The sequence below is a fragment of the Camellia sinensis genome, chromosome 6, assembly GCF_055761805.1.
Source record: "Camellia sinensis isolate YWXY chromosome 6, ASM5576180v1, whole genome shotgun sequence".
NCBI lineage: Eukaryota > Viridiplantae > Streptophyta > Magnoliopsida > Ericales > Theaceae > Camellia > Camellia sinensis.
In genome coordinates, this window is record NC_138966.1 from 203,548,111 (window position 1) to 203,620,199 (window position 72,089).

The 72,089-nt window shown below is 37.7% G+C and overlaps 2 protein-coding genes across 2 annotated transcripts; both read right to left on the reverse strand.

Moving 5' to 3' along the window:
- Window positions 1–20,003: 20,003 nt before the first annotated feature.
- On the reverse strand, window positions 20,004–20,930 carry LOC114284569 (uncharacterized). The gene has a single exon (XM_082876936.1). It carries the CDS (start codon window positions 20,928–20,930, stop codon window positions 20,004–20,006), a length of 927 nt encoding a protein of 308 aa, XP_082733062.1.
- Window positions 20,931–23,266: 2,336 nt separating this feature from the next.
- On the reverse strand, window positions 23,267–24,634 carry LOC114274514 (zinc finger BED domain-containing protein RICESLEEPER 1-like). The gene is made up of 2 exons (XM_082876937.1): window positions 24,401–24,634; window positions 23,267–24,274 (listed from the first exon to the last, which is right to left on the reverse strand). The coding sequence occupies exons 1-2, from the start codon at window positions 24,632–24,634 to the stop codon at window positions 23,267–23,269; spliced, it is 1,242 nt and encodes a 413-aa protein (XP_082733063.1).
- Between the last annotated feature and the right edge of the window lie 47,455 nt (window positions 24,635–72,089).

Below are 72,089 nucleotides of genomic sequence, written 5' to 3' on the forward strand. Positions count from 1 at the left end.
TAACAACATCATGCATGAACCGGGGCACTGTCAAAGTACTCCCCAAAAAAGTAGGTGGTAACTGGGTGGGTGGGGTAACAACATTATGTATGAACCGGGGCGGTGTCCAATCAGGGCCAAGGTCAGCATGCTGGGTAGGATGTACATGTGGGGAATCTGGAGAAATGTATGAGGTATAATGCGGTGGGGTGACTGAAGTCCAAGGAGCTGCTGTGGCTGGCGTTGAAGTGGGAGGCACTGACGTGGACGAGACTGATGTGTCTGGAGCAGCTGCTGCACTGTGGACACCGTAGTCCTCAAAATGCAGACGATCTACCCAATGGGCATGCTGGATTCCCTCGTACAATAACTCTCGAATCTCTGCAAGGGCCTACAGACCAAGCTATCTATCACGTCTGAAAAGGGCGTCCTCAGCCAAGTGATATGACCTCCCAACTCGAACCACCTGAAAAAAAATTAGATATATTAGGCTATAGTTGACTGAAAATAATCAATTATGATATTAACAATTATCTAACACATACTATGATACTCACCAATGCCTCGAGAGAAGGCCCAACTCCCTGATATCTGGCCTCAGACAGGTGGCTCGGATTACCGACAAGTAGGTGTGTATGTCGCCGATACCACAACATGTAAGGATCGGGAGAGAAGAAGACCCCATCGCTCCAGTCAGCCTGTATAATAGTGTCGCGACGGGTATCCCACAACTGTATGTATTGCATATGATGCACACTCCAGTCAGTGCCGGCTCAGCCACATCTATCAGTCGCATGCAACTGCCACTCGGTGTCACACCGATCCGGCACGGACTGGACCTGACCAAACTGTCGGAGGACACGATCAGGGAGATGCCACTCAACCACGTCAAAACAAATGAGTGGCACTCTCGCCATCCATATCTCCTCACCTGGTCGGCAATAGTCTGGGAGCGTATCAAGGACCTCAGCATAAGGCTGCCAGATAAACTACAATAACGACAAGTCTATTAAAAATCGCTCATGAACATATACACTCCATATGGCAATTAAAATTTAGGTATTTAAATTTGATACCTCGCCCTCTATCATTCGGTCAAGCTGGTCTCTATACACGACGACTACGTGGGTCGATACGACCTCGTGGCCCATGTCAACCCTCCATCGGCTACCTCGAGGTCCGGCCGGCAACTGCATGTCTCCCTGGCCTATGGGAACCTCACCAGGAGCAACCAGTTGCCGCCTAGACGGGGCAATGTGAATCAATCTCTCCCACGCCCAAATCTACAATAGTTTGAACACAATTACAGTACTGATATATGCCATACAATATGAATTGACATGTAACAAAATTCTTACTAACCTGTAGCAAGACAAGGGGTCCTCCGATCTGATTTGCACCCACCTGAGCTGCTCGACATAGCATCCTATACAAGCATGCCAAAGCCGCAGTGCCCCAGCTGTACTGGCCAATCACGTCAATGTCTCTCAACAGTGGCAAGTACATCAACCTGAGCAGGTTCTGTGACTTATCAATGAGAAGTACCCCCCCAATAAGCCACAGAATATATGCTCGGGCATGCTGCTATACTAACTCATCTGGAGCATGATCTGGAAGATGGCCCTGAAACTGCTCGAACAGCCACCTCGCCTCACTCTACCTGCCTGTAAGTCCGCAGGTGTAGGTGCTACTCCCAATAGCTCAGCACATAGGTCTATCCACTGGTCCCTCGTCAATGATGGGTCGGGTCCAGTAACTGCTCGCCCATCAATCCGTAGACTGTATAGGACAGATACGTCCTGCAATGTGACGGTGGCCTCACCGGTCGGGAAATGAAATGTATGAGTCTCTGTGCGCCACCTCTCGACGAGAGCAGTAATGAGTGGGTGGTCCAGTCTGATATGGCCTATACGATAGACACCATAGAATTCCACGCGTAGTAGACACTGCAAGACTCTATGGTCCAATGGATGTTCCCACAGGCCGGAATCTCCCCGCCGGCATGCCACCACGATGCGTGCCTGGTCCTGCATAATAGAATGAGTAGTTTAAATTATAGCATTATCACGTAATATAAAACAAAATGCAGGGTATTTTCATTGTAAGCATAAAGTCCAACAAACGTTATTGCATACTGGGTCCTCTCATATACTGTCAGCCCGATGTGGATGACTCAAAAGTGGGACCTCATCAGGTAGATGTGCCATGAAGCCTATACAGTTGAAAAACAAATACATTTTTAAAAACTGTATTGGTGAGCATGTAATTTAACTGTCATAATTAAACTCAAATTATTCCGTACATGACGACTTGAAAAACAAATGTGGTCGATTATTTTAAATGTATCAATTTGTGTGCCATTAACATGGAAGGAATTCACTAAAATCTAAATTTTGCATATTATGTGCCATTAAATATGATAAGCAATTCAACAGAACTTATCGTTATTTATGCTATAACTAATATAGAAATCTTTTACAAAATCATTTTAGGGTCTCAGTTACATAAGCTTCATAATTACCAGTAACATGTAAATAGTTTTCGTACATAAATATTTGCGAAAAAATAGAATGAGAATTTTTTTTTCCAATAAGAGGTTGCTAATTACATTTATGGCATATTTGACAAAACTTCATTATTGATTTTGTAATGGTAAAAGTTCCAAAAAAGTATAAAATTTGTAAATTACGTACATCTGATTCATAAATTGTAAATGTAAAAAATGCTTGCATCAGTCAAAATATTAAAATCTTAAAATGGTAGAAGAACTATGTGATTTTAACTAAAATTTTGTAATAGACATTTTCAATCAAGTAGAGAATAAAAAACATAGGCCTATGTGGTATAGTTAAATGTTTTTGCACTGTCATTTAGTTTAATTTATTTGTTTAGTATGTTAGTTGTAAATTTTGTCAAGGAAATCAAACAATTACAATATATAATGAATTAAAAAATAGAAATGATCTATTACAAATAAAAAATGATCTATTTAAATGTACAACCCCGTTTACAAATAATGAATTACAAAAGAAAGAATAAAATGATCTATTACAAATAAAGAATTAAAAAATGATCTATTACAATATGTAAGTATTACATAGTCTTCATCGACCAAGTCACGCCGGACATGTTTGCCTGTCATGACCTGTCTGCTGGCACTCACTGCAACGAGCGGTCAAACGCCTATCTGATATATCCATCTCATTCGGAATACGAGACATAGATGCACGACCCCGTTTTACTTCGAAAAGATGTTTGCACCTCAAATACGCGGCGTGGCCTATCAGAAAATTGTAATAGAAACTAATCAAGTTCATGTTTTTTGGTGTACTTAACTTGACAACATAATAACAACAATTTAGTTTATATTACAAACTAACCTGTCATACGATATCAACTTGAAAGTGTTTGCCCTTGCGATGCCATCCTCAATAGTTTTTTGCATCTCTCTAGGGTATTGGAACTCATTTCATACATCTATTTCAGCTTGGGATCCCATCTCGTCAAAATATTTTACGAGCTGCCGAAATGTAAATTCAACCATAGCTGAGATAGGTAAGTTCCTTGCACCTTTCAAGACGCTATTGAAGCACTCTGCATCATTGCTGGTCAATACCCCCCACCGATATAAGGGCCCACTCCTCAGGATTCATCTTGTAAACCCAATTGATGGCTTCTTGGTCAATAGCCTGTATTTGTTGTAAGTAACCATTACACTTTCGTCGTTGATGAGCACTTCCTGCTTTCCATAGAAGTTGTTTCAGCTCCTTATTTTTTAACTTAGTGTTAAAGTTACTACAAATATGTCGAAGGCAGTGCCGATGATATCCAACAAATTAGAGCGAAGGATTAAGCCAATGCCGCCTCACAGCAGCTAAAATACTCTCAGCTCGATCAGATATCAAAGTCACTCCCTGACGGTCCATGACAATATGTTCCTTGATATTTGAAATGAAGAACGACCAAGACTCCAAACTCTCCCTGTCGACAACAACGAATGCAAGCGGTAATACTTTGCCATTGGCAGTGACAATCGTTGCTACAAGCAACACACCAGTGTATTTCCCGTATAAAAATATACCATCTATGGTTATAACAGGCCTACAATGTCTGAATCGATCGATGACGGGTTTGAAAGACTAGAAAACAAAGTGGAAGACGGGCATAATGGTTGTACTTCCGGTATATCTATGCTTCCATTGCACGATGGAGCCAGGATTAGATGTTTGTAATGCATGCATGAATTTAGGCAACATCCTATATGATTCATCCCAATCCCCGAATACCATTCTAATTGCCTTTGCCCTTGCATGCCACGCCTTCTTGTATGATATACTATAGTTCATGGTCTTTTTTATATCTTCAATGACATTCTTAATGGGCATATCAGGTTCATTCTGCATACGACAATACCTATGAGTCAGATTATTTTGGTGTGAACACTTTAAACAAACAAATATGTATGTAAATGTAAACATTTATTTTGTATACTCACCGCAACTTGTCCCAAAAGATGAAAAGCAATGTAACTAGAGCTAATATTAGTGTGGTCCCTGTTTATTCGTGGGTATAAACAATGGTGAGGACCCCTATACTGCTTTATTTCAAAAAGACCATGTATCCTACTAAGAGATGCACGCAACCACCATCTACAATCGTGCTTGCAAGCACACTCCCAAACGTCTCGCTTGGAGGTTACGACTTTATACTCTCGATTATTTGTTGCATTGTACAATTTTACAGCATGTATGAGTTGCTTTTTATTAACGAAAACCATCCTTTTGTCCAACTTTGGATTTTCAGCATTCCAAATTCGGTTACGGGGAACGACATCGCGGTTACTAATGTCAAAATCACTACCCATGTGAATGTTTTCATAGAAAGGGATTTCAGGTCTAGGTGGAATGGGGGCATTCTGAATATCAACGGGAGCGTCGGCATCATTATCTTCTTCTTCTTCATCATCATCTGATCCGCCCAATAAATTTTCTTCATCACACATTTCATTCTCATCATTGTCTAGGACGACATCAAGATCGTACATGTCACTATCAGCAAACTGCACAAAATTAACCGTTTCAGCCATATTACCAGCAACTTCAACTTGAGTGGTATGATGGCTGTAAATGGGTACATCTTCGGTGTTATTGTGAAATTCAGTCTCATATCCACCACATGAACTTGATTCTCCACCATGGCCATGAAATGTCTGTTGTGTGTAGCCAGCTGCATAACATTCATTTGATTCATACATAGGAGACTGAAACGCTGTCGTGTCAATCCCATGTGTCAGCAATGTAGTGAACGGATGAGAATCCATCTGTGTCATATTCGGAAGATTGTGTACAACCTCTTTCTCGATGTACACTTCCAAATAATTTGGTGGTTGGAAACTTCCACCGATACTTAATACGATGTTCAACGCCTCATCGTCATTGATCGGTAATATTTTGTATTTGCTGGTTGCTTGCCACTGGCGATAAGGATATCTGCATTTAAAGATCAATCGAACTATTTCCCCGTAACTTGCCACCTTGGACATAAACATCTCCTCCAAATTGCTAAGTGTGGTGCCAAGTTGCACCCCATATATCCCTTTCGGCTCAGCATCATATGATGCACCTTCATCGGGATCCCGAATTATGTTTCCCCCCCAGTAGAAGATAATTGGAACAGTTGCCATATACTTGCTTCAATGAAACAATAAACATTAAAATACCAACAATATACATATATCGAAACAATATACATATAACCACAAGCATTATTATCAGCATAATAAAACAACCATACCATTGCGGCAAGGGCCTCCCTCCCTTAATATGATCAATTTTTAAAAGGCATTCACTGAAAATAAATAAATAATAATAATGACTCTACACAACCGTTAATTTAGGCAACGATATAATCGTACGCATGTAAGCGGGACCAATTTTAAGAACACTTATTTTGCTTTCTTTTCATAAATCTTGATCTATTTTTTATTATTTTGATAAGGTAGACAGATATATCACACATTTAAAAAACACTTCATTCTATCAAGTATTTTTCTTATTGACCAGCTATGAAAAGCAATTATGGTCATCTTAAAAATTTTTTGGTCATCTTGAGCCTCGAGGATGTAGAGGGTTGTCAGTTTTGCTTTGGCATTTGGGCTGCATACAGTATGAGGTGATTGTTTGTACTTGACATTAGCTTATGTAGTGGGTTGACGTTAGCTTCTGTAATGGGGTGGTTTCCCTTTTAGTGCTTTGTATTCATAAAAGATGTGAGTCTAAGTATAGGGCTTGTAAAATGTTTACCTTCAATAAAGTTCACGTTTCTTTAATGGTAAATGAAAAACACTTAAAAACTTAAGAGATGAATATGATAGTGTAGATGAAACCAGAGAATATAGGTTTATCGTTGACTAAGGGAGTTTGAGGTGAAATTTGCACTGAAGAAGATGAAATCAGGTAAGATATTAGGATTAGATTGTTCCCTATTGAGGCTTGGAAATGTTTAGATAAGGAGGAGTTTGTCTTGATTGAAAAAATTCTTTAATAAGATTCTAATGAGTAGAAAAATGTTTGATGAGTGGAGAAAAAGTATTTTAGTACTTTATTTATAAAAATAATGGAGATACTCAAAATTGCAACAACTATATTTACTGATTGATACAATGAAATTGAGGAAGAGAGTGATTGAGCATAGCTTAATAATGTCAGGAAATTATTTTGGATTTATGTCAGATAGATCAATTATGGAAGTGATATATTTACTAAGAAGATTAATAGAAAATTACTAATAGAAAATGAGGGATGAGGGATCTGCATATTATTTTTATAGATTTAACAAAAGCTTATGATGGGGTGCCTCGATATATTATATAGTGTAGTGGGTGTTAGAGAAAATGTGTGAGATCAAAGGATATATTGATGTGATAAAAGACATGTATGATGGGGTTGTGTGTGACTACAATTAGATCATTTGCAAGAGAAACTAGTGAATTCCAATCACCGTATGGTTGCATCAAGGGTCAACTTGGACTACAATCAGTGTTGATTTGATTTTTGTAAATTAACTTACTTTTATTTTGATGTTGGTTATTTGAATTTGTTCAGGCGGACAGTTGGTGAAAGGAAGTTGTGGGAGTGAAGAGACAATTTAAATTTTCCTATAAGTCACATTTATATCATAAGTGACATTTTCCTATAAAAATCAACCCTCCCATTTTTTGTCAATTTATATTTTTCAGGGTTGAAGGAACTGTAGAGGTGAAACATTATTTTGTCAGCTGTATATTTGTGTCTCCATTTGTTTATTAGTGTTTATTTTCTCATTTTTTCTCACTTATTTTTATTCGTATAAAACAACAGCTGAGATTTCATCTCTACGTGGAGTTTTTATGTACTTCCTATGTGTAGACTCTTATCTGTTCTGCGTGAAGGTTCTTTGTTGTTATAGTGACCCCGGTTGTCCCTTTACTGTTCTATTGTATTCCGGACTCGGTTCCGTGAAGTTAGTAGTTGTATCTATCTTGTTGTCGTCCTTTAATTCCGCTTAATTGAGTTTTAGGACATTTTGGGCAGGGTTTTACAGGTTGGTTAGGCCTTGGTTTCAATTCCTTGTTGCCCAGTTTTTAGGCGATCCGCTCGAGCGGGTCTTCTGGCACTCGAGCGGGGATTGTACACCCCCAGTATTTCGTGTCCCTGCAAAACTTCTGCAGGTGTGATTTTTACGGTCGAACGGGTTTATTTACGCTCGAGTGGGTTTTCTGGCGCTCGAGCGGGTAGCACCTTCTAGGTATAAGTTCTGGGAGGGGGGAATCTACGCTCGAGCGGACTGGTTTTCGCGCTCGAGCGGATGTACTTTATTCTTGTGTCTTGGAGCTCGAGCAGGCCTTCTTGTGCTCGAGCGTACCTAGTTTTTTGTTCTTGACGCTTGAGCAGGAATGTCGTATATCAGTTGGCAGCTGGACTTTTTAAAATCACTTTTTACAATCTCTCTCTCTCTCTTACTTTCTAAAAAGCCATTTGAGATCTTCTCTCTCTAAAACCACAACTTCCCTCTAAGTATTGATCTAGCTAGGGTGTTTTTCTCACCTTTGGTCTTCACAAAAGTTGGGTTGATCGTCGAGGGCTTCACCTTGATCCGAAAATTTTGAGTTTTGGAGCACGTTGAGTTTCATCATCTTCTTCCCTTGAGCTCCGAAATTGAGGTAGGGATTCCTACTCACTCTTATGGTCTTTGACATAGATTTTTAGTTGTTTTGATAAAATGTTGAAGTTGGGAAATTTTGGGACTTAGGGTTTCAAAATGTTGAAAGAGGGCTTTGTTATTTTGATTTCAAGAATGTGTATTTTGAGTGTCAAAATAATGATATTGTCGTTGGTTGTTGAAATGTAGGCCATTGGGTCAATGTTGGGAAATTGGGTAGAAAACCCTAAGTGGTTGTGTAAATTAATTAGTATAATTAATTTGGAAAAATTGTGGATTTGGGGAATTGAGTTGGAAATAATGAAATTGGCTCATTATATAGTAGAATAGTGGAGTTGGATTTGTAAATCGCTCACTTTTGAAAACATTGATATTTTATATGTTGGAGTTTTTATTATCTGTTTAGAAATAATTGCTTGGGATACCGGTGGAGGGCAGTTTGATTGTTGTAGACAATGCATGATGATTAGGCAAACTAAAACTAATCAATTGGATATGTCATAGAGTATGACGGTTGATAGAATGCATTAATGTTTTGTATTGATTGATTGTGTATATGACCTTTGTGTGTACACGTTGTGTGTGTGGGAGGAGATAGGGGATGTACTCCATGGTTTAGGGAAAGATAGGGGATGGACCTCTAAACCGGATGTTGTTTGGGAGGAGATAGGGGATGGACTCCACTGATACAGCTCATATGCTTGTCAGATAATGTGTTGATACAGCTCATATGCTTATCTTTGGAAGTGTTGATACAGCTCATATGCTTATCATTGGAAGTGTTGATATAGCTAATATGCATATCTGTTGAAATGTATATACGACTTGTATACTTATCTGTTGAGATGTTGATACAACTAGTATGTTTATCTATTAAAAAAAATGGGGAATGTTTAATATGAGTCACTGTCTCATATAAGTGGTTGGCCAGGTTCTGAACCGTTGATGTAGATTGTGAAATTGATAAGAAATGGAAATTGAAATGAAACTTGAATATAGTGGTCATGAAATGGAAATGGGTTAAGAATTGGTTTATGGAAATCGAACATTTATCAATTGCTAATGTCTTAGTCTTTGTTCATACTGTGTTTAGCATATCTCTACTGGGCGTTGGCTCACCCTATATGGGACATTATTTTCAGGTACAGGTAGTATGCCACCTCCACGAACATAGCTTGGATGATGATGAGAGTTGAAGACTCTTTTTTGTTTATTTTGTTTGTATTACATGTATATCAAGCCAAGGGCTTATTTGTATAGAGTTAGTACTCTTCTTTTGTGTAACCAGGTGTTGACTTGGAAAGCTGTAAGCCCATGGGGCATTTGCTTTTGTTGTTAAAATGTAATACAGTTGTAAGGATTACTCTGATGAATAGAAATTGTTGTTTTTCTTTATATCAATGCATGTCTAAAGTGATGGGTTTTGTGTATTATTTTGAGGGCGTTACAACTTGGTATCAGAGCGTACCGGGTTCGAATACTTGGGGTACGTGGGAAGTGATTAGTATCACAATGGGTTTGTCTCGCTTGATAGAGACTTAGGAGTAGTGTCATATGTTATGTGTTTATTTGATAACATGTTTATGTGACTACATGGGTATGGGATTTAGTTACTAGGATGTTGATTGGATCCTTGGGTTTCTGTGAGTCTTGTTGGAAAAGCACTTGATCAATGCCGTTTCTGACCGGAACTCTAGTAACACCTCGGGACTATCATTATCCGGAAATGAAATTCGTAATTGCTTATGTGATTATGTGCTTACGTGGAGTGAATTACAATTGTCCATGCATTAGGACGTGAGTGTTATAGCTTCGGCACATTTATGAATGTGCTAATGGTCTTGGTTACCTTTATTAGGATGTTAGGACGAGGACGTGGTAGACGGGCAGACGTGGGAGGCAGGAGATGCCTTTACCGGATGACATTCCGGCACAGCAGGAGGGGGTTGGCCAGGCCAATGTGGTTGAGGCAGTGATGGGTTTTGTGTATTATTTTGGGGGCGTTACAGTTGTCATTGCTCTCTTGTCTTAATTAAAAAAAATATCAGAACAACTATACTTCTTGTCTTAATTCTTTGTTGTCATAGGTTTATTTTTTTTCTCATTCTTTTTAAGGTTGGATATGCTTTGTTCATATGATCCTTTTTGGAATTCATACACATGTATATATGTCCTATACAAAAATGTTTATTGAATTAGTGGCGAAAAATAAATTTTGAATCACATTGCAGCAATAACTTCAGATTTTGAATAAGTCTAAGAATACAAAAATGGTTATAGAACTGTACATAAAATGTATATAGATGGATAAAATTTTGAAAAATAGTAACAAACTCTATAAAATTTTATGCGTATATATGTATTTTTATTCAATTTCATGATCAATTTTGTTTGTTTATAACAAAATAACAAGATTTTTAGCTAGTGACCCATTTTGATTTACAAGATCTATAAAGGGACAATTCCAAAGATTACAGTCATGGCAAAATTTAGAGGAAAATCAGATATATACATGCGTATTATTAAGTATTTAAAGAAGTGTGTTTTAAGTATTATTGAGTCATATCAGACTGACAATCTCCCTTCCCCTCTCCAACTTTTCCATTTTTCTCATGTGCTGCTGTTTGTAAATTTGATTGCATCTTCTACTGGAAAAGTGAAAATTCAATAGTACACACTCCTTCGTAGACGACACAATAGTTATATGCTTTTCATGAGAAGTTGTCCCGAGTATTTATTTTGATAACCTATGTTGTTTTGATTGTAAAATTTATTAAGAATATTATTTATTTCAAAAATTAAATTAATTAGATATTTATAATCTTATGATTAGGTCCTAATTATTTTTAAAATTTTATAAAAGTTATAGTAATCATTAATTTTTATAAAAAAAAAATGTGTTTTGGTTATAGGGTTACAGATATTCAATCAACTTAATTTTTTGTATGAATAATTTACTAGACGAATCCTAAAATATGAATAGTTTAGATTATCAAAAAATACTCGAGATGGCTCCCATAAAGAGCACAATAGTATTTCTGTTTCCCATTTGTAGAGGGTGTACAACATATGCCCTTTGTTATGATTTATAATTTTTGTAGTATTTAATTATTATTTATTGAAGGTCATTTATGATTGACTATGATTTAGTTACACATAGAATTGTTTAGAAAAATATGTTAAAAGTTGATTTTTTAAATTTTTTTTTTACTTTTTTTTTTGAAAAAAAAAACGTATAAAAAATAAAGAAATAATGTAATCTAAAAAAATTAAAATTCAAAAAACTGGCTTTTAGCCTGGTTCTCAAGACAGGCCATTTTATGGTGTTAATTTTGAATAGTTGTGATGTTAATTATAGTATTATTTTGATTATAATCCTAAACTACTTTTGATATACCTTATGTGCTATTTTGTTAAAATTTTATTTATTTATTTTTTATAATTATGACTTCCATAAAATTGAGTTACAAAATTTATAATAATCAACTCTATAAATATCATAATTTATGTATGTGCACACCTTATCTACTAGAAAAATTCTATAATACCGATCTAATATATATTAAATTTTAGTAGGATACAAATTTTATTACATCAACAAATTAGCAAATTTAACACCATACAACATTTTCAAATGAAGCTTCACGTCTACGGCTTAGGGCGTATTTGAGAATTAATTATTTTAGTTATTTTTTTATAGGAAATTTATGTATGGATCTTAGGTGGATTTATTATTCAATTTTTTATTGGAAATTTATGTATAGATCTTAGATAGATTTATTATCCAATAAGTTCTATGATAATTAGCAATATTTTTCATTAGACACTACTAAAAAATGTCACTAAATGTAAATTTTCAGTGACAGCTTGTAATTTTTGTCACAAAAAAGTCACTGATTATAAAATTTAGCAATAGTTTTTAAAAGATCATCACAAAAATGTCACTAATGTCACTAATTGTAAATTATTAACTATTATAAATACTGGACATATTTATGATCTTATTAAGAATAATACTCAATAATACTTTATTCTATCAAGTATTTTTCTTATTCAGTGAGACTAGACAAAATTGGACAAATCATACAAACATCTTAAATCATAGTGTAAGTTTTGTAGATAATTAAATACTTGTTCCATTGAGTTGAAAGAACTCGATTGATTTGGACAATATAAAATAGAGGTTTCAAACATTATTATTAATTTTTTAAAACTGGTGATCCAATTCTTCAGATTTATGGACAATTACAGATAAGTTAATTTGATTTGCTCAAACTTGTGCCATTAGGGACCTTAATGACAAAGTTATTTCAAATGTGAACTAGTAACCCTCGTCCACTTTTTAGAGGTCATACAAGCTTTGTTATGAAATTAAAATAAAAAAAAACTCATTTTGGCTCGTTCTGAAAAGTAAGAAAAAAATTTAATTTTTTTACTATTTTTTTTTTTCTTGAACATACAAAAACAAAATAATAATTACAGAGATAATTTATAATGGCAAAAAATTAGAGAGAAAATTTAAGTTGGTGGTTAAATCTATGTAGTAAATTTTGGATAGTTATCCATGTGTATCTATCGGGGGATCCGTACCAATTATTTGGTATTATGAAACACAGGCTTACCCATCAAAGTACCATTTTTTTTTTTTTTGTCCTTCTTATCTACAAAATTGCTATGGACTATTAATTATAATATTTTAAGACTCTTTTCATGCATATATTATAACTAGTGTAATAATGACTTCTAATTATATAAATCAAAATAAAAATTATTAAAACATAATGTTCAGATTTTTCTTTTCAATGGTGGTGGACAGTCAAAAAGTGGAAGTGGCGATAAGTCACTTCGTTCAATACCCATTTCAAAAAAATTTTCAAATTTTCTTAAGTTTTGTGAGGAAATTTTAATTTCTATTATAATGCTATTATATGTATTACAAATTCAGCTCATTAAATTTTTTAAAATTTTTATGACAAGATTATAAAATTAAATGTTAGTATTTTATGATAAAATGTCTTCAAATTATTCTAATATCAAAGTTAATATTTTTTATAAAAATTATTAATTTTATTGAATGTATATTAAAAATAATACATGATATAGCGGTTTGGTTTGATTTTTTAAATTATTTTTTGATTTTTTTGAAAAAAATATAAATAAATTTGACAAAAATAAATTGTTTGGTTTGATTTTCCAAATGGTTGTGGAAGAATGTGGCACCTCCCAAAATTAAATTTTTTTGGTTGGTTAGCTTGGAGGGGCAGAGTGGAATCCGATCTTACATACAATTTACAAGTGATTATGTGCTTATATGCAGACACCTACAATAAGCTATGTCCTAAAGTATGGATTTAGATAGTTAGCAACTAAGTGGAAACCTGTAGCTAAACCCAAATGAAAATGAATCCTAAGAATTTTTAATCATATTCTGGGTGCCTGACCCCAAATACAGTGAAATAAACCAAATGAAACTAAACCAAAATATTTTTATTTGAATAAAATAGAGTCAAAATTAAATATTTTGAGAGAATATGATCTTTTCATTTATTATTTTGAAGTCAATAAAAATATTTTTTTTGATAAAATAGAGTCAAAATTAAATATTTGAGAGAACATAATATGAATTTCAATGAGGAAAAATTCCAATTCATGAGTAACATAATATGAATTATTGGTTTATGAGTAACATAACTAAGAGTTTGTTTGATTTTTTTTAATGAGGAAAAATTATTAGGTACTCTTGGAAAGTCATGCGTTTATGTTTTTCACTAATCATCCATTGCCTTTAAGTCAAAATTGATTTACTGACCTCTTAATTTATAAATAATATGACTAAAAACTTGTTTGATATTATTTTTTTAGTGATTTTTTTGACTTTTTTATAAGTTAAAAAAGTTAATATGAAATTGGGTTTCTTTTCAAATTTTTTTTATCAATTTTTATTTTTTAAAAAGCTATTTTCACAAAATATGGTAATGTTTTTTGGGTGAATACAAAATAAGGTAATATTCCTTACAGTGTACCATAATATCTATACAAGTGATTGGACTTACAGATTTTCGTAGGTCAATATTATTTGGGTGAGTGGCAAATCGAAAATGAAATTTACCTACTTAGTTCTAGATTATGCCAACCAATTGATGTAGAAACTGAATAAAAAATTGAATATACAACCATAAAGTCAATAATTCATGCTATGTATATTGGTAATTATGTTTAACAAATAAAGAATACTCTAACTGTATATATGATTAAAGCAAATTGACTTTAACACATCAATTTCATATATAACATATACAAAATGAAAAACATTATACAAATTAATAAATTTTATAAATTATTCTTAATAATTGATATATCATGTACTAATAAAATTTTTAAAATTAAACCATGAATTATTTTAATGATGTAATAGGTGTTATACTGGTAGTTAATTTTTTTTTTATAATAAAAATTTATTAATATATATATAACATTATCAATTTAAAATAGGGATAATTGGTGAAAAGTTCACACTCATGGGGTCATATGTTATTTGATTCATGAAAAAATCCAAATTCCAATTCAAACAAACTCTTAGTTATGTTACTCATAAATATCTCAATTCATGAATTTCATAATATGACTTTGAATTCTCAATTCTCAATTATATGAATTTCATAATATGACATTAACAATTATCAATTATATGAATTTCAATTTTTTTAATTTTATTCTTAATTTAAAAAAATTACTTTTAAAACCCTAATTTCCTTTTAATTCCTCTTAACAAGCAAAAACTAAAATTTCCAATTCAACAAATATAGGTTGATTTATTCACAATTCAAAATTCCAAACCCTAATTTCAAAAAATATAAACATTTTGATTTACAAGCATAATTAGACATTTCAAATCATTCAAAATTCCAAAATTCCAATTCAACAAATATAAACACTGATAAAACCAAAATTCCAATTTCAAAATATAAACATAATTTCCAATTCAACAAATATAGACATTTCAAATTATTCACAAGCATAATTTCTGATTTCTAATTCAGAAGCAAAATTCCAAACCCTAACATTTTCACAACACTGATAAAACCCTAACACATTACAACCCTAACACATTTAATAATTGACATTTAAAACCCTAGCATTCACATTTTCACAAACGCACATTCACATTTTCAACCACGCATTCACATTTTCACAAACATAATAAATAAATACATAAAATTCAGAAAAAAAAAAAGACAGAGCTAGATACCATACCACACAGAGAGAGAGAGAGAGAGAGAGAGAGCAGAGAGCAGAGGGAGAGCGAGAGTGACAGTGAGAGTTGAGTAGAGTGAGACCGAGAGCGAGAGAGTGTGAGAGCAGAGGGAGATCGAGAGCGAGAGAGTGTGAGAGCAGGGGGAGATCGAGTCTAAGAGCAAAATCAGTGAATCCAAAGTGTAAAAAACGTGATTGGCTTGGGTGTCTTATATGTTGACCAACACTAAAAGCGTCATTCCAAAGAGTGTCTTAGTAAGTGCATAGTGAAACCGCTATTCCAAATAGCGTTTTCTTAAAAATAATGCAACGTGAAAACACCATTTCGAATAGCGTTTTCTAGGGATAAAGCGCCATTCTGAATAGCATTTTCAGCAGAAAAAAAAAATGTTACAATTAAAAGCGCCATTTCGAATGGCGTTTTCTTCAGAAAAAAATGTTATGTTAAAAGCGTGATTCGCAATGACGCTTTCTTAATTAAAAGCGTCTTTTGTAATAATGCTTTCGCTATTCACCACATTTTGAGCTCCAAATAGTGAAAGCGCGATTTGTAATAGCGCTTTAGCCTAGTTTGGGAATTCCGTCCAAACTAGGCCTAGTTTGGGAATTAAGCTACAAAATAGGCTTAATATGGGAAAAGCCTCTCTTTCATGTGCTTCAACACCTCAAAAAGAGTAGATAAAAACCCATATTAACATTTTGAGTTTGAAGTCCAAAACAAAAAGGCATATATAGAGAAACCCAAAGCTAGAATTCTTCAAACCCTTATATATGGTCTCTATCTCTTCCAATAGCTCCATTAACTTGATTCCCAATGCCATCCAGACAAAAATCTATCACGGATTGCTGATAGCTGTAATGTAACTATAGCCAAAAGATTTACCTGTAATATCAAGGATGTCTATTAGCAAAAAAGGATACAATTAAAAAAAAAAAATTCTTCTAATCACATAAGCCTCATTTGATTCAACAGACAGCTGATTTAGCTTATAAAATTTGAAACCGTAAGTTCAAGCAATCGTCCATCAAAAAGGTTTGGTATTTGGTTTTCCCTTTACAAGTTTTTAGTTTATTTGTTTTTTCATCTTAAAAAGGTAAAACTTTTTAAAAGCTCTTTTAGATACTTTCTTTTAAGCTACCTTTTTGTACGTTCTCCGTGTGGCTTATGTGTTTTTAGGACAAAGAAAATATATAGCAGAAGAAGGAGGAAAGGAACCATTACCAAAATGATTTTGAGAATGGCAAAAACAGAAAAAGACCAACTTTGTACCTATAAAAATTTTCAAGGCCATGGGTACCAGCTTCGTGTACACATCAAGGCATTCATCATGTCTGGCCCTGAGCCTGAGGAAATTATCCTCTCATCAGCTTCTCTTGGTTCAGTATAAAAGGCCTCGTATGAATTAGCAATAGATACAGGAATTGCCAAAAGATCACGAGCCATCCTCGATAGGGTAGGATACTTTTTTTTTTTTTTTTTTTTGATCGGCAAAGGGAAACTTTAATGATGAACACAAACGTAATACATCAATAAAGAGGAGCTTGGAGCTAAACGAAGCTCCAACCACCTCGTTGGTGAGAAACCAACGCAAAGACAAAAAACAAAATCAAAAAGAGCAACACCCAGCCAGAAAACAAAGCTACTCCCGACTACACAAAAACTAAACAAAACAAAACAGAGCTACATATACTGCTATCATCTCATGTTTTGCTTTCAGAGCTACACCCAGCACGTATACTGCTATCCTCACCCTACGTGAGCCCAGCAAAGACGAAACAGCAGGCAACACCAAGGAGAACCTATACACAGAAAATGATCTGCCTACACAGTTAGGCGCAACCTAATTTGGTATAAGTTTGAGACAAGATCGTGGACTGAATAATCAACCTTGAAGGACCACTTCACATACAGAGCAATCTGTAGTTTCATCCTCTCACATAGACCTGCAAAATCTGGAGCAACCCCCTTAAATATGCATTCGTTTCATAACTTCCAAACTGACCATAACACTAGTGCTGGAACAGCCTACCAAACTTTATCGACCCAAGACTTCGCTTTACCCCTAGACCACCATTGGAGCAGACCCTCAACAGAACTAGGGATGACCCAATACTGATCCCACCAGCTAGCCATGGCTGCCTAACACTTCCAAACTAGAGGGCAAAACATCAACACATGCTCCAACGTCTCCTCCACAAATTGACAAAACACGCATTGGATCACTGCATTGGGAGGTAGAACCCCAATCCTTTGTAGGAAGGAAGAAGTCTTAATTCGACCTCTCCAAGCAAGCCAGTAGAGAAACTGCATCTTTGGAGGTGCCAGGCTTGCCCACACCCCAGCTGGCACTCTTATTTCAGGACCTTTATTTGCAACCCACCAACTCCACACCGATGATGTAAAGAACTTACCAGACCTTGATGCAAGCCAAGACCAAGAGTCTTCAGATTCCACACTGAGTTCAGGAGATGAGTCCAGTAATGCAAACAGCCTCTGCAGCTCCTCTTCCTCCCATGCCAGCAAACTCCTTCTGAAATGGAGCTGCCATACCCTGAGGCTCTTTTTGGCACTAATTTGCTGTAAGGTTTCTTCTTTCTCAGTGGATAGACTGAATAGTCTGGGAAACTCCTCATTCAAACTTCTACCATTGAGCCAAGCATTTGACCAAAACTAGATCCTCCTCTCGTTTCCCACTGATACCTTAAAGTGCTAGGAATAAAACTCACCCAAAGACTGGTTAATTGAATTGAGCTGCACTATATCCTTCCACACAGTAGACGCCCCATCTGTGTTGAACAAAGTTGGTACCCAACCCCCTTCGAAACGACCATACCTTGAGCATACAACTGATTTCCACAAGGCTTTATCCTCTGCACCAAATCTCCACCACCATTTTAACAACATACAATCATTCACCTCGCCCAAATCTCTCACACCCAAGCCCCCTTGATTTTTATTCTTAGTAACCTCAACCCAATTGACCAAGTGTACACACCTCCCAGCCTTAGCTCCACCCCACAAGAAATTGGATTGAATTTTTGCTAAAGCCTTAACAACCCCTTTAGGCATCTTGAAAATAGATAGAAAGTAAATAGGCAAATTAGATAGGACTGATTTAATTAAAGTCAAACGTCCAACAAAAGACAGAAGCTTTCTCTTCCAAAAAGACAACCTCTTACTCACCTTATCCGGTATAAGGTTCCAAGTGCTCTTCCTCTTAGGGTTGGCCCCTAGAGGCAGTCCTAAAAAGTTAAAAGGTAATTTCTTCGATTGGCAATTCAGTCTTTGAGCTAAACCCAAAATTTCATCTTCTTGGAAACCCACTCCGCATACCGCGCTCTTATGATAATTTATTTTTAACCCAGACATCACTTCAAAACACCTCAACACCCTTTTAATGTGTAGCACCTCCTCGTGATCACCTTCACAATACACTATAGTGTCATCTGCAAACTGGAGGTGAGAAATGCGTAAATCATTACATCCAACTGAGGCTCCTCTAAACAAGCCCTTCTCTACTGCCCTTCCTAATAAAAAGTTAAGAGCTTCTGCTGCAATTATAAACAAAAAAGGTGATAGGGGGTCACCCTGCCTTAGCCCCTTCTGAGGCTGGAATTCCTCTGTAGGTGAGCCATTAACCAACACTGAAACCCTGGCTGTAGAAACGCAACTCCATATCCAAACTAACCATTTCTTTCCAAAACCCAGATTATTCATCATCAACCACAGAAATTCCCAATTGAGTGAGTCATAAGCTTTTTCAAAGCCCAATTTTAGAATTATGCCTCTCTTTTTCGATCTTTTCCATGCATCTACAACTTCATTTGCTATTAGCACGCCATCTAAAATTTGCCTGCCACTCACAAAAGCAAACTGAACCTCATTGATCACAGAAGGCAACACTCTTCTAAGCCTCCTTAAAAGCACTTTTGATAAAATTTTATAGACCGAGTTCACCAAACTGATAGGTCTATAGCCCCCAGCCTATGGGATTATCCTTCTTAGGAATAAAAACTATGAAAGAGCTGTTAACCCCTCTAGATAGCTTACCAGTTTGGTGAAATTCATTCAACATACTAATGATCTCCCCTTTCAAAATTGACCAACACCTTTGAATGCAATTAAGGTTAAAACCATCTGGGCCTGGGGCTTTGTTCCCATCATAATCCTGCACTGCTTCCCATACCTTATCTTTTGAGAAAGCAGCTTCCAGAGTACCAACATCCGTAGAGCTAATAATAGCAAAAGGGCCAAGAAGTTTTGGCCTAAGCTTCCAATTCTCAGAGAACAACTGACTAAAATGCCTAACCACTTCTTGCTTCACCTGAACCGGATCCTCCACACTCCTACCCTCCACTATAACAGAGTCAAGCAAATTCTTCCTCTGCCTTCTGCTAGCCATGATATGAAAGTACCTAGTATTTTTATCACTAGAATGAGCCCACATCTGCCTAGACTTTTGATGCCATAGCTTTTCCTTACTTCTACCCAGCTGCCACACCTGGCTCCTTACTTCTCTTCTTCTCATCAGTTCCTCTTCCTCTAGAGATCTAGACTCTGCCTTCAAATCTCATTCATGAAGCTCCTCTTCTGCCTTCTTTAACTGAGTATCAATATTTCCAAACACAACCTTGTTCCACACCCTTAAGTGGCTCCTAAGCAAGTTCAATTTTCTCATTACTCTAAACCCTGCCCACCTTTGAACTTGAGCTTCCTCCCACGTCTTCTTCACTTCTGACATGAAGGATGGATAAGATAGCCAGGCATTGATAAATTTAAAAGGCTTTGGTCCCCAATCCCTGTCATCTTCCTTTATCAGAATGGGGCAGTGATCTGAGATTGACCTTGGGAGACCCCATTGCTTAAATGAAAATTTTTCCATCCACTTCACATCTAACAAAAATCCATCGATCCTACACCACCTATTCCCATCCATGGCATTACACCAAGTATACTGCCTGCCTAGTAGAGGCATATCAGTTAGTTCCAATTTTTCCACAAACTCATTGAAATCCTTCATCCCCCTATCTCTAGATAAGCATCCCTTCCTCTCACCCATAAATCTAATTTCATTGAAATCCCCTCCTACACACCACGAGTTTGGAAAATATTGATGAATACCCACTAGAGATTCCCATAACTGTCTCCTCCCAAGAACCTCATTAGGAGCATAGATATTTACAAGAGTACACTGAAAAGAAGAACTAGAGATACCTGATAAAATGATGAAATTTTTTCCACTGCAGCAGCTCTTAAGCTCGAAGATTTGTGGCTTCCATATACACAATAGACCTCCAGCACTTCCCACTAAATCCACCACCATAAATTCCATTTCTTCATAGAGCCAAATTAATTTCGCAAAATGATCCTCCATATTTCTTCTCTTAGTCTCCTGAAGAAAGAGCACATCAACATCTCTCTCCCTCACCAATCTCTTTATCTTTCTCCTCTTTTCTGGCCTTCCTAACCCTCTAACATTCCAAGATAAAATCTTCATTTAAACACACTATTGACACCCAATCCCCTCCGGACAGCCATCTAAGCTTCGGTTGCCCTACCTCCTCCTCTAATTCTGCTCAAATCCTTCTCTTCTAGCTCCATAATTCTGCCCACTACCTCTTCCTCTTTGCCTTGGTAGTCCATTCCCAGCTCGGTGCCTACTCTCACAGTTGCCACAGCCTCTTTAAACAGTTATTTCCTTCTGTTCGCTACTTGGCTTTGAAAAGTAGAAGTCATTAGGGAAGCTGCTGCTTCGACAGAAGCTCTGAGGATAGCTCCATATTGAAAGCCCAGTCGGCCAAATACACATTTACTTCGATCTATGCCTTTTTTCCATGACTTTTCTCGTCTATATGCTGCTCCTTCCCTTATAATGCTTCCAGCTGCAGTCCGATGGACCCTGTTTATCTGATTTATTTGATTTGTTTGGGCTTCATCTAGTCTACTTAAATACTGGGCCATGTTTTCACTAAGTTCCGATCCCAAATCCTGAAGCAATCCATTGGGCTCAGCCCCCTTCCGCACTCCCTCTATTAAAACTTCCAAGTTTATGCTGGGCCTTGCCTTTGCTGGCCCACTCAACTCCCTAAAGAGACCCGTGCTGCACCTAGCCTCCTCTCTAATTTGAACTCCACTCATGATTGCCTGGTGGGAGTTGACTACCTGCCCCGCCTCTCTCACCTTGGGACATGCACCTTTATAGTCATTCCCCATGCTCCTCTCTGCCTCAGCCACTGCATTTGCAAGCTTCCCATCATTATCCCTACCCTGCACCTCTAAGCTGTCTATCACTGTCTCCATAACCCTAGTAGCCGTCTCCAGTTCTTCACTCACCATCCCCTCCCTTCGCGCATATGCTACCTTTGCACTCTTGCAAGTTCCACCATTGCTAGACAACTGGTCTACCACTTCTTTGTCGTTGGAATGCAAGCAACCTTGATCTTTACCTCTGCTCTCAGAAGAACTTTGAAATAAACATTTGGGCAACTCTTCACAGACTCTAACTGGGATATGACTTCCTTTGTGCTGCAGAAAAATTGTTGTATTGATCCACTCCATGCATCTCGTAATCACTCTCACTTTAGTCTGTTGAAAAGTTATAGGATTATTGAAATCCGCTTCGTATTGAACAACCATCCCCGAATTACTACCTATGCTTCGAACTGTCGTGATGCTCCATAAATTAATAGGGTTGCCAAAATAATTTAACCAGACGCACCTTTCTTGCTCTATGAACTGGCCTTTGTCCCACTCATTGATTAATTCGCACCACTGCTTTCCCCAACCTTGCAACTCTCTCATGCCTTCCTGCATTTGCTTTTCAATGGGAAAATTTAATAGAACTAATTTGCCTCCCCCCTCTCTTGCAACTACATCCTTCATTCCTCTACTTCTCATTTCCTCTTTGAATTCCTCAAATGCTAAGAAACTACTCAACTGAACTACTAGACTTTCACTCCCCCACCCATTCCCTTCCTCAAAAGCTTTTAACACCACCCTATCCTTATCCCTGACTTCATCTCTTAGCAAAACCACTGCATAGGATTTCTGAACTCCCTTTCCTTTCCACTGCTTTGATTGCACCCACGGATTCTCTTCACGACCTTCATCTCCTCTGCTCAGCCCCCTAGGCTTTTGTAGCCTCGCTGACTGTGGCTTTTGATACTCAGCATACTTAACCCTCAGTGCCTTGTTGCCACACCACAAGCCATCTGCCTTCTGTATCACCACCCGTGCAGCCACCTCACAGTCGTATCTAATAAACCCAAACCTGGAGTTTGAAGTTTTCCTCCTCTTCCTAAGGATGAACACATCTTTGACTAGACCAAACTTTCGAAAAAGATTGAACAAGCCTGGAGGATCCATTGATTTAGGGATGTTGTCCATGAAAATTGTGATCAGGACTCCCTCTCTCGACTGTCCACTTTGATTACCCACTCTTCTCCTACGAATAACTAGTTTCTAGCCCCCCCGATCCATCTCCTGTATTTTTTTTTTTTGGTGATCAAGCCAAAATTGGCTCTATTAAATTGCAAGATATGTTTGTCTTCTTAAGGATTTAGCTGAAGTTGATTGTCTTACAAACAAAGGATTCAATACCTATAGGGTAGGATACTTTGAACTTGCATTTCTCCACCAACTCAATGCATTGAACTCATGGGTCCATGACATGACAGGTTCCTCCAAATACCAATCTAGTTCCGATTGTGGTTGGAGGCCTTGCGTAGATTGGATGAACTGAATGTAATCTGGCAGAAGTTTATAACGATCGTCCAAACCACGATGTTCTTCCTCAATATTTTTGTAAGAATCCTCCTCTATGTCCTCTTCTTCTTAAAACTCAGAAGATGAAGTTGAATCACTTGAAATGTTGTCTCTTTCAGGAAATTTGATGACATAGTTGTTGAAAAGGCTGCGAATGGCCTGTAAAACAGTTGTAACACCTGGGATTCCGTCACTATCATCAAATTGCGAAGAAGAAAACTCCAGATATTTCATCTTGAATCGAGGATCCATTACAATAGTGATCATCAATACCAAGTACATGTCCTTCCAATACTTATCAAATTTTTTCAGTATTTTCCTTGCGACAAGTTGAATGAAACGCTCGGTGCTTGTAGACTTCTGAATCAGTATTGCCTGAAGCTCCCGAAGATGATAAAGATAGACATTAGCAATTGGATATTTTGATTCAAATAATGCCACTGTTACCTCATAAATGCTATCCACAAGTTCACATATACTTCTAACCTTCTCACATTCTTCTGCAGAAGGTACTTTATAATTGTCCCGCACATCTTGTGAGGAAAACTCACCTCCAGACTCTAATTCCAAAGCATCCTTGTGCTGGGCACTAGTGAGGTACCAAAGTGGTAATGATTTTCCAAAGGAACATAGTTCACGAACATTGTCAATAATATTATTTATAGCTTTATACGCAACTTGCACCATTCGACTAACAATGTCACTGCAACAACGCACTTTGAATAGACGACCATTAAGTTGGAGTTCCCTCTTTCCTTGAATGTGATCCTTAATGATCTCACATGTTTCGCGATACAGATTGTCATTTAACATAGTAATTGTGGATATCTTTTCCTCGATCTCCCAATCTTTCAAAGACTTCAGTATGATTTTGTGAGGTAACTCACTGAACCCATCCCAAATTTGACTAAACCCAAGGATCCACTTCTTCAACTTCCAATTATCGTCAATGAAATAGGTAGTTAGACACAGATAATCTTGTGGATATTCATAGCGCTTCTCGTACCTCAATATGTCAACTGAGAGGCTAATCTGTCCATCCAAATTTCTCAGAACTTGTTTAACTTTTGCTTTCACCTCCTCAAAAGTTTCCAAGCAATAATGCCCAACACCATCAACACTAAGGCAAAATTTTGGATTGAGGTAGTTATAAATTTTTTTAACATAATAGAACTCTTCAACAGTCTATGGTGGCAATGCTACACAACATAAAAGCTTTGCAATGGCTTTATGGGCTTCTTGTTCTTTGAAAGCATTCTTATCATTAAATTGACTCATTTCAGTCTCCCTTAACCCTATTATGGTATTGCTGCCACCAAATTCATAATCCAAATCATTCCCACCAATGGAAAATTCACATCCATGGTCTCTTTCATAACCCCATGAACCATCAAACAAAGTGATTGAAACAGATATCACATCCAAGTTCCAAACCATAACTCAAATTTAAAATGGAAACAAAAGACACCCCTCCCACTTTTACCAAAAAAAAAGAAAAAGGAAACCCCACCCAAAAGAAGAGACATATGGGTATAGATGTCTATATGTATTATATATGATGTCAATGATAGTTGAATCAAAACATTTAGATTATACATACATGCATATTATATATGATGTGAATGATAGTTGAATCAAAACATTTAGACTATACATACATGCACATAAACCTGAACTCAGAGATTAGGGGAAACAAAAGACAATCCTACCATAACAAGAGACATAATGGGCATAGTTGCATATATGTATTATATATGATGCCAATGAGAGTTGAATCATAACATTGAGGCCATATATCTACATGCACATTACTTAAAGATTAAGGTAGTTTTTTTATATAGTTTGCTAGAATGATTTTGGACATGAATATAATGACTATTCATATACCCTTCAATGGAATGAACATTCTCAAAAAATTGTTGAATAGTAATTCCATTTTAAATGTTCTAATCGTTTCTTTCTACCAAGCCAAACATGAAGATAGATACCATTCCATTACATCCAACTCAAAAAAACAAATCAAGAGAATTTGTTAGATGGACAACATTTGATGTATATATACATGTATATAAAATCCAGATATACGTACATAATAGGCATACATGTTCATATCTATCCTATATGAAGCGAGGTCTTTATACATATATAAAAAAAATAAAAATAAAAATAAAAAATGAAAGTTGAATCACAACACAGTGATTAACTTCAATGTATATATCTTACGAGGGTAAATTACTACCGTTGATTTCATGATCAGAATCATCATCACCATTCATTTCAATGTTGTTAGTATCAACAACGTCCTGATCCTCTGGTATCACTAACAATAGACATCAAACAGTTAAAACCCATTCTCTCATCAAGTGAAAATATAAACATTAAATAAGCGATTCCAGTTTTAAAACCAAAACCCAAACCTAAACCCAAATCTCATCTCAAGGAAAACATAAAAACAAAAAAGAAAAAAACATTTGATTTGCATCAGGATGATAATATACTATAAACATGCATATTTACATGTATATGTACATATATATATACTTGCTGAAAAATAGAAGCAAACCTAGTTTCAAGGGGTTTGAGCTTGGAGTGAGAGAGAAAGAGAGAGAGAGAGAGAGAGAGAGATTTGTAGGGTTTTTGTTGTGGTTATAAGCCTTTGGAAGGAAGGAAGGAAGTGCAATGGACAGAGTCTAGTAGGAATGGGGACGAGACGTGGGAAGAGAGGTGGGATTAAAACCGTCCAAATGGCCGAAGTATTTGATCTGACGGCTCGTCATTCGCTTTGACGAAAACAAACATAGAGATTTGGTTAAAATCACCTTATAATAAAACTTTAAAAGTATACCACGTATTATTATCAAAATATTAAATTTTAAAATAATATAAGTTTTGATTTAAATATCAATTTTTAATAAAATTAATATTTTTAAAATTTTTTTATTAAGATCTATCAAATAAGATCTATGTTGATTATGAAATTTTTAGGAAAAAAAATTATACTGTCGAAATTAATATAAATAGTGACATGTTACTTTGGTAATATTATTCAAGAAAAAAAAAGATATTTTAATTTGTCCTCACTCAATTATGTGCCTCCTCCTTAAAAAGTTTATGAAACAAAATAAATTAGGTTGTCTTTTTCACCAAACAAGAGTCCACTAGAAAAATTTTGGCTAAATTTTCCAATACAAGGTAAATATATCTCATCATTGTTCAAAAAAAAAAAAAAAAAGGTAAATATATCTCATCAGTATTACTATTCAATTAATTCTTATCAAATTACATTGAATAATGCTATATGCATAAATTAACATATTAACAGATGATGTGACATATTTTAAAAATTTTGAGGTATCTAAATTCCTTTTTAGTCCTAACCGATTCAAATCCATAACTAAGTAATCAATTGTGTCAGCGAGTCAAGTCTTTGCCAGCCATATGTACTACAGGTCAAAAGCCATGCTCAACCGGTGGTAATAGGGTAGGAAACTAATCTGCAGCACAAACAACTAACTCTGATTTGGAGGATACCATAAACCTGGTCCAAGTCACCAAGCTCGAACAATTCATCACATCTTGCTTATATATAATGAGTACATCTTCCTAAAATTCCCCCCCCCCCCCACAACTTATGATTTTATACATGTCTTCAAGCATGTGTTCTTCCTTCGACTTCCTTCAACTCACATGTGATCCTAAAATATGATAAGTTTGGCCTTCCATAACATCATGTGTGATTCATGATACCATCTAGTATAGCTAATAGTTCTTGGTCATCATAACACAGACTTGAGATCAAATCCCACCTTCGTCAGAACCACATGAAAACTAAAACCATGATATATGGTTTGAGAATCACATACATTCATTTTCACATAAATCATAATTGAAGAATTTCTAACATATTATATATCAACCACGTCTTCATCTATATGCTCAAGTTATAGTTTCAGACAAACCTGATAAAGATGTGAATTAACCTCAGCACAAGTTTGATGTAAAGTTTCAAGAGGTGCACTACTAAGCTCAAATTGGCCTCTTGGTTCCAGTGATATGCTTTGGTCCCTGCATGATAGTAATGTGAAGTCTGTGAAGTTGCTCTCCAAAAATACACCAAAAGCAAAAAGGCAAAACTTGCTACAAGAATGAATTTTTTTTATTGCTTTTGAACCAAAAAAATAAAGCATCATCGTCCATAAAGAAGTAATACATGAACCAGAAAACGGTTAAAAACTTTCCAAGTATTTAGATAAGAATTTTTTATTTTTATTGGAAAAACAAGATAGAAGAGTCTCTACCTACTTGAGTTCAATAATGTTGTCACCCTCCGTTATTTTATCCCAGTCAAATCTCTCAGTAATACCATTGAGCAACTCTGCTATCTGTTCGTACTTCATGGGCCTTAAAGTTTCACTCTCAAAGCCAAACTTTTCATGTTCTGTACCTATTCTGTAGAATCCACATTATGAAATTCACAATTCAGAACAGGATAGAGAAAAACATTCAATTACCAGTAGTAATTGGATTTTGAAATTATTTTGCGACACCAGAAAATGGAATTGGAATCTGCAAACAGGTCCAGAATAAACAATAATTGATGTGGACAATGGAATTCAATGTTTAGTCAATTGCAATATTGGAGCTTCATGTCCAGGTAACCAAAATACCTCCTAGGTTCATTTCATTTTTATTAAAGTTATTAGCCAACCATGTGATCTGGTAAGTTAGAAGTTAATCAAAATAAAAAAATAAAAACATCAACGTATCTTCAAGTACAATATACAACAAGAGATGCCACCTGAATCTAAGTACCAAGGAGAGCTAGAAGTTGAACCTCCATTTCTCCTTAGGCTTGTACCTAGAAGCAAGGTATGCTACAAGATCCTTTTTCGTCAATCGCTCTGTAGCAATCATAGCATCCTCTAGGGGCACTTGCATTGACAATTGCTCGGTGTCCTCATTTGTACGATACTCTTGCACTGTCTAAATGCAAACCATGCATTGTCGTTGTATAATTCGATAATAAGGATGGAAAACTTGTGCAAGTTTCCTTAAATTTGGATGCCTCGATACCTCTCCCTATGTTGAAAACAAGACTGTAGCCCATTTTAGATCTTTTGTTCTCAGAATGAATGCAGTGTGATGGACCCACCTGGGACAAATGTGCCATGTTGTGCCCCTGCAAAATCATACACAATCTCTCTGTTAACAACTCATTAAGCCAAAACTATCCACAATCAGTTCACCAATAAGAAGTACTTTCAAATTCATTTTCAGCAAATCATGATAAACACTAATGCTCTATTTGGTTCAATGGAATGAGATGGAATGATCATTCATTTCCAATGGTGAATAATGATTCCATTTATAATGTATTTTTTATCAATTGTTTTTTGATCAACCAAACATGGGGATGGATATTTTGAGGAATCATCATTCCATTCCACAATATTCCAGTGGACCAAACACTATCTAATCGAACTAGGTAGTGAAATCATTCAATTGAATTTGGTTTAATAGTTATTCACATCACAAAGACAAACTAAACCCATTAGCCCAATTTACAACCACCACATAAAATGGGCTAATTATACTGGTGGTCCCTACATTTTATCTCATGTCATTTTAGTCCTTACAGTTTCAATGGACTCAATTTTAACTCTTAATTTTAGATTTTTGTGTCAATTTGGTCTAATTAGTATTGTCGTTGGCGCTTTTGATAAAGAGTTGAGTAAGTTTATAATTTTGTCTTTAAGAAATATGACACATGCCAACTATGTGTGTATCTTTCATAATAATTATTAAAAGTTGTAATCAATTTGACCGAATTGAATTCAAGGTCAAATTATTTATCAAAAAAATAAATAAATAAATTGAATTCAAGGTCAAATTGAGTCAATTGAAATTACATGGACTAAAATGACACAAAGACTAAAGTACATGTACTACGGTCGTAATTTTCCTAAATAAAATTAAAATGGCAATGTGAAGTTCACAAGTTAGTCAAAGACCTCAAATTCTAGAAATACAAATTCAGTGGTGCCACAACCACTCAAATCGGGGCTGGGGGTCGAGTCCCTGTCGGGTCGGGTTCATATTGCCATCCCTAATCTACAACCACAAACCAAAAAAGTGCATGAATGTTGGGTAAACAATATTCTTTTTTTGCCAATATGGATTTCAATTTAAGTTTGTATGACTCTTAAAGCACAACCACTATCAATACAGAAATTTTTGGCACAACACAAAATGAATTTGAGTTTCGCTTCCTGAAATTTTGCTGTCAAAACATTTTGTCAATAAAACAAATGGGCAGGCTTTTTCCCAGTTTGAGATTAGAATGAAGTGTGTTGTTAGGCCTGTGGTGGCCCACCACAAGTTCTATTTTGATAATCTGAATTGTTGACAAAATTTGATTTGATCAAATAGCTATCGATATCCTATCAACGTGATTTTTTATAAAGATAAAGTACTTGACGAGTTCTACACATTGTACGGTTCAAATTATCAAAATAGGATCCATGGTGGGCTCTATAGACCCAACGACACCATTTAGACAAGACTGGCCCAAAACAAATACACAAGTATACAAGAATTTAGGCTTGTTTAAAAAAGTAGAATAAAAACTAATTTTTTGATTTTTTTTTTTTAAAAATGCATAAAAAAGTAAAGAAGAGATGTGACCTAAAAAAATCAAAAAAATCAAGAGTAATGCTAGGAACGTTAAATATTTTACTAACATTTCTACCAAATGTCTCATATGGGTATGGAACCCACATGAGACTCATACAGTGGTGCTGTTTGGTGTAGCTGTTAAAACAGATTATAGATTATAGCTTAACAGACTATGGATTATGACTTTAATCAAAAGCTGTTAATTTGTTTGGTATGGCTGTTGGATTATAGATTTAAGTTGCTGAGTAGTGTTTGTTAAATAAGTTGTGAGTAGCTTTTTCAATTAATTTTTATTTTTTATTATTCACTATTTGTCTACATTTTTTATAAATAATAATAATAATATTTTATAATCCATTTTGGTCTTTTTCTATTTATAAAAAAAAATAAAAAAATCTAAGAATATAGCCGTGAATTAACATGTCCACAGCAGAAGCTGATAATCAGAAGCAAGGGGTGAACAGCTTCTCAGAATCAGCTTTTTTGACTTAAAATAAGTTGTTAGAATCAGAAGCTGATAAAAAAAATCTAAGAATATAACTGTGAATTAGCATGTCCATAGCAGAAGCTGATAATCAAAAGCAAGGGGTGAGCAGCTTCTCAGAATCAGCTTTTTTGACTTAAAATAAGTTGTTAGAATCAGAAGTTGTTTGAAATAAGTTTAACCAAACAGTCCAAAATAACTTTTTAAAAGCCAGAAGCCATAAGCTGGCTCAAAAAAGCCCCACCAAACACCCCCAGTGTGTGTCACACACCCATGTAAGACATTTGATGGAAATATTAGTAAAATATTTGAGGTCCTTAACATTTTTTAAAAATCAAAAATTACTTTTAACCATATTCCCAAAACAAGCCTTAATTGATTTGGTTAAAGTATAAATCAACCGGAAAATGAGGTGGCTCTCTCAACAACTCTCCGTCACAAAAAATCTTAAGATCATCAACTCCATAATCCAAAAATAATCCCTTAAATACCAAGATTCGAAAAGTTATAAATGAATTCAAAATAGAGGGTCGTTTTGGCAAGTTGGTAAAAAATAAGCTTTTTGGTTTTTTGGTTTTTTTTACGTCACATCACTTATCTACTTTTTTTTATATAAAAAAGCCAAAAAGTCAAAAAAAGTCAATTTTTTACCAACTTTTTAAAACACCACAGAGATTCAAAATACACAAATGGTAGGTCTGACCAATCGATCGGAGCAACAACATTATTATGAGGTGTCTTATATTTACTCTATAATACTACAAAAGATGTTGTTTGAAAGCCTTTATGGGATCCAAGGACAATACTCCAAAACTCAAATATGTTTTTCTAGATTTTATTTGACACAAATAAATAACAACACCCAATTAGTACACATTAATGTATGTTTGGGAGGGAAGAGATTGAGTACATACCTAAATAATTTGTTTGTTAGGGGAAAGATTTTATTTGTTATTTGACACAAATAAACAAATAATTTAAATTAAAAATAAAAAATTCAAAATTTATTTTGTTATAATAATTAAACTTTAGAGTTTGTTTATAATTTTTCTTACTAATTTTTAACTGTAAGCACTGAAGTCAATTATGCAAACGGGTAGTACCCAAACTCGACCCGACAAGACCGAATACACTCGAATCCACCTAATTGGATCCGAATATGAATCGGGCTCTCTCTCTCTCTCTCCCATCACCAAATTTCGATTTCACAGCTTGTTCTCTTTCTCGCGATGGAGACAGACTTCTTATCTGGCTCTGGCAATGATGCAAGGATGATTTTCTGCAAACTTTTGATTTCAGACTTAACGTTCGTATTTCGGTCTCAAGGTTAGGTTTTCAATTTTTTTTTATTTTTTTTGTTGTCAATTTTCATTATGGTTCATCATAAGCAATTGAAAGCCTTATTGCTTGTTAGTTCTCTGTAGATTATATCTTGAGAATAAACTCTGTTTTTTGTTTATGAAGTGCCATGGTTTATGCATTGAATGAGTTGGATAATCAAAGTATCCAAATTTTGATTTTAGGGTTTGTTTGGGTGGTTGTGGATTTAAAATCAAGGGATTTGAGGTTGGATTTTATAAAAATATTGGAGACTTAAAGTTCTTATAGGTGGATAGAAGAACTATGGAAGAAGATAAATTGAGATTAAAAAATGTACTTTGGTAGTATCATTGTAGCTAGAAGAAGAATTCTCAGAATGATTTAAAATAACTACTTTAAATCCATCATGATAAAACTATCTAATTTAACTTTGACATTCATAGATGAATTATCAAACTTAAATGCATTTTAAATTCCTGAATTCAAATGGAACCTTACTATTTTTGTTAGTTTTGTTTGGCATGAAAGAATGACTGTATGAATAGTATTTTGCTATTAAAAAAAAAAACACAGATTGGATTTCTGTGTAAAGTGGATTTAGATTCAGATTGAAATTATCCGATTTGATGCATTTGGATTCAAATGAATATTTAATTGAGTCGGGGTCTGATTTTTCCACATATGATCCGAATCTAAGACGTTGGCAAGCCTGGCATTGATCATTCTATTTTACAAACAGTATTATTACTTTAGGAATGCAGAGCAAACGTCAACCAAAGTTGTTCACTTATCGTAGTTCATGTAAGCTCACGCCTTCTAGGTGTTCGACAAAAATTCCAAGAGAAGCACCCCAAAAACAGAGTGTAAGAACATGGGCAACAAGGGAGCAAACAAGAAAGCACCCAATCTTACTTCTGGATCTCAGGCTTCAATCACACTGAGAGAAGAATCTAGGGAGAATAAACAGCCCAACGTCAATAGGAAGTCCATGTTGAAGTTAGAGCATCTATAGAACCTCACAGTGTGGGCCAGTGGTGAAGCCTCTATACCTTCTCTAGGTGCCTTTTTCGAGCACCAATTGGCAAGTCCCTGGGGTCATCACCTAACCCATCATTGTTTCCTTGTCAGAGGTGCAACTAATCTCTCTCTCTCTCTCTCTCTCTCTCTCTCTCTCTCTCTCTCTCTCTCTGTCTATATATATATATATATACATGCGTGTGTGTCTATGTGCCCCATGCATGCGCCTGATGTGTTTGTGATTGCATGTTGGGTGTTTTATGCTATTTGAAACAATTGGGAACACGGGATTTGATCAACTAGAGGAACCATAGTAAAGACACTGGTTAAATCCATTTATACTTGATTGTGTTTTCGTAGTTGTATGTATTTGTATAGATTGACTATGTATTTGTGGTATAAGTATATTGACTAATGCTAGACCTTCAAATTGATATGAAACATGTTCGTTATGTTATGGAGTGATTGGTTTGCTCAACCTTTCTCAAGATGGTGTTATTCTTCTTTTGGACTTTTTTGCATATCAAATAATGTTTGTAACTTTGTAAGCTACAACAACCCATAGATACATGAAGAATGGTACATTAGAGAAGCTAGGTACGCTAGTTTTGCACAAATGTATGTACCTTGTAGAGGATGCCTTATCCTCATTTCTTCCTTTTAATTAGTCAATAAAACTAATTTTGTTGTTGATAAAAAATAAAAAAATAAAAAATTTATATACCTTGTATAAGTTAAGCATTTTATGTTTCTACATCTCTATGCACCTTTTTACACCTTTAGAAAGGCTTTCTGGCTGAAATATTAGAATCTTTGGTAAGTTGAATGCATGGCCAGTAATGGCATCTTTATGGCTAGACTGATCACAGAGATAGAAAAATGGAGGTTCCTAGAAGGTGTTAGACCACTAGCTACACAGTTATGCGATTGTGGTTCCTAGCAGTAAATAGATTACTGATCACATGTCAATACATGATTGTTCCTGGTAGTGGAGAGGCTACTAATCATATGTCAAGACATGATGATTCCTAGTAATGTAAGAGTCTACTGATCCTATGTCAGGACGTTGTGATTCCTAGTAGTAAAGTGACTACTGATCATAGGTTAAAACATTGTGATTCCTAGTATTCAAAAGTCTACTGACCACATGCTGAGAAATTAGTGATTTCTAGTGATAAGACTACTGGTCATGTTATGAAGTTCCGAATAGTAGACAATTGAACACTGGATTTATGTTTCCTAATAGGAAGGCTATTGGCTTCAGAGTGACATGTTGGACCAAACTTGTTTTGGCGCCTTGAATTCAAGAAAGACCTAATTCGGTTAATGACGGTCTGGGAATATGTTTTCTATGATATGATTTTGAGAGTTTCATAATCATTTTGACACGAGGAATTGTTTAAAGACCCTGTATGAATTTTTGAAAAGGCCAAAAGCCTTCGTATAAATTCTACAAATATGGGGGTGTCATGCAAAGATGGTAATACCCAAACCCAATATGGTTAGGATAAGCCTTAAAATCTGTTGACTTTGTATTCAATGGTTATGCACAATATAGTAGTGTATATCGGTTTTTTGTGTGAACAAATATGATATTTAGATTTACGTTATCATGAAATTGAGGAAGCGATTTTCATGAGAAAATAGATGAGCCTAGAAGATAATATGCTAGGACTTTAAAGTTCTTCTATCTAAATCTTCTTCAACCTATATGGTGGCTAGTAAGGCTAAAAGCTTCTTTGAAGTTATGATTTCTCTAGAAAATTTATCTTTATCTTGCATAGGTAGTAAGCCTTGGGATGCAAGTGAATGAAAGCCGATGAGATAGGCTTGCTATCAACGGATACAGACAAAGAGAAGGCTTGGATTACTTTGATATGTGATCACCAGTTATAGTGAGTGTGATCGCAATTGTGCGACATCTGGAAATACATCAAGATAGATGTTCAGATAGCTTTCCTATATGAAGTTTTAGTTGATTAAATCTTTAAGGTTTGAATACTTGAGAAGATATTCAATAATACCAAGTAGATACTGAAGTCTAAGTTTGATTTGGGCCTTGCAGATATGATTCTGGGTATTAAGATTACCAGAATATCTAGTAGTCTTGTACTTTCTCAGTCTTATTATGTTGATAACATACTTGAGAAATTTAGTAAATCAGATACAAGTGTGTTGAGGTCACTGGTAGACTTAAGTCTACATTTGGCCGAGAATAATAGTGAGAGTATATTTAACTAGAATATTCTTAGGTCATTGTAAGTTTAAAGTATTTGATGAGTTGTACAAGGCCATGTATAGCCTACTCACTAAATAGGCTAAGTAAATACACGAGTAATCCCAACTCCTATCTTTAAAGGATGTTTGTGCAGGTACTAAGGTATTTACACTACACCTAGGATTATGGGTTGCATAACACTTGATATCCAATTGTACTAGAAGGGTACAAAGGCACCTTCTGGATATCTGATACAAAAACTACAAATCCATTAGTGGATATGTTTTCTCTAAATTGGAGCTACAACCGTGTCTTGGAGATCTTCTAATTAAATGTGTATCACGAGATCAATGATGGAATCGGAATTTAGTGCTTTAGATAAAGCTACTAAAGTAACTGTATGGCTTTGCTGTTTTATTGAGGATATTCCATGTTGATCAAAACTTGTGCTAGCAATTTTATATTGGTAGGGCATAGATGGAAGGTCTACATAGTTCCATATAATGACTACTCTCGTGTGTTGTCACTATAGACTATATACAGTCTAAGGATGATATTACAGATCCGTTAACCAAAGGGTTAAATCAAGAGTTAGTAAAAAGTTATCAAAAGGAATGGGGTTAAGGCCTTTAGTGAATGTTACCGGAATGGAAAACCCAACCTAGTTGATTGGAGATCTCAAAATCTAGGTTCAAAGGTACAACCTAATTGCATGTAACGGGTGAGTCACTGTAAAGGGAAATCCTCGTACCCATTCCTTTATACAGTGATACCCTATGGGGTAGAAGGTTAAATTGATGCTTTTAATAACCTCAGTACTATGAGTAGTCAATCGTGGTACAACGAGATACCTTATGTAGGTCACCTATGTGAGTGCAAAGTGGGGCCGCTTCTTTAAGAATTGACAAGGCTGAATTCTTTAAAAACACTCACTGAACCAGGCTAGTGTTCCAGGGCCAAACTAGACACACCAGTGAGAACAAGAACAATGGTTAGAGAAACTCCTATATGAGGTCTATTATCTCAGTTTACATAAATGACAGAATAGTTCAAGACATCACGTTCACTAGTCAGCCAGTAAATCCGATAGGCTTTTACTACGAAAGGTTCAAGGCCAACAACTACCTTTTCTGATGCAGGATTATTCTGTGTGCTCTCTCTCAGAGTCTTTGTTGTTAAGCATTGTCCATTTTTCTTTATTCGGCCAATTTTATTCATGAAGGGGATTGTTGGAAAATAATGATTTTTCGGCAACTTTAATTTGAAATTAAAGTGGGACCTAACCGCCAGTTGAGGTAGGTCTGCGTGGTTTTATATTATTTGAAGTGAGAATATTACAATACAAAAATAATGAGCCGAAAACCATTGAGTTGTGAATGAAAATTGTCTCATAAAGTGGGCATCAATAAAGTTAGGTTTAGATTTGGACTTAGCCTTGGTTTGGACTAGACCTAGAGTTGTACTTGTGCATGTGCTAGGTTTGGTCTTAGACTTAGACTTGGACCTAGTCTTGAGCTTTGGGTTGAGCTATGTTGGGCTTAGTTTGTGCATGTGTTTGATATTGGACTTGAATCAGGTTGTGACCCAAGACCCGTATCCATTTTGCAACACATCTAGTTTAATTCTCAAAACTTATACATTATATACACATTATGATTTATATAATAGTTTTGGAGTTTTGAACCTTTGTAACTCTAGCCCTAATGGCTAGAGTTGATGACATTTGATGATCTCATTGATATTAACCTTCATGGCTAAGGCTCTCCCCTACTAATATAAATAGAGGCATTTCTCCTCTAACTAAGTAAGTTGTTTCTAGAAAGGTTTTGTGATGAAAAATGAGATGGTGTGTTGAGATAAAAAATTAGAGATGGTTTTTTACACTAAAGAACATGTTTCCTATCATCTTTTGTTTGCCCCTTCTTTGGTTCTTGTTAGAGAGAGTGCAATCATTGTCAAATTCGCCGAAACTATTTAGAAAGTGCTTCTGTATTAGTTGGTTTCGACAGTCGTATCCTGGGAGACAGACACCAGCGTACCTCTAATATCTATCGGGAGGCGGTGAATTTGTTTTACAAAAACTATCTAGTGCAGGATTCTGTTTGCTTCTTTTCTTATTATTTGTTCTTTAATTTTTCAGAATTTAGTTTACCTCAACGAGTTATAATCTTTAGTTATCCATGTTAATAATTTGTTAATTTAGTAATCTAATCTAATATATTTCTATATTTAGTTATGTCGTTTATTCTGTATTTCATACTTTGATAAAAAAATTATTTTGTCATTTCTATTTAACTTATTTTAAATATTTTTTTTTTGTATTATTATGAAAAAAATACCAACAATAGCAATGGATGTGTCAGGCTAACAACACACTAGCATTTGAAGGGAAAAAACACACAGCATGGATAGAATCACAAATAAAAATAAAAAATTGCAATTTAGAAAATAATGTATAATAATATACCTTTTAGGGCATTAAAGGACCCATGATCAGGACATCGTTCTTCTTTGCCCCAACCTAGTTCATTAACCCATGTATTTTACACTATGACTGGTTCTTCTATTAGGTTATCCCCCATCATGCTGACATGGTAATGCAAAATTACTGGAGGTGTTGCTTCCTCTATAAACTGTGAGCCTACAAGTTTGATTTGGAATGTACCACGGTGCCCATCAGGTATGCCGATCACCGTAATTGACGAATCCTCAACTAGACCACAAGGAATCTGAAGAACACTTTCACTACTCGATATTGTTGTATTGAATGCACTAATAAAGTAAGGACAATCTTTATGTTCTTTATTGTTAGTCTCATAAAACTTGGAGGCTTTTTCCTTCTCAATCATAGACAATAATTCTTTCCATGCAATGGCAACCTCTTTGATCTCTTGAGCCGTTTCAGGCAGAGCATCTGACCTAGAGAGTAACAAACGCATTTGAGCCCATACAAGAAATGCCTTAGACTCTTTACTAGAAATATTTTTCAAAGTGTAAAGATCACGAAGCCCTTTAATATCAATGTAAATCAAGTATAACGCAGTGGGTAAATCATGTGCTTATAAATTGCGAACAACAAACACCCAGCAGTGGAATGATACCACAATATGAGTATCACCCACATAAGTCACAGTTCAAAAAAATTGATCGTTATTTTAATGTGAGAGAGTTAGAGAGTATGGGAAAAAATCATTCGTTATTCGATACATCCCATATCCCATATATCGTATCAGATATATAGGCTGAGTATCCCATATATCCATATCAGTTGATAAGATAGATATAAATATCAAGAGTGGGTTATCCAAATAGGATTCAAATTCAAATTCAAATTACATAGATAAGTTTAAATGGGTCACGGATCATGCCACATGGGCGCCCAAATTCGGGTCCAATACCCGACCTAATTTCTAACATCTCCCACTCGCATATGACTTGGCATGACACTGCCACATCTCTATCTCAATCTCCCCCAAAAAAAATTAACAATCTCATACTAGCCAATGAACCGTGCGACCGCTGAGAACACATGTATGTGGGAGCTCTATACTAGGAACTCAATATGAGTCAGCATAGAGATATCAACCTAAAATGAACAGAAATAGTGTCTCATGTACCCAGACCCATCTAGCTACATCGATCCAAAAACATCTCTAACGCCTTAAAGAGCATGTTTGACCCTTCTTCCGCATTATATTCATACCCAATCATCATCCCATAGAGAGCGATGCGAGTTGTCGACAGTGAATATAGAGCAGAGAGATGTAGAACTAGATGATCTTCCCTTCACCCTCATATCATTTAATTTGAAATTGACCGCTTTCCCAGTAATGTCCCTTAAGGCCGAATCATACATGACCGCAGGCAACATACCAAAGTAACTGAACATTAACTCCCCATCTTATGACATAGTCAAAGGTCACAAAAAGGCACAAAGTGAAGTCATTTAGGAAAAAATGACTTTTAGGACTCACGCGGTGAAGAAACAAGGATCCATTCTCTCACCTTGCTAACGGGTCGATAAGCACATGCAATACAAATGCATGTTATAGTGGAGTAACTCTTCCAAAGAGTGATGTTAAATTCATACACCATACAGATCTTAGTCTAGTCACTCTTAAGCACACAAGTCACTTCCTAGCGTCTAACTCAAATTCTCTATTTGCTCGCCTCTCAAGCATCAAATGAGATCTCACATCTTGCTATTCATAACAGGCACATCATGGAAAAGTGGGTACTCTCATATCCATGGTCGGTCTCTAACAAGACCTCATCTTGGTTCCAACCAAGGCGACATAGCTAGTGGATAATTTTAGCTTCTTTATGGGTTCCAAATACAATAAGCTACTAATCTCATCCTTGTTCACTACCTAGCGCTAAGGGCGATTACTCGTGTGAGTGAGCCAATCTTGCCTGCTAATATCAATTTATTTATTTTGTGTATGCTAATTCACGAACCATTACAAAAAGTAGTAAACATAAATGTGTAATAGAAACAACTATGAATACTAATGGCATAAATATCTCAAAAAATATGAGTTTAACTGAATACACACACACACACATATATCACCACCTACGTAGTCCTAAAGCCCTAACATGAGTAAGATAAACATCTCTAGCAATGGGCTTAGTCAAAGGGTCCGCAACCATGCGACTCGTAGGGATGTGCTCCAGGATCACTTCTTTCTGCGCCACAATGTCTCTGATAAAGTTGAGCCTCACATCAATGTGTTTGGTTCTCCTGTGGTACTTAGGATCCTTAGTGTAAGCGAGTGTAGCCATGCTGTCACAATGGATAGTCACAGGGTCTGAAGTGTGTGTGACAATATCCAAATGCAGAAGGAATCTCCTCAACCAAACGGTTTCTTGAATGGAAAATAAACAAGCAACAAACTCAGCCTCCATAGTCGATAAGGCGATACAGGATTGCTTCTTACTGCTCCAAGAAATAGCACCATCGCTAAGCATAAAAGCATATCCTGAAGTAGACTTACGTTCATCTAAGTCTCCTCCCCAGTCGGCATCACAATAGCCAACTAGACGTAGATCTGAACTTTGGTAGCAAAGTGTGTAATCTACAGTCCCTCTAAGATATCATAATATCCTTTTAACTGCTTTCCAATAAAGGGGTTTTGGGTTGGATTTGTAATAACTCACCAATCCGACTACATAACAAATGTCCAGGCATGTGCACATCAAAGCATACATCAAGCTTCCAACAGCATTTGTGTAGGGAACACGGGCTATCTTTTCATTCTCTTCTGGAGTCTTAGGACCCATATCAAGGCTTAGGCTCTCGCCTTTCGCAACAGGAGTGTCAATGGGTTTGCAACTCTGCATCTGGAATCGCTCTAGGATAATCTTAATAGAAGTCTCATGAGACAAACTGAGAAGTCTCCTAGAGTGATCTCTAAGGATCGTAACACCGAGCACATAGCTTACTTCACCCATGTCTTTCATCTCAAATATAGAGAACAACCACCTTTTAGTGGCGACAATCATCTCCTTGTCATTTCCAGCCAATAATATGTCATCCACATATAATGACAATATCAGAAAAATGTCCTTGGATCACTTAACGTACACACAGTGATCTTCATCGATCATCATAAACCCATTAGAGACAATGGCTCGATGAAATCACAGATTCGACTATCTGGATGATTGCTTTAAGCCATAAATAGATCGTTGAAGCTTACAAACTTTGCGCTCCTGGCTTACTACCACAAAGCCTTCTGGTTGATCCATATAGATCTCTTCATCCAATTCTCCATTGAGAAATGCAGTCTTAACATCCATTTGATATAGCTCTAAGTCCAACTAAGCTACTATGGCCAGAATTAGGCAAATAGAGGCAAACCTCACAACTGGTGAAAAAGTTTCCTCATAGTCCACACCCTCTCGTTGGGTGTAACCTTTCACCACTAGGCAAGCCTTATACCTTTTTATGGAACCATACGTCTTGCGCTTGATTTTGAGAACCCATTTGTTCCCAATAATCTTGCGCCCTAGCGGCAAATCAACCAAGTCCCAGACATGATTTTTCTTCATAAACTCTATTTCTTCATCCATTGCAGCACTCCATTCTTTACTAGCAAGGAATGAGAGAGCCTCTTTGAGATTCTTAGGCTCCATCTCATACTCGGAGCAATCATGAATGCTTCCCCTTCAATCTCAAAACGATGACGGGGTATAGCTCTATGTTTGCTTCTACACAGTTGAGAATCCTGAGAATCCTCATCCATTGGATCTAATCCATGGGCAAGTAGATCGCTCCCACTATCCCTAGGAGCTTGAGGGATAATCTCCTCATTCTCTTCTAGGCTACTAAGTGCGCTTTCAAGTAGATCCTTCATCTCATAGAGTTCTACATCTCTAATTATCTCACCTCTGCTAGGGAAATCCTTCTCTAGGAAATCCACATCTCGTGACTCAATTTCAGTCACACTTCCATCTGGATGCTCCTCAATAAACACATAGCCTTTAGAATGCTCACTATAGCGAATGAAGAAACACTTCTTTCCTTTAGGGCCCAACTTTCCAAACTTATGAGAAGCATTGTGTATGTAAGCTGCCGAACCCCAAGGTCACAAATTGTCCATATCAGACTTTTTGCCAGTCCACATCTCATATGGGGTCGAAGGAACTGATTTGGAGGGCACACGGTTAAAGATGTAGGCAGCAGTCAACAAAGCATCTTCCCAATAAGAAATGGGAAGATTAGCTTGCGCCATCCTAGATCTAACCATGTCAAGCAATGTGCGATTCTTTCTCTTCGCTACACCATTTTGCTACGAAGTCCCAGGAATTGTCAATTGGTTGATAACTCCTTTTTCCTCACAGAACACTTTAATTGCTCAGATAGATACTCGCATCCTCGGTTAGCCCTTAGATCCTTAATACTCTTGTCTAATTGATTCTTAACCTCATTAACATACCGTCTAAAGCAATCCAATGCTTCTGACTTGTGAGAAATCAAATAGACATGGCCAAAACGCGTACAATCATCTATAAATGTGATAAAATAAGGGGCTCCATGCCTTGCCCTCACATTCATTGGTCCACATATATTAGAATGAATAAGTTATAATGGGATAGATGCCCTTTTGGCTTTCCCAAATGGTTTCCTTGTTGCATTTCTAGCAAGATAGTGCTCACAAGTAGGCAAAGTGACTCTAGCGAGTGGGCCTAAAAAACCTTCTCTAGCCAATCTAGTCATCCTGTCTTGCCCTATGTGGCCTAATCTAGCATGTCATCTCATAGAATCATTATCACAAAAAGATGCAATATTAGAAACAGAGCCATTAGCATTTTTATTAAAACTAGAATCATCCATATCCAAAACTAAAAAACCATCTGAAAGATAACCAAAACCATAAAAAATTGCTCCCAAATAAATGCTAACACCATTATTCTCAAAACAAAAGCTAAAACCAAGACTCATCATGTTAATAACTGAAACTAAGTTTCGCCGAATATCCGGAGCATAAAGAACATCATGAAGATACAAGGTGTGCCCTCGTCGCATTTCCAGCTTGTGCCAATGCCAAGCACCTCCACACTGGACTCGTTCCCCATGTAAACTTTTCTACTCCCAACAGGTACTCGGCGATACTCAACAAACCCTACTCTGTCCCTTGCGATATGGTCTGCTGCTCCGGAATCTACAACCCAAAAATGGGGAGAATGAGCAATTAATGCTTGACTAGAAACAAAGCATTGAATGCAAGAAATTAAGTAAAGGAGTACCTTCTTCTGCTCAAGCTAATCCCGAGCGAAGTGTCCTTCTTTGTTACAGTTAAAGCATGTCAATTTAGCCTTTACCTTCTTGCCACCTCTCTTCCCCCTACGCTTGAAATTTCTAGCACCATTGGCCTTTAGCACAGCTACTGCTTGTTTCTTAGGAGCACCTTTTGCTTTTCCACGCTTGAACTGAGAAGTCCTATGTGAGCTTGACTCAACCACCATAGCAGAACTATCAGACTTAGCCACCTCAAGGCGCTAAGCCTTTAACTCCAAATGACGCGATATGTTTTAGAATGTTTTCACACTCTCATTATGCATCATATCCTGCTTCATCTGCTCCTAAGAATTTGGCAAAGAGTGAATCACGGCTTGTACTTGTTGTTCTTGAGTCAAATTGTACCCAGCAGCCGCAAGGTCACGTATCATGGCTGACATGACCCTCAAATGCTGATTCATCGAGTGATGCGCCCTTTTCTGATAGGAGTCAAACTTCATAGTCAGCCTACGTAGCTTTTCCAAAGAGGTAATACCAAACTTTTGCTTAAAAGCTTCCCATATCTCAAATACAGACGGGCAATGCTCAAACTCACTAATCAAGTCATTGTGCATGCTGCTCAACATAGTAAAACACGCACACCGATCTTTGTTATACCAAGTTTGAAAGACTTCAAGATCATGACGATGTTGAGCTGTATTGCCCTGTTCAAGCTCAATCATCACTTGTTCAAGTGTGGTCAACACTTCTTGCTCATTGAGGAGGTATTGGATCTTACGGCGCCATATGTCATAATTGTCGCCATCCAATTTCTCTCCCTTAGTTAAGTCTGTCACCACTGTCTTAGCATCCATTTCTACATACAGAGTAATCAAATGCGCAAGGGATATTAATGATAGCAACACAAAAATTATTTTGCAACAAAAGAATCTAAATTAAATAATGATAATATTACACATGTCTCAAGATCGAAAATTTGCTATGCTCGTAATCATCTCTTGCACCTCTAGTGACAATTATCAAAATTTAATTTAATTCCATGCGCAAAAAAAAAAAAAAAAAAAAAAAAAACACAATCAACCTCCCACTACTTATGACATGTATAAAGCATGATAAATTCCATACAATAGCATCTTAATGTAAATTTAAACTCATGCTATATTCATTTAATAATAGAATTTAAATAAATAAATAAAAAAACTAATCATGCTTCTCTAATCACAACATATTACAAACCCAAAAAAAAAAAATATGTTGTGTTTAATATTCAGATTATGCCATAATATAAAGTACATCATTCTGAAATTTTCTAGAATTTTTAAATAACTAATAAACACAAATAAAATCATAAATAAATATTCCAGAATCTGGTAAACTACAACAATTATACCAGTAAATAGTAACTATTACAGTAGTCTACAATAAAAATTTTAGCCCCAGAAACTTAGTCATGCAACACCAGAAGCATTTTAAAGTAGAAATAATGAATTATTATCTCAGGAAAAATATTTTTTATTTTCAAAAAATTTTGAAAATTTTACAGAAGATAAAAAATTTAATTCTAAGTCCAACAATATCAACCATGCTCAAAACAAAGCTATAACGAATTATTTATGACCATTTAATGCGATTTAGAAATTTTTTTTAAAAAAACAAACAAACAGAGCCTTAGCACCCAGCAACCAAGCCGGCGCAGAAAACAGCGCAGCTCGACTCGGCGCACAGCGCGCTTGTGTGTAGCGCAGACGGCGCGCACGTGCAAAGCGTGCCTGACACGTGGCGTGCACATGGCGGTGCTGATGTCGTCAAATGGCGCATGCGGATTACGTGCCGCCTTACAGGATGTTTTCTGGTCCAATTTTGGTACTGTCGGACTCCATTTTCCAAAATAAAAATATTTGTAGTCTCAAAAATGGCATTTGATAAACATAAATTATGAGGTGTATTACACACTCTCTCTCTAATCAGAGTGGAAGTGCAGAAACCTGCACTTCATCTTCCTCCTTAAGTCATCAAAAAAAACAAAACGAATCCAAATTAGGGTTTGATGTATCTCATCAACTGTAAATCCAAATCTAACAAATAATATATGGTTTCGAAGGTCTTAAAACAAGGATTCTAAATATGTAAGATTTGCAGACTGAAATTAAAGCACGTAAAAACATCATACATGTAAAGTTTCGAAAATATAAAATGGGTCTCCATTTTTCTTGAAATCTAACCGTTAGATTTTCATGAAACTTTGCAGATATGTTTTACATTAAATATACTACAACATATATAAATTTCAAGTCAATCGGAGATAGTTGAAAAAATTATTAATTTTCATGCATATATTGTATATATATTTGTATAAAATTATACACATATTTTAATGCATAAAAATAAGTACGAAAATACCCATTAATGCTTTGATACCAATGTAAATCAAGTATAACACAGCGGATAAAAATTTCAAATCATACCTTAGGTAATAGAACCTGAAGCAAAGAATCTTGTGAGTAAATCGCGTGTTTCAAAAATGCAAACAACGAGCACCCAGCAGTGGAGTGATACCACAATATAAGTATCGCCCACACAAGTCACAGTTCAAAATGCTTGATCGTTATTTTAATGTGAGAGAGTTAGAGAGCATGGGAAAAAATTATTCATTATTCGATACATCCCATATCCCATATATCGTATCAGATATATAGGCAGAATATCCCATCTATCCATATCAGTTGATATGATAGATATAGATATCAAGAGTGGGTTATCCAAATAGGATTCAAATTTAAATTCAAATTCAAATTCAAATTCAAATTCAAATTACATGGATAAGTTTAAATAGGTCATGGGTCATGCCACATGGACACCCAAATTTGGGTCCAATACCCGACCCAATTTCTAACATTTAATAAGGTGGGGCTTTTTCTTCACATTAATTTGTAAAATTTTCGTTGTCGTTTGAGATGAATCAACTTCATCATTGTCCCCGAATAATATCATAATCATCAGGCAGATGGTTATTAAAGAAATCGTATGATAACTGCTTCTGTGGCTATTTTTTACCCATAAAACAGTAATGCAGAAACAAAATGCTAGCAAGTGCTAAAATTAACAAGCCACCGGACCACTTCTTCATTCCCAATGACTTTCTTCCTTAAAACTCAATAACTTTCTTGAGTTTTAGCAAACTCACACCGGCATGCACATAGCCGAACTGGGTACTTTTCATGTACCGTGATCAGGGACAAAACTAGGAGAAGACTATAAGGGACCATGGCTCCTCTGTTTCTGTGAAAATTATTGTTTACCATAAAATTTTAAAAATATATATATTATTTTATACATAAAATGGCTCCCAGTATAATATATATATATATATATATATATGTTATTTTCCTTCCAGCACACCAAAAAAACTTCTTTATCTTATTGAAAATTGCTTCTATGGTATTCAATTTTTTTTTATGTATATATAATTTTTATATATATATATATATATATATCATATTATACATACATGTGTGCTTTGTATATGTGGTGAAAAAAATTATTTTTCTTTTAGCCGCTCTGATAATGGCATCGTTTGGTAGAGCTGTGGGAAAGTGATTATAACTTATAGCCTAACAGCTTATAGCTTATACCTGTGAACATAAGCTGGCTGATTTTTTACTTATAAATTAAGCTTCTCCTTCCACACTCAAAGAATAAGTTAATTTTTGACTTACAAAAAGCTATAAGCTGTATTGTTAAACTGAACCAAACATATCAAAATAGATTAAATTAAGCTAAAAGCTAAAATAAGCTGGAAATAAGCCCTACCAAACAGGGCCAATGAAATCTTGGTTCCGTCTCTGACCGTGATCATCTTCTTTCTCTAATCAGAATGTTTGAAACGGAGATTGCTAGCATTGTATATAAGTTATGAATATGCTTATGCTTATGCACATTATATATATACACAAAAAAGAAAAGAAAGTATTACCACAATTTGAAGTGCTTTTTAAAGAATAATGAAACTAAATGCATAGAATATTGGGGGGACTAAACTAAGAGAGCAATGCTACCGAGACAGAATTCGTGCACAAAAAAATAGTCAGAAAAAATAATGTAGGGTCTAGATTCATGTAAGGTAACTTTGTACCACACAAGAATTGGATTTGAAACACAAAATTGGTGGTGTTTGGCAACTTTATTTTTTGGTTTTTTTTTTTATTTTTTTTACTACAAAATAAATGTTTTACAAAACTAAAAAAAATAAATCCAAATAAAATAACACATCAAACCCCATAATCATTTCACTTTTTATGTCACAAATATCACATCCAACCACAAAAAACTCAACTCTCTTTCTAAACACAAAAAAAAATTTTTCTAATAATATCCTAAACTAAAAAAACTAATAAAAAAACTCACTTCTCATACGCTCACAATATTATATTTTTACTAAATTTGAGAGTACTCCAAAAGAGTAATCGCCAAGACTTACAACTTTGAGATTTAAATTTGCAGTTAATGTTATTATTATCAATTTCTTCTTTGGGGACTCGGTTTTTATTTACAGTTTGGGTGGCATTTTAAAATCCTCTCTCTCTCTCTCTCTCTCTCTCTCACAGTTTTATGGAGCAAAAAATTTCAAAAAGAAAAAGGGTTTTGGATTTATAAAGTGGTAAAAAAAAATGAAAGGTAATTTCCTCAGCAACAACGAAAGCATAAAAAACACTACGATTTCAAACACCAAAACGAAAACAAAATATATGAAGAAAACCCATAACTTTGGGGCTGGGACAATTCCAGAACTCGCCACATTGAAGAAGCAAACGATTGGGGGCAAATAAGTAGAGAGACTCTGAAGAATGTTTACAGAGCGAATAAAGTCTCTCAAGCAAAGTGAATAACGAAATTTGAAGTGAAATTGAAACCGAAATCGAAATCCAAGTCAGCTTTTGTCGACGTGGGTTGTTTGTAAAGATCTCGATCTTTTGAACAACTTACTACCACTGTTTAACTGTCCTTTTCTTCTCCAACTACTGTGCTCCATTTGTAAGCGCAAAGCTTCACTAGACTAGATGGATAAACCACTAACGACGACGTCGTTCGGTACTACACGTGCCGTGTAGTACGCACTCTTTTGCTTTTTGTCCCCATGCCTTCCAACTGATGTGCTCGTCCATAAGGCCTTTTTGAAAATTTTAAGGTCTACATTTCTGGCCCAAAATGATACAAATTCTAGACCATCCCATTAGTTGGCTTGGCTTTCTAATGCCCCAAACTCAAAACCCCAATTGGCCCACAATATGCACATATACATAGTTAGAAGATCTGAACCATTAATTTTTTTTAGTAAGGTGCATGAATTCTGATAAATCAAACTAGTACTTGTGGAGAAGTGGTTTGAAAATACTCTTCTGATCCTGGAGGGAGCTCGTGATCCGCTAATAGTCACCTGAAAATGAATAAACACTCCGGTCAGGGGTGCCGGAATTAGCACTCCGACGGACAAGTCAGTCTCCATACTCAAGAGTGCTTGTATTCTAAATTAAGTACAACAATTCTCACATACCTTTCTTATTCTGTTGCTCCTTTATTTATACTTGTTCCATGGACCTCGAGATTAGGTCCATTTCCAACTCCATATTCGGCACATTTTGTAATAGACCGTTCTTTACTCGGCCTCTTGCTTAATCAGCTATTTAGCCGAGTAAAGTTGGATTCGAGCTTGCGAGCTGATGCCGAGTGCCACGAATTTCGACTCTCCCAGGTTTGACTATCCGAAATTTTTACGGCTCCCAATACTCGGCCCCCACAATTGCCCCCCAAGCACTCCACTAATGACAGTTGGCTGGAGTGTTTGGCTTCGAACTCGAAAAGTCAGAGCCGAAATTCGGAGGCTGACCGTATCCCAATGCAAATGTCTAAACACATGTTTCTCGGTTATCATTTCAACTTCCCGCCTCTTCGTACACTTCTATTTATTGTAATTTAAAATTTCGATGTCTTTTCAAATGCATACATGCTTTTAGACGCTCATCGCTAGACTGCCTTCCGAATTGCCTCTGCAATTTCCTTCTCTTCTCTATCTTCTTTGCTTTTTGTAAGTTCTCTCATTCTCTTCTTTGAATCTCCTTCCTTGCTTTGTTTTTTTTTTTTTTTTTAGCTTAGCATATTCCTATTGGCTAGGGAAAATGGCGAAACATTTAAAAGATCTCCTCTCATCGGACCGAATTTCTGGCTTCCGACGCTATTTTTCTATTCCTGATGACGTCCGTCTGTCAAGTGACAGACGGCACCCTCGATATGGAGAGGGTTGATGAAACCACGATCATTTTCCCTCTCTTATCAATCGCAGAGGGTGGAGTCCGTTTCCCCCTTCACCCACTCCTTAGGGCCATGCTCTGCCATTGGGGCTTAATCCCTTCCCAACCCAATGTCAAGTTCTTTAGGATCGTGATGGGGATTATCGCACTAAACCATCACCGTGGGCTTAGCCTTGGCATTCCCGCTATTCGGCATTGCTACGCCTTGGCCAAGTCTTCTGGTCGGCACGGGCGTTATTTCCTTAGGGCGAAAGACATCGACCATCAACTAGTGACCATGCTTTCTAACTCTGGGAAGCGAGTCGACTACGTTATGGTCGTCGTCCAAGGAAACTAGAAATTCGGCGAATGCGAGGACTGCCTTGATCGTATTCTTAGGTGAAGGGGCGAACCAGGTGACCGAGTATCTTCTTTTAATTATTTACTTTTTGTTTTAATCTATGAAGCTTCATTTTTGGGACCTCATGGTTTTGCTTTTGCAGGAAACGATTTGAAGAAAGTCTTGACCTCAACCAACGATGCCGTCCTTTTAGAAATCCAGGATGCGCTCAAGTATTTCAGCCGGCCGAGCCTTCAGAAATAGGGGAGGGCGGCCCACGTTCTACTCCGCTACGAGCCGACTAATACAACCTTTTCGGCGGCGGAAAACATCCCAATTCCAAAGGGTGAGGAGTGTCTTACCGCCCTTATCTTGACTGATTTCAAAATTTTAAGGCAAGTCGGTGTTGTGGGATCAGATTCGGAGCGACCGGAAGTAGCTGAGGTCGCCGAGTCAGACCAATTCGAAGCCGAGGTCAACGAGACTTTGAAGTTAGCATTCGAAGAAGTCGGCCTTAATTTGGTTGATCCTCAGTCCACTTCGGGTCGAGAGGACCTTCCACTTGACGATATTTTTCACGGTCCAGAGGATCTCCCCTGCGCGTACACAAAAGATATGGCTGGGTTGAGCCTCACTAAACTTGCCAAGAAGGCAAACGCGGAAAGAATGGTCGCGCGGAGAACGGCGAAGACCATTCGGGCTGCCAAATCTCAGCCCCCACCTATTGGCGAGTCCCAATCCTCCTTACCTATTATTGAGGGAACGGAAAAAAATGGGAGTGTCGAGGCGGAACCTTTTGTGCAGGCAAGTGTAGAGGTTGAGCAAAGGGTGGAGAAGCGCACTGCCGAGGTCGAGGTTGGCTCAAAAGAAGACCATGCCGACAAACGACCTCGTTTGCAAGGATCGGATGTGATTACACCTTTTGTTATTCAGCCGAAGATAAAAAAATACGCCGATCTCCTCCGATGCTTCGGCAATCAAAGATCCAGCGGTCGCACTCGGCATGGCTACGTCCGTTTCACTGCCTGCTGACAAAGGCGGCTTTTCGGGCGGAGCGGGATCTAGTTGCAATTGCATTGGCCGCGCAATCGGCTCTTTTGGTGTATATCTTGACTGTCTTTTCACTTAACGCGAATATTATTTTGGTCTAAACTTCCTGTTTTGCAGGCCGTCAGAAGGATAGCCGATATGGGCCGTCGTCATCACGATGCCGTGGAGCATATTGGCCGTTTACAAGCGGAGGTTGACGACCAAAGGAGTAGGGCCGAGTTTGAGGTGGAGAGAGCCCGCAATGCTGAAGAATTGAGATCGGTCGCCGAGAAGAGGGCAGATGCGAGCGACGACGCGCTTAAATTGGCCTAGGAGGCGATCTTTAAATTGGAGACTGAGTTGGAAGAAATAAAGGCGGCAAAGGAAACAGCCGATCTAAAGGCTTCTAGCGCATTCGATGCCTGGAAAAAATTTGCTTTTGATGAATACGTAGACGAAGTCCCTAAATTTAAAAATCGGTGATTCAAACACGGCTGGCTCAAAGCCCTTGCTGCTGTCGATGTAACATTGGCTACGCCAATTCCATGTGAGCAAGTAGATGTTGAGCCACTGGAGTCTGACTCCGAGGACTAATTTGGGCGGCTCTTGTTTTTTTTTTTAGGATTTGCATGTATGTTTGCAGCTTTTTATTTAGTAATTTTCAGCATTTTGCAGCTTTTTGTCTAGTAATTTTCATATGTAAAATGGCTACAATTTGTGCCCAATTTACTTAATGAAAATTCATTTTGTTCTTCGCTGTATTTAATGAATGGTATTGTTTTGTTACTGTCTTAGATCAAACGTTCTGTATATTCACTGACTATATGATTAGGCCATTTAAAAAGCCAAAAATTAGTGCATAAAGTGGTTGTGGCACATATCAATCGGCATGAGGCCAAGATGCTCGGCCGGTTAGATTAATAAATATGCCCTTACCCCAGCTAGTTCATGGACTTCAAGGCATTCGTCTATAATTGTCGATTAGATAATTAGGTCATTTTAACAAGCCAAAAATTAGTGCATGAAGTGGTTATGGCACATATCAATCGGCATGAGGTCAAGATGCTCGGCCGGTTAGATTAATAAATCTGCTCTTGCCCCAGCCAATTCATAGACTTCAAGGCATTCGCCTATAATTGCCGATTAGATAATTAGGCCGCTTTAACAAGCCAAAAATTAATGCATGAAGTGGCTGTGGCACATATCAATCAGCATGGAGCCAAGATGCTCGGCCGGTTAAATTAATAAATCTGCCCTTACCTCAGCCAGTTCATGGACTTCAAGGTATTCACCTATAATTGCCGATTAGATAATTAGGTCGTTTTAACAAGCCAAAATTTAGTGCATGAAGTGGCTGTGGCACATATCAATCGGCATCCGTCGTTTGGAGACTGCCAAAAGCATTAATAAAATTACCTCGGGATCGCTGCATACTTATGAATAAATGGGGTGAGTTTGCGCCAGTGGGTCCACTTATTCTTATTCAGACTCGATTTGGACTAGCTTGGGGTGAGGGCAAATGTCAAACAGACTATTCTTTAACAGTACAGGAGATGGACGAACGCTGGCTAAACTAGATACTGCGATGAATCGTAGCAGCGAGCCTACTCGTTCGAGAGGAAGGACGTCCAAGGAAAACGAAAAACGTCAACCTGCAAGTCGTCGAAGCAGATCGCCCCGAAGAGAGAAGCATCAACGGGGAAGCTCCCTACGACCACGATCGACGCCACGACCATTGAGTTTTGCAGTGTTCATGGGAAATAGACCGATGACTGAGGCAGATTCCATCGTTAATGATCCTGGTGTAGCAGTCGAGTTCGCTCGACAGATGTTTCCACAGGAAGTCCAACAATCGATGGTTGGACGACAAGATTTTGAAGTGTTTTGAGAAGGTATTCATGGGGCGGTAAAGGGGCTGTACACCGCCTATGAAATCGGCATGCGTCTGCGCGCCGCACGGCGAGAGATGGAGAAAATGGACGAACGGGTCTGTAGTTCGAAGGCTCGTGCGGAGAAAGCCGAGGGCGAGCTTAGGGAGCTTAGGAAGGTTAAAGTCGCCGATCCGCATGCAGCGGGTCAATCTAACCCGATTGTGGACGAGAGGGTGACCCAACGGCTATTGAGTCATGCCATCGCCGATCGAGATACGGCAAGCATGTTTGCCGTAGAAAATGTGAGGGCCAAGGATTATGAGCAGGGCTTCCATGCTGGCCAGAAGGTTGGGATCGACAAAACGAAAAAGACACTTGCTGAGGAGGTCTGCTGATGCGAGAATCGGGGCTTTAAGCATGGTTGGATTGCAGCTCTTTGGGTCGTGGAGGCTCTCCGAGCGAAGGGTGTCGATTCCAACTTATATGGCCTAGATCATCGTGATCATTTGCCCTTTTCCGCCTTTAAAGTTGAAAAGAGCAATGATGAGGGAGACGTCGAATAAAAATATTCGTTGTAAATGTTCAAATGCGGATTGCGTCTAAAATTATGTGATTATTGGTTGGTCGAATAAAAATCATTTTATTTTCAATGGTTTGTTATAAGTTTTTTTCGGCACACACGTGCTTGCATGTGTTTTATTATATAAATGTTTGAATAAACGTATTTCAGACGATTGAATGGACATTGTTCGGCCTGATTGAATCGACATCATTGTGTTACGTACGACCCGAAGAGTTAATCGGCCCAAAGACGTCATTCACCGATGGGGCTCCGAATCCGGAGACTTGATTTGGCCAATCGTGATATCCACGAAAGGCACTCCAAATCCAGAGGCTTAATCGGCCCAAAGACGTCATTCGCCGATGAGGCTCCAAATTCGGAGACTTGATTTGGCCAATCGTGATATCCACGAAGGATGCTCCGAATCCGGAGGCTTAATAGGCCCAAAGACGTCATTCGCCGATGGGGCTCCGAATCCGGAGACTTGATTTGGCCAATCGTAATATCCACGAAAGGACGCTCCCAATCCGGAGACTTAATCGGCCCAAAGACGTCATTCGCCGATGGGGCTCCAAATCCGAAGACTTGATTTGGCCAATCGTGATATCCATGAAGGGCGTTCCGAATCCGAAGGCTTTAATCGGCCCAAAGACGTCATTCGCCGATGGGGCTCCGAATCCGGAGACTTGATTTGGCCAATCATGATATTCACGAAGGGCGCTCCAAATTTGGAGGCTTTAATCGGCCCAAAGACGTCATTCGCCGATGGGGCTCCGAATCCGGAGACTTGATTTGGCCAATCATGATATCCACAAAGGGCGTTCCGAATCTGGAGGCTTTAATCGGAACATCTTTGAACTAGATTCTGTAGTAAGTGAATGGGAATCTTTGTATTACAAAAAAAGAGATGTACATGGCAAACAGTTCGGAACAAGCATCATGTCCCATAAGTCGGGTTAATGATAAAATTTGCATAAATGCGTGGAATTCTAGGGCCGTGGCAAACTCCTTCCTGACAATGTCTTTGAGCCGATATGCCCCTACTCCGGCGATCGAATCAATCTGATAGGGGCTGTCCCAATTAGGACCCAATTTTCCATCCACCGGTTTCCTGTTAGCTGGAAGAACCTTCTTCAGGACCAACTCTCCTAGTGTGCAACGACGCAGTTGAACCCGTTGATTATACGACTTTGCCAGCTGTTGCTGGTACGGTGCCATAGATGCAAGGGCTCGGTCTTTTCGTTCTTTGATTAAAATCAAATCCAAAGCCAGCATCATGTCGTTTCGACCCATATCAAAAACTTGCTACTTAAGAGTCGAGTGGCCGATTTTCAGGGGTAAGATTGCCTGAGTTCCAAAGCATAGGGCAAACGGCGTTTCTCCAGTTGATCTTCTTGGTGTAGTTCGATGAGCCCACAATACACTTGGCAATTCTTCGACCCATTTGCCTTTTTCTTTCTCCAGCCTCTTCTTGATGCCATCCAAGATGGATTTATTAGAGGCTTCGGCTTGGCCATTGCTTTGGGGGTAACCCGGCGTAGAAAAGTAATGCCGGATACCATATTTGCTGCACAGCTCTCGGTACACGCCGCAATCAAACTGAGTGCCGTTGTCCGAGATAAGAGCTCTAGGAATGCCGAATCATGTTATGATGTTCCTCCGCACAAAGCGCTTAACGTCAACATCTCGAATGTGTGTTAATGCCTCCGCTTCGACCTATTTCGTGAAGTAATCTGTTGCGACAATCAGGTATCGCTTGTTCCCTGGGGCCCTCGGCAATGGTCCTACGATATCAAGCCCCCACTGGACGAACGGCTAGGGACTGGTGATAGAGTTCAACTCTTCGGCAGGCAGATGGTTGAACGGGGAGAACTTTTGGCACTGTTCACACTTTTTTTGCATAACACTCGGCGTCCGTTCTCATTGTCTGCCAATAATACCCCTGCGTTATAGCTCGATGGGCCAAAGAGCGTCCGCCAGAATGGGCACCACAACTGCCTTTGTGTGTCTCAGTCAGTAGTTCCTCGACTTTGTCCGGGTGCACACATTCCACATATGGGCTAGAGAGTGACTTTTTATAAAGCCTTCCTTGCGGATCCAAGTAGTATCGCATGGCTTTGTTTCACAGCTTGTGCGCTTCCTTCTTGTCCTCTGGGAGTTGTTCAGAAGATAGGAATGCAACAATGAGATCCATCCAACTTGGTGCAGATTCCATAACGTTGATTTGGAATTCCTCCGAAGGGCCAATGCTTGGCTCTGGGATGAATCCTATTTCAATGGTCCATTTAATCTCTGAGTTGATTGCAGAGGCTAAGCAAGCCAAGGCATCTGCATGGGTGTTCTAATCGCATGTTATCTGGTTCAACTCATGATGGTCAAATTTTGCCAACAAGGAATTGGCCGTTTTTATGTAGGCCGCCATACGGTCGTTTCTTACCACGTACTCTCCCTTTAGCTAATTGATCACCAATTTTGAATCGCAAAACACAAGCAGATGCTGAGCACCCAGAATATGCGCATTCCGCAAACCGGCTAGAAGGGCTTCGTATTCGGTTTCGTTGTTTGATGCTTCGAAGCCGAGCTTGACAACTTGCTCAATTATTACGCCGTCGGGAGTCATGATTGCAACTCTAGCTCCACTACCCCGCTGATTGGACGATCCATCACAATACAACTGCCAGATGTCCCTAACATAAATCCTCCAGTTCGGCTTCGGTCAAATTTCATCTGACTTGAAGTCGGCAAGGTCCCTAGTGAATTCGGCGATAAAGTCGGCAAGCACCTGTCCCTTGATTGAGGTTCTGGGTAGAAATTGAATATCGTACTGGCCAAGTTCCAGAGCCCACTTTGAAACACGTCCAGATGCTTCCGCACCGCGTAATACTGATCGGAGGGGATAATCTATTAGTACCCCAATGTTATGCCCCTGGAAGTAATGCATGAGCTTCCTTGCCGCCATAACTAGGGCTAGGATGAGCTTTTCCAGTGGAAGGTAGCGTGTTTCGACATCAACCATTGCCTTGCTCACATAATACACTGGCTGTTGTTCCCCCAGTTTTTCCTTTATCAATACGGCGCTGACGGTTCGGTCAGAAACTGCCAGATACAAAATGAACGAGTCGCCAGTAGAGAGTGTTGTCAGAAGTGGTACTGAGCGGAGGTAGGTCTTCAGGCCATTGAAAGCGGCTTTGCACTCGGCGGACCATTCAAAAGCCTTGCCCTGCCATAGTGTATGAAAGAATTGTTGGCAGTGATCTGTTGACCGACTGATTAACCTGTTGAGTACAGCAGCTATCTCCATCAACTTTTGAACCTCCTTTACTGAACTAGGGGAGCCGAGCTCCAGGATTGCTGTGATTTGCTTTGGGTTGGCTTCGATTCCTCTGTGGTTGACAATGTAGCCCAAGAATTTGCCAGAGCCGATACCAAACGCACATTTGGAAGCGTTCAACTCCATTCCATATTTGCGTAGGATGCCGAATGTTTCTTCCAGGTCTACTATATGATGCTTCTCTTCTTTGGACTTGACCACCATATCGTCAATGTACACTTCCATAGTTTTGCCGAGTTTCTCCTTGAACATGGTGGTGACCAGTCTCTAGTAGGTTGCCCCTGCATTCTTCAGCCCAAAAGGCATTACCTTATAGCAATAGGTTCCTCTTGGGGTGAGGAATGTAGTTTTCTCTTGGTCGTCCGGATGCATAGCGATTTGGTGATAATCTCTGTAGGCATCAAGGAAGCTCATACATTGATGGCGCGCCGTAGCATCTACAAGCTGGTCTATCTTGAGAAGAGGAAAACAATCCTTTGGGCAGGCTTTGTTTAGGTCCGTGAAACCGATACACACTCGCTAAGTTCCATTTTTCTTCTTCACCACCACTGTATTAGAGAGCCATGTAGGGTAGGTCACCTCCCTAATTGCCCTGGCGTCAAGCAGCCTGTCAACCTCCTCAACGACAGCGGCAATGTGCTCTGTGACTGACCGCCGGCTTTTCTAAATAATCGACTTGCACTTAGGATCGACATTCAAATGGTGCTGTGAAACTGACGAATCTATACCCGGTATCTCGTATGGAGTCCACGCAAAGACATCAAGATTACTGAGCGGGAAAGATATTAGCTACTGTCTGTCAGCCTGACTCAAGAAGGCACCGACCATGAAGAACTTGTATGGGCTTCCATCGATTTCAACTCGTTCTAAGTCTTTCGTGGCCTTTTCATTTGGGAGCCGCCCAACATCGTCGAGGCTTTCTCGCTCCGGCATCTCAATGGAATTCACCTGTAGTTCCTTTGGCGTTTTCTCAACAAGGAGATAACATGCCTGTGCCGATTTCTAGGAGCCATGGATTTGCTCAATACCGTGTTCTGTCGAGAAGCAGAGCAACTGATGATAGGTGCTTGACACAGCTCACATAGTATGCAACCAGGATCACCCCATGATGACATTATACGGCGACGGCAGCTTGACGACCAAGAATCCTACATCCACTGTTCGGGAACCTGCTCGAACGGGAAGTCTAATTTTCCCCAACGAGTACTCTGGATTGGCATTGAAGCCGAATAGTGGATAAGGGGCCGGAGAGAGATCCGATTCGGAGAAGCCAAGTTTGGTGAATGTCTTGTAGTACATAATCTCCGATGTGCTCCCCGGATCAATGAGTACGCGCTCAACTGTGAATCGGTTTACGCGTAACTCAATTACCAAGGGATCAATGTAGGGCAGTGTTACTCTGGCCAAATCCGAATCACCAAAAGTGATAACCTCGGCTTCATGGGGCCGTTTAGTCGGAGTGAGTTACTCTTGTGGGCTAGACTTCGATTGAATCGCGTGCACCGCCGATGACATTGGTAAGCTGTATATCATGTGGATCAAGCGAAGCGAATGTGAATCCTGTCTCAAGGTTATTGCTTTGGTTGGGTTGCCTTTTCGGACGTACTATTGTAGCCGACCATCTTGCACCAATTTACCGTCGTACGAGGTGAATGACGGTGCTTTGAATTCTTAAATAGCGTTACTTTTGCAATCCGTCGTACAAAAGGATCGTGTTGGTCTTCATCAGTACTGTTTCTTCTTCGCTTACGCCTTGTACAAGGACTCTCTTCAGAAGAACTGGAAATTTCTGATCGTTCCTTCTTCTTAGGCTCCAAGGATAATGGGTCGGAGTTGCTATCAGTATCTTGTTGTCGGGCTCGAGATCGTCGACCACCTGCCTTCGGAGATCGTTTCGGATTTAGGCGTACAGCTGGTTTGGACTTCGCCACTTCCAAGGCCAAATCTTCACGAAGACGTTCGTTCTCTGCAATTATGTTCTTCAACCTTTGTTCGTTTTGCTTTGCTTGTTCCATGATCGCTTGCATTGCTTCATGCTCTAGAGTCGAGGGTGAGGCGAAGTTCAAAGCGCGTCTTACAGGGACGGTGTCCGGTCCAAGCATGTTTGATGGAGTGAGGTCGTCTCTTTGCGTTGTTTCATCAGTGGCTTCCGTTGCGCCCGCCATAGATGTGTTTGAGTATTCCCACAAACAGCGCCAATTGTGGAGAAATGGTTTGGAAATGCTCTTCTGATCGTAGGGGGAGCTCGTGATCCGCTAATAGTCACCTGAAAAGGAATAAACACTCCGATTGGGGGTGTCGGAATTAGCACTCCGACAGACAAGTCAGTCTCCACACTCAAGAATGCTTGTATTCTAAGTTAAGCACAACAATTCTCATATACTTTTCTTATTCTGTTGCTCCTTTATTTATACTTGTTCCATGGACCTCAGGGTTAGGTCTATTTCTAACTCCATATTCGGCACATTTTGTAGTAGACCGCTCTTTACTCAACCTCTTGCTTAATCGGCTATTTGGCCGAGTAAAGTTGGATTCGAGCTTGCGAGCCGATGCCGAGTGCCACGAATTTCGACTCTCCCAGGTCCAACTATCCGGAATTTCTATGACTCCCAATACTCGGCCCCCATAGTACTAATGCTTATGGGTTCAAAGCTTAATGTAAAGCTTCAAAATCAAAGCCAGTTTGAGTTAGTAAATTAATTAACACCAAAATTCAGTCCATTCAAATGGCTTCAAAATTAAAAAAAAAAAAGGCCATGCAACAAAAGTTCTGACTATCCATATTACTTTTTCAAATTCTCACTTGAGGAACCTCTTGCCTGTTCTATATAATTTTTATTTTTTATTTTTTATTTTATTAATGAAAGTCAATTATTAGTTGTTAGATTAACGCCTATAAAAATTCATTTTTCCATCCTCGTAAAACAACAAAAATAAACAAATTAAATTATCAAAATCTAAACCAAATTTTTTTTTGAACTATCGTCTACTTAATTTTAATTTGGACTTATTCCCAATTGCAATACATCGGCAACTTACTCAAAATGGGTGCAATTGTAACAATTTACTGCTCCACGATGGCAATCAAATAAAAAGTTAATTTTTAACTTTTTATTCATTTTTAGTTATATTATTTCTTATATTTTTTACTCATAATAAGTTAAAATAAATTTAAAAAGTTAAAAAATTAATATTTTTTCAATTTTTCAAAATAACACTTACAAGAATGGTCTAACTTGGCTCTGTGTATTTCATCATTAAAGTAAACCAAACATCACTAACTCAAAAAAATAACAATAAAAAAAAAAAAAAACTGTTTTTTTTTGGACCAATGGGAGGTGACCCCAGTACCCCACTGGGGTCCAAAACTTTATTCTAATAATTAAATAAATAAATGAGACATCGGTTAGCGTTTTTGTGACTTGCTGTGTATTACATTATAGTAATAAATAAATAAAAAGCATATTGCATGGACGAAACTCTCAGGCGGAATTTAGAAAAGAATTGATAATATATATATATATATATAAAATACTATAGATAGATGGACTCAGACATGTGGTAGTGTTAATGAATCACATTGCATTTATATAATTTCTTAATCAACATCAGTTGTTCCACTCCAAAATCGTCGACAATTTCAAAAGTGCAAAGATTAGTATTCGACCTAGACACTTGTTTAGTTCAAAAAACAAAAACAGAAAACCTAGACATTTGTTAAATGTCCATTAACTAAGGAGGATGGTGAGATGAAATATTTTGTCACAATTGGACAATTTAATACAATTTTTATTATTTCTTCTGTCTCAAAACAATGGTCCTTTTTGAAGAATTTAATTTTTTTTGATAATATAATTATTATATTTTTAAAATATTAATTGTTCAAAATTATTCTTTGATAGAACAATCTTTTAGAAATATCAATTGTCATAATTATACTTTTTGTGTTATTAATGAATTTAAAAAACAGACAAAACTATAAATTCATATTATTTTATTTCTTAATTTTAAAAAATAAACTAATATTTTAGAATAATAAAAAATAAAATAAAATATTAATATTTTAAAACAGAGGGAGTTGTTTGTATCTTTTGTTATTTTGAAAGTTTGCACAAAATGTCACTTCTATTTATATTTTATCAAGTAAAAGTATTTTTAAAAAATTTAATTATTTAGAGTTGAGAAAAATTATTTTTAATTTTTAACTTATAAAAAAAATTAACAGGTTAAATACTGCATAAATAATGTGTATCTAACAAAGAAAAAAAAAAATAGCAAAAAAAAAATCAATGCCACATGGTCTTGTCGGCCTAGTAAGCTTTGGGAATGGGAAAAGGTAACTTCCCAGACAACTTCATATGACTAGCAAGCAACTGACATTTTAAATTTGCTGGGGTTTGTGACCAGAATTAAAGTGTGTATTATAAGGTCGGCAAGTTGATATTTTTAAATAAAATTTTTAATATTATAAAGAAAAAAGAAATTCACTTCTCACTAGTTTGAAATTGGATTGGAGAGGCATTGTCTGAGCCTAATTTTTTATCTTATTATGATAATTTGAATCTTTATGTTTTAAGATTCGTCAAGTATATCGGGTTCGTTTGGTTTGTATTTCTGAAAAAAATTTGGAAAATTTTCTCTACAAATAAGTTTTTAAAAGTAATCAAACCAAACAAATTTTCTCAAAAAAATTTCTCAAAACTTGTAAACCAAACAAGTTTTCCAAACAAATCTCTCTCTCACACACATCAAATCAATTACTTTTTCCAAAACTCTCTCTCAAAATAATTTTCCAAACCATCTTTTGAAAAAAACCAAACCAAATAACTTTTCGTACTTTTTATCTCTAAAACACATCTCTCAAACACAAACCAAACATACCCATCATCTCTATAAAAAATTAAGTCAATCGAATAATGACCATCACATGTTTAGATTAGTTTTGTATAATAAAAAATAACCGATGAGAAAATTAACAGTTCATATAAAATTGATCTGAACATATAATTTTCGTTATCACTTAATTTTGTATATAAATACTATAATCGACGAATCCTCATATATGACAATTCAAATTATCGAAACAAAATTTAAAAATAGATCCAACTCGTCGGACTGGACTGTCCAAATTTGGACTGCAAACAGTTCACATCAAAAAAAAAAAAAAAAAAATGGCACCCATAATTTAAGTTTAATAGTAGATTATATGTTAGATTTTAATTTGTTATAAACTCCACAATGTGAATGGTAAGAACTTAATTCTGGGTTCTACAAATTATCTTTAATTGCCCAAGTTCCAAACAAGAGAAAATATTAATTAAATTAAATTAGTATTGATGGCAACATTTAATTAATTAATTATTTATTTTTAATAAAATAATATATATTTTTTATCTTTAAATCACATGGTTCACACAACTAAGATATTAATAGTGATGTTCTTGACTGGATTTGTGAAGAAAGTTGGAGACCCCTTGAAACCAGCAGCAGCAGCAGCGAGAAGCTGCAGGGACAGGTTAAAGATGGCAACGTCGGTAGTGGTGGTGAGTTTTTGAGTTATATGATAAAGTGAATCGGACATCCTTTAGGTACCCAAATCTTGTGCCGAGCTATCCAACAACCACAGCAATGAACTCATGCCACATGAACTCGGCCAACTTGTGGACCCAAAAACAGGCAAGTATTCTTTTCCAGAGAAACACAGCTGCCCTTTCCATTCCCATGCCGTGGAAGAGGGAGACGGAGAGGGAATGGGATTCGTTGATGATTGTCCCGACTGCCTCTTCCACACCAGCCTGAGATGGGGTTTATTCCCAGTTGTTCTTCGCCACAGACTCCGCAATATGTATTTTTACATCATACCTATTGCTTCCGATACTGAATTTCTTTGTCACGCCTGCGGTGAAACTAGCAAGGAAGAGGTATATTACTTGTGCCATTGCAAAATTCAATTTCATGTGGGATGTGCCCTGTTACCATTCTGCTTTAAGCATGAAATTCATCGGCACCCTCTCCAGCTGACCTTTTGAAAGAAGACGATGGTACCGACGAATACTACTGTGATGTTTGCGAGGATAACAGAAACCCAAATCACATGATGTACTACTGTGAAGAATGTAATTTTACATGTCACCTAAGCTGCATGACTTTTCCACAAGAGGAATAAATTTTCTTGCTTGTTGGATGTATGCAAGCAGAGAGAAGCCATTCCTTCTTACCCTATGTAAGAGGAGATAATTTAAGCCTACTAAATTATTTAGGCCCAATAGTTCAAGATTAGTGGACCCGAATTTATCGCAAGTCCAAGATTGGTGGGCTTGGATTTATCTCCGTCAAACGGGCTGAATGGCTCTAAGCCTCGAAAGGGTTCGGATCCACGAACCTAGAGACTTACTCGGACCCGGACTCGAAAGGGTATTAAGCAAGCCTAGAGATCCGAGGCACTCAGACTCGAAAGGGTTCGGATCCACGAACCTAGAGGTCCTAAACACTTGGCTTCGAACGGATTCAGACGCAATCTAGAAATCGCTCCGTTAATGAGTCCCAGAACACTTGCGGGCTCGGAGCTTTCCGGGATCTACGCACCAGAACCATGGGCGTAATGGAGTTCGAACAAAGGACCCGATCCCGTAGACGGTGAGTGGAGATAAATTCACTCTTCGGTTAAACTAGCCTATACCCGGGTCGAGATGGCACGACCCCGGGGGGTCCATGAGACTCGGCAATATTTTTTTTTGCGGCAGGACGTCCTCTGGGACTACCCCTGACCCTTTGGGATGATTGGGGATCATTGGTTAGGTGTGGCTAAGAAGAAGGGTTCGCCGAGGGATTGATCTCCTCTTCGGGGTTTTCTCATCCTCGGAGAAGTCACCTCCTCGGAGAGGTCACCTCCTCGGACAAGGTGGTTAGAGAGAATATCCCCCATGTGCCTTGCACATGGGCTCCATCCTATATTATGAGATGCCTATAAATAGCACCCACCCATACCTTTACAAGGGATGAATTTTTGGAGATTTTTCGACTCTTGGGAAAGAACTAATTTCACATCTCCATTATCAACCTTTAGAGTGAAAGTGGGAGATCCCTGAGAGAGCCTTGCCATTATTCTCTTTCTAGCCATTTTGCCTTCTTTTTCACCCAATCTCTTATCTCCATCATCTCCTTTGTTGTTGTGTTCCTAAGTTGAGATTATTGAAGAATCTAAGCCTCTCATCATATTCTAGAGAATTCGAAGTTGTTCTTCAAGGATCTTCGAAGATCTTCGAATTTTCCAACTCCTTTCTTGAACCCTCTCCTACACCCTCTTAATTGTGTGCTGGAAGTAAGCTTGAGTTCAATTCTTTTTCTTTTTTTTTTTCAATCTATTTTGTTGTAGTAATGAATTTGCTTCAAATCTACCGTTTCTTTCGTTGCTTTTCTGGTACAGAGGATCCTTGTGTTCAGTTTAAAGTGGGTGTACTTTATACATTTTGTAATGTAACTTTTTAACATGTTATATATATTCTAAAGGGGGGCAGGTTGCGCGCAAGGTTATGGGTTCGAATCTCCATTGAATGAGTGCTTGCAATAGTTTAAAAATGGTACACGGCTTCTCCTGTACTAATTAATCCTAACTTCCCGAAATCAAAAAAAAAAAATGTTATATATATTTTAAAATTAATATTCTTATTAAAAAATTTATTAAAATTATAAAAAAAAATTGAATATAATTAATTATCAAAAAAACAAATAATGATGCCATTAGACAAGTATTTTAGTAAAAATTTTAGTGCAAATAGCATTTATTATACTAATGTTTGTGTTAAAAATAGATATTTGGTCAAAATCCATTTGACGGTGTGTTTTGGTATGGTAGTCCAAACTTTGATTTTTGAAAAAATTAATTTGATTTTTTTATTAATGATTTAACTATATAGCCAAATAAAATAAATAATTCATATTATCAAAGTAAAAATTCATGATAGATTCGCATTATATTATACTATTTTAACACAAGTTCAGTTTGTTTTTAGAAATAAGAATGGATGAGAATGTTAGTGAAAAAATTGTTAGTATAAAAATTGTTGGTGAAGGAACTAATAAAAATTGTATTTGTTTGTGATATATTTTAGTAAAGGATTAATTATATATATAGAATACCATAAATACTTTTTAATGTTTTTGATATATTTTAATATTAAAAATTATATTTTATAAATATGTTATTATATTAAATTATTTTTATATAAAACAAATATGAAATAATGTGAGAGCAAAACAAAAAAAACAAAGAAAAATTAAACAATTCAGCCCATAGTTTTTCCAAATCCAGCAGACGGTTTTGAAACGGTTTGAGAGGGTATGCATTTCAAGTCTGTTTGGTAAGATTTACGTTTTCAGTTTATATTTATAAAAAATTTATAAATTGATTTTTATTTATTTTTTGTTCATTTTTAGTAAAATATAAACTACAAATGCGTTTGGTAATTGACAAAATGTTTAAAAAAAATTAAAAATATAAAAAAGAGTGAGAAATGACAAGTGGTGAAAAGTGACGGCGGTAGACGGTGGTGGAAAGTGGCGACGGTGGATGGTGGGTGGCGGGTGGTGGGGGTGGGTGGGTGACGGTGGCGAGTGGGTGGTGGTGGTGAGTGGTGGTGGTGGGCGAGTAGGTATCGGTGGCGGATGGGTGGTGATGATGGGTGGGTGGTGATGGGTGACGATGGCGAGTGGTGGGTGGTGGTGGGTGGTTGCGGGTGGTGATGGTAGGTGGGTGGGTGACCGTGGCGGGTGGTGGGTTGTAGCGAGTGGGTGGTGGTGGCGGGTGGGTGGCGGATGGCGGGTGGTGATGGTGGGTGGGTGGGTGGTGGTGGTAGTGGTGGTGGCAGGTGGGTAGCGGGTAGCGGATGGCGGATGGCGGCGGGTAGGTGGTGGATGGGTGACGGTGGCGAGTAGTGGGTGGTGGTGGGTGGCAGGTGGGCGACAGGTGAGTGATGGGTGATGGTGGTAGTAGTGGTGGTGGCTATGCTATGGTAGGTGGTGGTGGCGAATGGGTGGCCGGTGGATGGTGAGCGGTGGGTGGTGGCTGGTGGATGGTAGATGGGTGGCGAGGGGTGGGTGGTGGCGGCGGCGGCGAGGGGTGGGTGGTGGTGGCGAGTGGGTAGCATGCGGGTGGCGGGTGGTGGCGGGTGGATGACAGGTGGGTGGCGAGGGATGGGTGGTGGCGGCGGCGGCAAGGGGTGGGTGGTGGTGGCGAGTGGGTGGCATGCGGGTGGTGATGGCGGGTGGTGGTGGCAGGTAGGTGGTGAGTGGTAGTGGGAGGTGATGGTGGGTGGTGGGTGGTGATAGCGGAAGACAGTAGTGAAAAATGGTGGCTAGTGTTGGGTGATAAAAAAAAAAATAGAAACACATTTTTTGAGTTTATATTTTTTGGCCAAATTTATAAACTGAAACCACTGATTTATAAATTAAAATTTTACAAAATAAGTTTTTATTTAAATTTTTTAAACTTTTATAAATATAAATAAAAAATTAAAAATATAAATGTTACTAAACAACACCAAAGTGAATCATGTTTTGATAATTCAGCCCATAAGTCTTTTTTTTCTTTTGTTTTCTTAGCGTACGCATGTGTTAACCACCATCAATGACGACACACCCAGCTGCATTACCAACCATAAAAATAAATAAATACTACGAATTTTGTCACTACTCAGTGACACAACCTTCCTAAGGTCTCATTTCCCACGGTGTTTTGGTTAAAAAGTTAAAAAATTACTTTAAAAAATAAAAAATTTATAATTTATATCAAAAGGTTAAAAACTTTCGTTTCTTTTTACTTTTTGTATATCTTTTCGTAAAAATAAAAATGTCATTCCAAATATACTAATTTTTTCTATCTCATATTTAACCAAAAATCAAAAAGTCACTAAATAATATGTTCCCAAACGAGGCCTAAGAAAAAAAAAGAAAAAAAAAACTTATGTTGAGAGAAATTTAAGAAAGAATTTTAAATAAATAATAATAAGTGAAATGTGAATAAAATATATTTTTGAAATTATGATTTAAGTGTAGAGTTGTGTTTTGAGTTTTGAGTTTTTAAATCATGATTTGAAAAGAAAAAATTTATTTGGTTATAAATTTTGAAAATAGTCTTGGGATAATTTGTAAAAAAAAAAATTTATATTTTTTTTGATTGATTGATGTATAGAATGTGATAGATGAGAGAGAAAAATTGATTGATTGATTAATTAATAATAATATAAAAAAAAGAAGAGAAGAGTTTTGAAAGTAATTTAGAATTGTATTTTAAAAATATATTTAGTTAACATATTTCATCTAAATCATAATTTAAAAACATAGTTGAATTCTGAAAAATAAACTAAACGTAGTCTATATTTTACTTAATTTCACATATCTTTTTTCTTTCCCAAATCCCTTTCCAAATTTCCTGGAAGGTCCTTTGGCCACAAAGTTCCGAGATAACAACTTGCTCACATCGCACCTATACAACCCAGTGTGAAAGCAGTATCTATTCACTTTTAACTCTCTCTCCATTTCAAAATGCGACGTGAAAATAACTTTTCAAGGATTGTAAGTGCAAATTAGGAATCACAAAGGAGGGTCATCAAACTGAGAGAGAGAGAGAGAGATATGGACCCAAAAATCATAGTAGCAATGAAGGGTCATCCTTGCACAGGGAAGAGCACTGTGGCTGAGCTCATGGCAGATGAGCTCGAATGCATTCCTATCAAGCTAGATGATGTCCGCAGCTGCATCACAATGCTTCAACAACAACAACAGCCCCTAGAGGATGCAGAAGAAACCATCAACAACATATCCTTTGAAATCATCTGCCAAACTGCTTTTACCCAGATTCGTTCAGGGCTCTCCATCGTCCTGGACTCACCACTCTTGCATCGTGCCCATCTAGATCGTTTACTTGAGCTATCAACTTCTACCAAGCTCCCTCTAGTCATCGTCGAGTGCATACCACGAGATAGAGCACAATGGAGGCTACGACTAGAGAAACAACAACAGCAACAGCAAGAGGAGGTTGTTAATAGTGGTGGTGCCACCTGCTACTGGTACAGGCCTTCAACAACATGGGATGATCTTCAGAGGCGATTGAAAACATTTATAGATTATGAAGTGGGAGAGGGTGAAATCCGCAAGCTCGTGGTCGATACCACCTCCCTTTTTAAGAAGAAGGTTTCTCATGCCGTGTATCGTCTTTCTCTCTGCAAACTGAGCCACTGTGTGGACCTGTACAGGGAGCAAATATTCCAGCAAGCCCGTACTCCTTTCTTCCGAGCTCTGTTTCTGTCCGATCACCTGTGAGCAAATAACGGTGAGCTACCCGGCGGTGTGTGGCTGGAAAAACCCTCCGATGATCAAGTTAGCACACACCTTAGGATAGAGAGAAAGAGAGAGAGGGGTGTTTGAGTGTAAGAATTTCCTTACAAAATGTTCCTGTGTCACGTATGGGGGGCGCAGACATGCTTATATACCCTTCTGCGCCCCAAATCTACTCTCATTGGTCTCTCGACACGTGGCTCTGTTATCCCATCTGTCAGCACAAATCTTGCTATACATCACCTAACCCAACTGCCAGCCCACTCTGCTGGGATCACGGCAGCTGGGCAACATTACCTCGGTTATTCAACGGCCATACTGATCATGCCGAAATGCAGTTGATATAGTTTCCTACTACCGGGCCTAATTCCAGTCGTGCTCAACTGTATTCCGGCGAAGCTGAGCTGGAGATTGGTTGTGCCGGTCAGCCAACAACCTTCTCGGCCACGTTCCAGGTGCCGGCCTTCCTACCGGGTTAAGGTGCGTGCATTACAGCCTTGCAACGCGTGAGCCGGGAAGCCTCATCTGGGCTGTTCCTCCACCTGTCCGCCCTTCGCGGAACCGAGATCATATAGCTCGGTTCCACGCTGGCTTTGCCATTACCGAGCAATATCACGGCCTGATCTTGGAGCCCAATACCTCGGCCCAAATCTGTTCGACTAACGTCACTGCCCAATCTCAAATCATAAATCTCCCTCTCAGGACCTAACTCAGTGGGATCGTGACGGTTTTGATGGCCTTGAAGGGGGGGAAGATTGGAATGAGGATGAAGATGTCAAGCAGGAAGAGGAAGGACGACCACCTGACCACGTGCATCATTTAACCATCTCTAATGAAGAGACTATCAACAACAGGGGGGTTACTTGTTGTAGGAAGTGCCAGCAGGAAATCATCACAGGTGAAGAAGGTCTATCTCCAACGACCTACTACGAATGTGCTAACTGTGATATAGTCCTCCACAAATCGTGTGCCGAGACACCCAACAAGGAGGAACTTGAACCTTTCCATTGTCTTTCTTTTCTCGACCCATCCTCACTCGAATATTCATTTCCCGAGACGTATAGTTGCCATTTCCACTCAGATGCGGACAATGGGGGATTCTCGTATGATTGCCCTGAATGCCTCTTCGAGAGCCACCTAAGATGTGCTATGTTGCCCTCTATTCTACATTTTCATGACAAACTCCATAAGGGTCCCTTGTTCTTTGCTATTTTTCCTGCCAGACATGATATGACCTTTTACTGTCACGCATGCGGTAATGAGGGCAAAGACGCCTTCTACATGTGTAATGACTGCCCATTAATAATGCATGTCAATTGTGCTCTGCTAACTCCCACGCTCAAGTACCAACGTCACCGACACACTCTCACCCTTACCCGTCCGATTCAGGTCCAAGAAAACTTAGAAACGGAGTACATATGCGACACATGTGAGAATGGAAGAGACCCATACCGATGGGTCTACGAATGTCTGGAATGCAGCATGTATACATCTCATTTGAATTGTGTAGTTCCCGTGAAGTTGAACTTGCCTTGACTCAGTGGGCGAGTATGCACTTTCCTATTTTCATTTTTTTTTTTTTTCTACATCAGGATGTTGGGGTCAGGGAAATATCAGCACTAGTACAATCTCAAGATCACCGATCTCTCACAAATATTCGTAACTATAATATCGAGTGTAACGGTGTCAACCATGTTGCATTTATGAATATATGCAATTTAGCTTTATTTGACTTTGGGGTACTAGGTAACTCCTCTTCTCAGTCATAAGAAGTTGAATCACTCATAGAGTGCTCTCTTTCAAGATCATTGCTCAAGATTAGGCTCTTTTGTTAGCTTTCTCAATATTAAAAAAGTAAGGCAATGTAAAGTTTGATAAATAAAGCATTATCTTTTAGACGTGTTGAAAACAGAACATATGACTCACAATTGATGAACACAGTCTACTTTGAACAAACAATAGAAGGTTATGTCATCAGCATCATAAATGATCTATATAAAGGAACACCACAACTACAATATGAAGTCAAACCTGAAACACACAGAGGAGGTCTGAGGTCCAATAACAAAATCATCAGGCTTTCGTTTTCCATTTATGTGTTGCCAATCCAGTTCTCAAACAAAATGTACCTCCAATGCTGGTGAGAGAAACTAAATTATAGGCTCCATTGTAGCAAAGGGTGACCGAGCATGAAGAACCTGTTACAAACATCAACTAGTGAGACACAGAGAGATGATCATCGGCTCATTATTCTTGTCACAAAACAAGGGTTCTAGAATAAATTGGAAAAGGGTCATTGTATTTGCTAAGAAAAGTGTAAGAAATTATATGAGCAATTTTACCCCAAAAAAATTGTCTCAGCGCCTTCCAGCCGAGCTCCTAGTGCACATCAAGGCATTCCTTAAGCTTGGCCCGGATAAAATGACATGTGGATCAGTTTCTCTTCGTTCTGTGTAATAAGCATCATATGAAGTAGCAATAGACATTGGAATGGCCAAAAAATCACGGGCCATCTTGGAGAGGATGGGATAGTTGGGGCTTTCAGCTCTCCACCATCTCAACACATTGAAATCCTGCTTCCAAGGCAAGATAGGTTCTTCAAGAAACCAATCCAAGTCTGACTTCGGGGGCTGACTATTAGATTCAGTAAACTGATTGTACTCTTGCAACCAGTTAGAATCGCAGGAACCTCTGTCTGGGGTACTGGGTAACTCCTCTTCTAAGTCATTAGAAGTTGAATCACTCATAGAGTGCTCTCTTTCAAGATCATTGTTCACATAATCACCATAAAGGCCACAAATGGCATCCAAAACAAGAGTACTCTGCGAGTTGCCATCACTTCTCTCACATTTAGAGGAAAGATATTCTATGTATCTCATCTTACAACGAGGATCCATGACAGAAGCAATTGCCAAAACCAAAAACATATCATTCAAGTATTTATCAATTCTCTGTAGCATTTTCTTTGCCACATTGCTGGTGAAACTATCTGAGATGATGGATTCCTTACACAAAGTTACCCAAAGCTCTTGAAGATTATGAAGAAAGATGTTGGCAGTCGGATACTTTCCTCCATTCATCTGTGGATGGTATATCATAATTATCACGCACATGTTGTGAAGAAAACTCTCTCATTAACTCCAAATCTAAAGCCTGTTTTAGCTTCAAGGCTGTGTAATCCCATCGAGGTGAATAATTCCACGAGATTAGACAACGAAATTTTCTAATGATGTTAGATATCTCCTTGAATGCATCTTCGTTAGATTAAACATCTCAACACAACAGTTCACACAAAATAGCTGTCCGTTAAGTTGGGGCCTCTTCTTTTCTTGAGCGCTATCTTTAGTGATCTGAACCACTTCGTCATAACATTGATATTTGCCAAAGTGAGACCAGCCATCTTGCCCTTGATGTCCCAATCTTTCAAAGACTTCAGAATGGCCCGATCAAGGCAATCATCATTCTCAGCCCAAAGTGGCTAAAAACTAAGAACCCACATTTTTAATTTCCACTTGTCATCAATAAAATGTGCCGCTAAGCACATGAACTCATAGGTAAAGCCATTCCGCTTGACATAGCTCAAACTTTCAACCGAAAGGCTAATTTGTCCATCCATATTGGTTAAAATATGCTTAACCCTCAATTTATCTTCCTCATAAATTTGCAAGCAATTATCTTTGAGAGAATCAAAATCTAGTGGAAACCATGGAAAAACTTTGCCATAAGACTAACAATCTGTAGCATCCCTTCCAAGCACATGAACTTTGCAAATTCACGCCACCCTTTCTGTAAGTCAATAACAGCATCCACAACAGTGTCGATACTGATTTTAGTGTCCAATACAGAATCACCATCACCATCACCATCACCATCTTCATCATCAGAAGCATCCCAATCCCAATCATAATGATTATCATTATCAGTCCTTTAGACACCATCAGCATCATCAATTTCATTATCCTGCTTCTTACCTAATGAAAGCAACCAATATGTTGAGATAGTTATGTAGAAGCATCAAGCCAAAGTAATAGTAAAGGGGCAGGAGATCCTCTGTCTCCAAATCACTATGTTTCAAAACACTCACAGCTGTTGGGTAATGCTTCAACATTCTCACATGATCCAATGACTATGAGTGTATTGGGGCAAACAATAGGTTTTGTTTGGCATTTCAAAGTATCCAACTCATTAATGAGAGAAAAAATTGAGTCACTGTGATGCTCTCTCAAAAGTATCCAAACCTTTTTCTTAACAATTTTCATGGAGGCATTGCACTAAAAATTGTGACTTATATATTGTATAAAATTCCAAAAAAAAAATTTGTAAACAATTAGTTTTGATAGGAAATTACCATTAACACCACCATCAACTCCATTGATTTCATTACCAAAGTAATTTTTCCTATTTTTCATACAAGCAGTATCATCAATTTCTCGGTTCTGCATTGAAATAAAAAAAATTGGAGGCCTAGTTATTAAAAATTCAAACATAGAACAAACACTACAAGAAAAGTGGGTTTATGAGACGGAACTATTTGCGACGGCACACTTGCCGTCTCAAAAAGTCACTTTTTGCGACGGCAAAAAATGCCGTCTCAAAAAAGCAGAGTATTTGCGACGGCACCATTTGCCGTCTCAAAAAAGCAGAGCATTTGCGACGGCACAATTTGCCGTCTCAAAAAATGAG

Excerpts from the sequence above, each read along its gene's own strand:
- LOC114284569 (XM_082876936.1), bottom strand. The coding sequence starts at position 20,930 with ATGAAGATTTTATCTTGGAATGTTAGAGGGTTAGGAAGGCCAGAAAAG.
- LOC114274514 (XM_082876937.1), bottom strand. The coding sequence starts at position 24,634 with ATGGTTTGGAACTTGGATGTGATATCTGTTTCAATCACTTTGTTTGAT. Across the intron at positions 24,275-24,400 it reads TTGCAAAGCTTTTATGTTGT|GTGAAAGCAAAAGTTAAACA; the intron begins GTAGCATTGCCA and ends ACTTTTGAGGAG.